This window comes from Setaria italica, chromosome V (assembly GCF_000263155.2).
Source record: "Setaria italica strain Yugu1 chromosome V, Setaria_italica_v2.0, whole genome shotgun sequence".
NCBI lineage: Eukaryota > Viridiplantae > Streptophyta > Magnoliopsida > Poales > Poaceae > Setaria > Setaria italica.
This window is the reverse complement of record NC_028454.1, coordinates 42,602,283-42,671,693: the sequence shown is the minus strand read 5'-3', so window position 1 is coordinate 42,671,693 and position 69,411 is coordinate 42,602,283. Positions and strand designations below refer to the sequence as shown.

Genomic DNA, 69,411 nt, shown 5'->3' with positions numbered 1-69,411 from the left:
TGGTTTCCTAGGTTTGCAAGCATAGTCAAAATGTCATTTTACATTTTTTCCCGCCTGTTATGACTAATAATTGAGCAGAAATCGCACAAACTTGCTGTGCTGTTAATGGGCTGGGGGGAGGAAGTTGTGGGCTTGTTGTCTTCATCCTTTTTTTCTTTTTTTCTTTTTTTGTCTCTGTTCTTTTTCATTGCCTGTACGCTTGTTACCCATTTCACATTTTATTCTTTCTTAACATAATGACGAGGCTACTCTCTTGCTGGTTCAAGGAAAAAAAGGGCAGCCTTGCATGCACAGGAATACAGGATATGCAAAAGATATGTACTTGCCTTGGTGGAAGTACATGGTTGCTTAACTTGTCATAACAAACATATGTGCCTTGCATTTGTTTTCACTTGAACTGTTTTTAATGGTGCTAATTTGGTTGGAAAACTGGGAAATTGTTTTACTGGGAGGTTCTGAGAACCTGTGAAAACTTGTTTCTTTACATTTGAGTAGTTTAAGTTTGCTAATGCATTGCTCATTTTTCTGCTTTTGTATATGGTAATTTCAGATCTGCACTTGATGGAGAATGTGGGTTCCTCGCTGCAAACCTTTATGCCAAGAGTGTGTTTGGTGAGGACGCTCTGGTGAACATCAGCATTGAGAAGCAGGCTGATGGCAAGTTGAGCGGCTACATTAGAATAAGGAGCAAGACCCAAGGAATCGCGCTCAGCTTAGGAGACAAGATTACCCTAAAACAAAAGGGTGGCAGCTAGCCGAGCCGTGCCACATGTATATCATCCGTTATACCATAAAGCCCTGATTTGAACTAAATTTTGCTTCCTCCACACCAATTTTTCATGGGTCGCCAAGCCGTAAATGATAGATGGTAGTAGAGGTATCCCATCCCATATTCCTGTATGAACAGGATTGTGTAGCTTTGTGTTGTTCTAGCTTACAAAACGAAGAATTTTGTTATACTTACTGACTTTATGAATCCAGATGTCTTTCTGATTCGAGTATCATGTATCAAATAATAAAATGATTATAGATTCTTTTCTTTGGTGCAAGCACACACTCCTGCGTTCTTTGTTTACATCAGCTGACCACTGACAGTATACGAAGAGGATTACTGTGAGCCTGTTGCTGCTCAGGTGCACAAATGACGCAGCAAAAGATGTTGCTGCGGAAGTGGAATTTGGGTCAGCAAAAGATGTTGCTGCGGAACCAAATTTGAACCTTTCTAGCCCGAAGTCTCCGACATGAGCAACCATATCATCATCATCTTCATCACCACAGGTTTCATATGGCTTGCTGGTGTAAATACGCCAAAGAATCGGATAAAGCCGGACATGGACAGGTCCGGAAAAGCAACAACACTTTGACTCCTGCACAAGAACGAACAATGCTCCGCGGCCCAACTATATGGCGGTGCCTGCTTGCTGGGCTGGCCCAACATCACGTACCATTCGGGCTGTCCCCCATACTGATTGAGAGCCCGCATCTCCTCCAACTCTTCCTTTTTTTTGGCACTTTTTGCGTGCAGCATCCATGTGGCGCTTCTTTTGTTTGAGACCTGAGCAAGCCATCCCTCCTCCCTCATCGATCGTCGAGTGGCCCCGTGCGGGATGACTGGCATTGCATGGACCCGTCAAGCACGCACCCGCGGACACTCACTCACGGGCCGGGCGCACGGCCCCGGGAGTCAATGTGATGCCATTTGAACAAAACGAACGCCCGGCTGAACTCCTGCACTATGCAGTAGCGGGCAGCCTGCAGCCAGACAGAGGGCGCGTTCGTCAGGCGAGGCGCTAGGCTCCAAGTCTCACGTCAAAGGGGGTGTTTGTTTCTTTAGTCGCTCCTAAAATTTCTGTCACATCGAATGTTTAGATACTAATTAGGAGTATTAAATATAGATTAATTACAAAACCAATTGCACAGATGGAGACTAATTTGCGAGACGAATCTATTAAGCCTAATTAGTTCATGATTTGACAATGTGATGCTACAGTAACCATGTGCTAATGATGGATTAATTAGGCTTAATAGATTCATCTCGTGAATTAGCCTCCATCTGTGTAATTAGTTTTATAATTAGCTCATATTTAATCCTCCTAATTAGCCTCCGAATATTCGATGTGACATAAATTTTAGGAGGTCCTAAAGATCCAAACACCCCCAAAGTTTCAGACCATCTTCCGGGGACAGGGCAGGGAGGTCGCTCGGCCAGGAAGTCAAGAAAGGAGCTGGTGTGCAGACATGGAGAAAACGGCCGTAATCAATCGGCCACAAGAGTCAAGGGTAGCGCCCCTGCCTGCCTGCCTGTGTCCTCTAACCAAACCTGCACGGCTAAACAAAGCCCGAGCTCGAGGGGGCAAGCTCACGCGGTTTACGGAAACCTGACCGCGACAACGGCGAAATCGGGTGGCGATCGGCGGTGACTTTTGCGACGGGTCGGTTAGCATTAGCAGCCGCTGCAGCTTGCTGCTGCCCCGGACAAACCGCGACGACGAGGACGAGCGCGAGGCCCGTCGCCGTGTCCTGAATCCGTGGGACGGCAAAGACCCGTCGCGCCTATCCTGAATCAGACAGGCATAGATGATGAGAAGTGCAGCATGGGCGTGGAAGAACAGCGCATTTCTTGTAGCTCTTGGAGGGGAGCTTTCGTTCCACGAGTTGACGAAGTGAACGGAAGGCCGAGGCGCTTGTTTCCTGTCTGCAACTGGGGCAGCGGAGGCCAAGGACTGTAATTCTTCCAAAAAGGCACTGCAACTGGGGCAGCGGAGGTCGCCGACCATCAGACAGTCTCCCGGCCGGTCTCCCCACATCTGACGTCCCCAGCCTTCAAAACTCAAAAGTAGCTAGCCTTTGACCAATTTATCGGTGTCTTTGCAGCCATGTGACATCTTCTTGCGTTGATTGCCTGTTTTTCACCGAACCGACCGCGACGTGACAAGACGCTTTGCTTCTCCAGAGGTTTGCAGGACGGAAGCAAGGCAAGCAGGCAGGCAGCTTCCAAGGAGGATTTGGTACGTTCCGTCCTCCAGACACAGAGGAAGGGGGTGTTTGGGAGGAGCGGGCTAAATTTTAGCCCCCGTCACATCGAATGTTTGGACACTAATTATGAATATTAAACCTAGACTAATTACAAAACTAATTACACAACCCCTAGGCTAAATCGCGAGACGAATCTATTAAGCTAATTTAGTCCATAATTTGACAATGTGGTGCTACAGTAACCATTCGCTAATGAGGGATTAATTAGGCTCAATAAATTCGTCTCGTGATTTAGCCTAGGGGTTCTGCTATTAGTTTTGTAATTAGCTCATATTTAGTCCTCCTAATTAGCATCCGAACATCCGATGTGATAGGACTAAAGTTTAGCCCCTGTCTCCCAAACACCCCCGAAGTATCTTCGTCAACACACTGCTGTCCAGCTGCAGGTTGGAATTTACAGCTCTGATAAATGCGCCAGGCGGAAAGTGATATGCGAGCCGATCACTTTGCTGACTGGAGCTCTACTTCATTGATTGCCTTGACAACAGGGCCGTCGAGTTGGCTGGAGTATCGAAATGTGGGAGAGAGTGAGGGAGGTGTGGCGGATCCACTTCGGATTTGCTTGATTAGTCATCATTAAGCCGCCTGATATGCGACTCTCATGCCTTAATCAAATAAACACGAAGTGCCGTCGGATTTCATCCGATTTAACCACTTGAACAGGACCGAATAGCAAACTCACACGAAGGTGAGCAGTTCTAGAGAAAACAACAAGTCCACCGAGTTAACAAATTAACCATTTAGTTTGGCCATAAAACAACATCAGAGTTTACAAGGTTCAGAAGAAAAATAACAGAAGGTAAAACAACGCGCGGAAGCTACTTCGTCGGGGTCGGATATCCCTGGTGAGGTCAACCGGGACATCAGTGATCCCTCTCCTTGCCGTCCGAGGAGGGATCCCACTCAACCGTCCAACCCGGAGGGAGTTGGGGCGGCCAAGTGCTAGCAGAGGGAGGCTCAGAGGCAGCAACTTCACCTGAAAAAGAAGAGCCACAACAAGGCTGAGCTACTAAGCCCAACAAGACTTAACCGACAGGGAGTACGCTACTCCACCACTTCTAGACATGCAAGGCTTTTTGCTGAGGGGTTCGTTTGCCAAAAGCGCTAGGCGTATCCCTACTTTCAAGTTTTAGCTCAGGTTCTAAGTTCATTATCCGATCTAAGTGTGCATCCTACTCTAAACAAACATAGAACCAACCAAAGGTATATACATCATCATCAAGACCATGTCATCATCAGATTCCTTTATTACTCAGGGTGACATAGCGATCAAACAGTCTCAAACTGTGAGAGGCAGACGAATCGATTCGAGTTTCTTAACAATGCATGGCGAACCTAATCTCACGACATCCGCGCACCACAAGGGTCGCTTCCTGTGTCGGCCGTCCCCATCAATTCCCAGGCGCGTGTCAGGTCCAAACTTCCCTTGGCATGCAATGCTCCACAGTCCCGGTCTCTACCGTACTGTGACCGCACTTGCACCCACATGATGCACCATGGGAACCTCGTTCCAGGGGCAGCAGGGGTATAAGCCACGCCCTAGTTCAATCAGGTACTAGGCTTTCCCATCCCATACTAGGTATGAGATTAGTACTTTCAAACACTTGATCACGAACACCACCACTGTCAGGCCTTAGCAAGTTTCATAGACAGACGGGGCGATCAACCGACCACCAAAGAGTTACCCAACATCTTGCCCCGTCCATCGTCCTTATAGTTGTAACAGAAGAGGTAACAATCAACTCCCAAAACTCGCGAGTGACAGAAAATCACTCGGCTTTTACCGTTTCCTATTTGAGCCAAGCATCTACTCCGTCCAACAGCTAGTGTTCAGATCAAGGGAGTTAAGTCATACATCTATGGTTTCACACAACTCCTATACGTAAATGCACAAGCATGTTAAAGAAGGCATGCGCAAGTTTGGTAAAACAGAGGGAATTCATGCATCCGGGGCTTGCCTGCGAACAGGGAGGAGGGAAACTGCTCTTCTGCCTGGGCGGCTTCGGCTTCTGGAGGCAGGAGCTCGGCTACACCTTCGTCTTCTGGCGCCGGGTGAAGCTCGTAGAAGCCGTCGGCGAGATGCAACTCTACACGAATGCAATGCATTGGTTAGCATTTAGACGGTTATTTCAACAGCAACACTTGCAAGTTTGAGCCCAGAAACTTGCGGCAAGTTACAGGAGGGTGGGAAGTTCGCTTGAGTTGGTGGAGATCATGGTATAAGGGTCAGATGGGAAGGAACTTATGATCTGACCCTTAATCTAGAGGAATAGATGTGCTAGGAGTCCTCAGACTTAACACTGAAAAGTCCCCAAGTTTTACACATACACCCTCGGTTCAAGGAAAAAGATACAGCCGAGCCCTCGGGCGAGGTGGAGGAAGGTCGGCGGAAACGACAAGGGTCGGGCGAGATGGAACCGGGGTCGGGCGGATAGGAGGGGTCGGACGAGGCGAAACAAAGGGTCGGTAGCTTACCTTCGTCTTACAGATGAGGCTTGGGGTTGGAAAAGAACAGGCTTGGGCGGAAAGACTAAGGCTTGGAACAGCGGCGAGGATGTCCGGTGGTACTCCGGCGGCGGCGGTGCTTCTTGTGGATCACAAGCAAGCTCTTGTGCAGTATGGGAAGCAGTGGCTGGTGGATTGGGGGAAGGTGGTGTTTGAGCGGAGAAGAGAGTTCCTCAGATTTAGGCGGTGGCGCTGTGAGCACGAACAGGGAGCAAGCGGGAGGGTAGCGATGGCAAAGGGGGACTCTGGCGGGGCTCCGGCGGGGCTCCGGCCTTCCCTTTTATAGCTGCGCGAAAGAGAGAAGGGGGAGCGGCGCGAAGGCCGGGGAAGAAGCGATGGAGTGCTCTGCCGGGGTGGCGATTGAGCGACGAGGGTGGTGGAGCAGGACTTCGGGGATGACACCGGCGGTCATTGGGCACCGGTGACAGGGCGGCGCAGGCGCGGGTTTGCCGGTGGTTGAGATTTGGCGGAGGTGGGCGTCGTCGTGCGGTGGATCTGATGGAAGTGACCGGGGAAACGGCGCTAGAAACGAGGGCGCACAGGTGAGAAGACAGGCGGCTGCGGTCGCGCGAGCAAGCGCGGAGCAACAGATTGTCGGGGCGGAGCTTCTGACAAGGCGGAAAAGGAGTTGTCGCTGCCGTGGTCTGGGTTGGCGGTGGAGGAATCGTCGCGTAGCGAGGACCGGGGCGGCTCGACTGTGGAGGGGTGACGGAAAAGACGGGCGGCATCGGGCTCTGCAGCCGGGATCTGGTGATGTGATGATGGGCGCGGGTGGCGAGGTGCTGCAGAAAGGGTAGCAGAGGAGCTTCTGCGGCGATTGGGGAAGGGGGCGCGAGAATCCATCCGGTCGTGGCTGGCGACGAGGTGGAGCGGCAGGCGTCGGAGGAGTTGAGCCACGCGGCTAGGGAACTCTGAAGCGGGCATGCAACTCGAGTGCGCCTGTCGCGGGAGATCTGGGAGAAAGATCTCGTGGGTCCACCGGTCAGTCTCGGTGGTCCACGGCTCAGATTGAAGGGAGGCGTTGTGGGAGGACTTAGAAAGATCCGGCGGTGGGTTGGGGGCCGGCGGGGTCGGAACTGGGAAAAAACGGCGAGGGGTCGGATCGCAGGGGGTCGGGACCGAGCTGGAGGTTGAGCACTTAGACTTGGTAAACAGAGACAGGGGATCAAGGACTCGGATCAAGATTAACGCGAAGGGTTTTTATTCGAGGCCGTTACAGAAGGAGGGAGGGAGTATTAAGGTAGTGTTTGGGAGATATGAGCTAAACTTTAACCCATATCATATCCGATATTTGACACTAATTAGAAGTATTAAATATAAGCTAATTATAAAACTAATTGCACAACCTCTAGGTTAAATCGCGAGATGAATCTATTAAGCCTAATTAGTCCATGATTTGACAATGTGGTGCTATAGTAGCCATTCGCTAATGATGGATTAATTAGGCTTAATAGATTTGTCTCGCGATTTAGTCTAGGGGTTCTGCTATTAGTTTTGTAATTAGTCCTCCTAATTAGCATCCGAACATCCGATGTGACAGGGCTAAAGTTTAGCCTCTGGTATCCAAACGCCCCTTAAGAAAATTATATTATTCCGATCAGTTTAGCATGAGATTGAAGATTGATGGCAGACCGGGGGAGGATTGTTACATTGCAATCCCTCCATTCTAAAATAAGTGTTCGTTTAGTCTTGAAATTTTGTTCCACAGATAGTGTTCATTTAGTTTGTAGTAAGATTCATCTAATTAAATCAACACTCACATCAACAAAAAAAAAGTGTATTGAGAAGTGCATATAAGACCAGTCTCAGTGGAGGTTTCATCAAGAGTTTCATGGCCATTAAATAAAATGTTGCTGATGTGGCAAGGTCATTATGAGGAGAGAGAAGATGGAGTTTCATCATATGTGAGGAGTTTCCATAACCATGAAACCCAGCAGGCACAATTACCAAATTCTCAACCTTGGTAACTGTACCATGAAACTGTGCACTGAGACTGGCCTAACCAATGAAATGATCGATTGTTGCTTTTTCTCTAATTTCAATGCGCATGTAGTTATTCAGGATCCAGAAAATCAAGCAGACTGCCTAGCTAACATGAGTAATTAGAGGTATTATGATCACTTCTCACAACTACTAGTATGTCCAAAATTTTCTAAACGAACACTTGTTTTGGGACGGAGAGAGTATGTATTGTAAAAACTGAGAATATGTATAACGCAAAGAGTGTAGTGTAACATCAATATTTAATTTTCCATGAAAAATTGTTTTGTTCATTGAAATGGGGTGGGGCGATGTCTACCCCTCTAAAAATATTTAATTTCTCTATTACTTTTGTCTTTGTTCCGAATGGAAGTGATTACGAGGAAACCAAAATTGGTAGCATAATTTACAAATGCCGGTTTGGGAGATGAGAATAAATAGGTTAGAGATTATAAGTTCTATAATCTACACTATAATCTGATTAAAGATGCAACCGATCCTCCAACCACCATATAATCTAGGGATCCAAACAGCCCTAACTATTTATAATATACAATCCATATTCTAATAATCTATAACTACTATCCGGATTTTTATAATTTGTATCTCATCCTAACAACCCTAAAGGCAGGACCTACCCTATTCATCCAAATGGTAGCAGCACCAAATTCCTCAACTGTTGGCCAATATTCTGTCTGCTGCTGTATGCAACCACCACAGAGAGAGGAGGCATTGCCAAGTCAGATGCCCACTGGCCACTGGTAGACGCAGAGGAATACCTAGCTATAGGGACAGGCTGCTGCTATATCATGGCCCGCCACAGCTCGTACTCTGTTTGGACAAAATGGTAGGTATGACCCCAGGCTTATGGCCTGCTGCTGAATTATGGCCGAGCCAATCAGCATACTGGAGCTATTAAACGATAACGTGTTAGCTCTAATTTTATTCGATCCAAACCACCTGCCTCAACTTGAAAACTTAGTCAGAGATTCACAATTCAATTCAAGTAGTAGCATCATCCGCTACGGTATTACGGTATTAGTTAGGGGCTGTTTGATACGAGGTGCTAAACTTTAGGAGGGTCACATTGGATGTTCGAACGCTAATTAGGAGGACTAAATATGAGTTAATTATAAAACTAACTGCAGAACCCCTATACTAATTCGCGAGATGAATCTATTAAGCCTAATTAATCCGTCATTAGCAATGGTTACTGTAGCACCACATTGTCAAATCATGAACTAATTAGGCTTAATAGATTCGTTTCGCGAATTAGACTCCATCTGTGCAATTAGTTTTGTAATTAAACTATATTTAATACTTCTAATTAGTATCAAACATTCGATGTGATAGGTACTAAAGTTTAGGCGAACACCCCCTAAGTTCCTGATCCCTTGCGTTTCCCCTTTCCACTGAATGATTGATCACGACAGAGATAGTAGTCCCTGAATCAGAAACATTGGACGTGAGCGTGTACAGATTTTTTTAACCGCTGATACGATTGTTAACTCCGTCAGCATGGAACGAAGCGACTGTTTCGAAAACGCGCCATCTGTGTCCATCAACAGGTGCCTTCTAGCTAGTATGGCTAGATGCTTGCCTGCGCTGCAAACACTGCTGGGCACGGTTGAGATCGTTCCATCAGGGACGCAACGCTGCAGAGATCGGACAGCTGCCTTTAGGAGGCCACGATGGCTACCTCGCCGTTGCGGCACCGGTCCGGCAGCAACATCATTCGGGCCAGCTTTCATGGCCGAACCAGCAACCGTACGCCTAAACCGGAACAGGTTGGCTAAGCCAATCATCTGGATCTCGTGTTAGTTTCCCTGATGTTGTCAGTTAGTATCGCCACAGTTGCAACGATGACATCAACGCCTAATCCACGCCAAAGAGCTGTGCAAAATTAGGATTAGTTTTTTTTCTCTCTCAAAGGATTAGCTTGAATGTCCGGTTTCGTTTGCCATCTTTAACTTAGGTTCCTTCATCCAAGAATCATGTCTCGTGTCTGACTTGTGGTCGTTCTCCAGTTACAGCGCCGCGGCGTCGGGGTGGAATCTAGGACGATCGGACGACGCAAGCACGACCCGGAAATCCCGCCGGCGGGCGCCCCAAAAGTTCCCCGGCCGGCGAAAGGAGCTGGCTCCGGTGACGGTGCGGGCGGTCGTCGGTGATGTCATCCGCCCACCAACCAGCAACTACCACGGCATCGCACGTTGTTCTCCGCGCGGCACTTGCTCGCTTCCGTCCTCTCCCCGCAGATGCTCTCCACTCACTTGAGACCCGCCGCTTGGCCGCTTGTCCTCATCCAAACCTCCCGGACGGGCTCCGGCCTCCTTTGGTCCCCACCCTGATTGAACGATTTTTTTGTGGGGGTTCGCCGGGCCACGCAGCCCAAAAGCTCACCTCGGACCCGCCCGTGTGGGGGCCGCGCCTACTTGATATGATATCGATACCCTCCCTATGCAATGGTGTCGCTTTTTTTACTCGGTTTTGCATACTTGCAGGATAGGGATTCCGCGATGGTGCACCCCTTCACGCCTTCACGGGAGAAAAGTGCTCGAAAAGGATGCAACAGGCCGCGGTGCGTGTGCGACACTGCTGCAGCCGTAATGCTCAAGTAGTACAGGCCCAGCAGGCTGCAGCATGTTGATGAACCCCTCACGCCGGCACGGTCTGTGCAAGTTCAGATTCATTCGGAGATCTGCGTGGTGGGAACATGGCGGCAGTCCCTGGTAGGTAGACGGACCAATCCACCGGGCGTCGTCACGAGTCACGACCCACCAGCGCGGCATAGAGATAGAGCGCGCGCGATCATGGTCTCGGGGGCTGGAGCGCGACGCCGCCCGCTTGCTCCCGTCACGATTTTGGCCGGCACTGCCGTGTCCACACGGGCGCCCGTCTCGCGACACGCGGTGACGGCATGGCGGTGGGCAAGCGGGCGGGGAAAGCCTCCGCCAACTTGCTGCCGTGCCGAGAGCTTGTGGTGGCCGCGAGGGGAGGCCGCCGCGCAGCGCAAGCAACCGAGGTGTCCGGACACGGGTGGGCGGGAACTCGGGAAGCGTGGGCTTCGTGCGTCGTGGCGGTGATGACTGATGAGCAGGCCGTCGGGCGAGGGAAACAAAAGCGGTTTGGTAGGGGTACTTGTCCGGGAAGTAACAGGTAACGGAATCTGTCGCTGCCACAAGTATCTCGCGCACGGGGATCGGCGTGGAAAATGCACGGGAACGGAGAACCTGTAGCCCTGTAGCCGGAGGAAGGAAAGGAACGGTTTGTTCCGTTGCGTCCCCAATTAACCGGTCACTGACCAGCAACCTATGCTATGGTGGGCAAGGTACGGGAGCTCAGAGAGGGAATTCCACGCCACCAAAATGAAGTTTCAGAGATCCTTGCGTACTATAACTTTTGAGTTGAATCATGAATGTAAACGCTCGGCGACTAGATTACATGAAACGCAGGTTAGAAAAGAAAGGTCGTGGTACATTCCACCCGGAGAGTTCACATTGCAGCTTTCAGGAACACGTTACATTAGTTTGGCAAATCATTTGGGTGAGCTCCGTCATCACCATGCAACGAGCTGGTACTTGGGCCATGTTTAGTTACTCCCAACTTCCAACTTTGACACTATGCAAAAAGAAGATTCCCCATCACATCAAACTTGCGGTACATGCATGGAGTACTAAATGTAGATGAAATTAAAAACTAATTGCACAGTTTTGTTGTACTTTGCGAGACGAATCTTTTAAGCCTAATTAGTCAATATTTGGACAATAATTCACAAATACAAACGAAACGCTACAGTGTGCTACAGTGCTGTAACAGTAATTTGGCACCTCCCAAATTCCCCAACTAAACACGGCCTTGGTAGGAAGGAAGTCTAGCTAGCGAAGCAATTAGTAGCATTAACGACACGACATGGCAGAGCTGGCTGGTCAAATCACGAGATCAACGGCGTACGTGCGGTAGGCGAAAGAGTCATAATTTATCTCCTGACCTCATGTGATCCCGGGGGGCAAATGGGCAATGAAACTGGTGTCCGAATTCAAATATTCCTGTTCCAAACATGATGGCAGATGAAGCAATTGTTGACCTCGCACATGCCCATGGAATTTTTTCGGATGGGGACCCATTAACCAACCTTCCTTCCCAGCTGCCTCAGATGAAGAGAAAAGAGATAGAAGCAGAACTCCGTCTGGAAATTCATCAGGTACAGTACGTAGTACACGAAAACCAGCACAACACGCAGTACGTGATACGAACCAACAATGTCAAGGGGTTTGAAAATCACATCGCCGCAAGGCGTAGAGTAAACGGAGATTATTGGGTCAGCAAAATTTATCCACGTCCACGTCGGACTTACCCGCAAGAAACTCCCGTTTGTGTTTTGACACAAGGATAAGAACTCAGTTTACAGGCTGACTGACAGGTGGTGGTGGAGAAACCTCAAAAGTAAAAGAAGATCCCGATGGTTCATCTCCTTTTTCACTGGAAAATGAACTGTGTTTCATGCCATTCATGATCCATCCCAGGAACTGGAGTATAGCCAACAGCTCCGAACAATTTACAGTTGCGTTTTACATTCTTTAGTTCATCTCGCTGTCCGTGTGAATGCAGCTTCAATAAGAACAAAACCTCAGTGACGTATGACACAAAACCATCAACTTCCACCCCACCAAGTTCACTGCCCCTGAGTCCCTGACAATGTGAAACAGAAAAGTCAAAGAGAAGGAATCTATTCGCAGAAGTTAATTCCGCAGGAAATTCGGAGGATTACTTCGAATCCAGCAGGCAGTCGGCTCGTTTATCCTGTGTGTTTTACTACTTATACTTTTCCCCTTGTCCTTTTACCTGTCGACCTACCTAGGTTGGTTGGCTAACTACCACTACAACGCCACATTCACAATTTCACGGTTAAACAACAAAGAAAGCTTTCCGGCAAAACTAAGGCCATGTCAGTTTCTCCAAAAATTCTTCGGTGCCTAACTTGCCACACCATGTTATCTTTGTAGTATTCTTCTTATTTCCTTGGAGCACCCACATAAATTTTTGTGTACCTACCAACAGCACACCACATGATGATGATGTATTCTCGAACTGGTATATCCCCGCATGGCACAAATGGCAAAGCATACGCCGAATCGGATGCGCAAATCACAAGATGCTCCAAACCATTGCCCCTACACAAAACCAAGAAATGGAAAGGGGGAAATCATCCGGTTCTGAAGAAAAGGGAAACATGCGAAATGATATTCTCATCATCCACATCAGTCATCTCCATTAGAAACTCTCTTTTTTCATGCTGTTTTTACAGGTTTTTCTTGGGTGTGCCTCTGCCTGACTACTGTTGTGATTTTACGACGCCTCCTATATGTACTGGCCCTCCTCTAGCGGCCTGAGAAACCGGAACCCCGCCGGCGACGCGGTCTTGCAGCTGCAGGCCTCCCCGCCGCGGACGCCGAGGTGGTAGCACAGGCAGATGGTCGCCCGTTGCTGCTGCTGCTGCTGCTGCTGCGAGGTGGGCGTCGTCGCGGCGGCGGCCGGCGTCTTGGGCGGCGAGCACGGCGGGCCGACGGACAGGTCGAGGTCGAGGTTCAGGTCGGGGCAGCGCGGCGCGTCCGAGCTCCCGCCGCTGCTGCTGTGGCCGTCCTCCGACGGCGCGGGCCTCGCGAACATCGCATTGGGCGGGATGGTGATGGCCGGGCGCGCCGGCCTGGGCGCCGGCGGCGGGGACGGGAAGCCGGCGGTGCTGGACGTGGTGAGCCCGCTGGCCGCGGCAGCGGCGCTCCCGCCGCTGAGCGGGCGGTGCGTCTGCGGGTCGATGCCGCGGCTGAGGAGCTTGCGCTTGATGTGCGTGTTCCAGTAGTTCTTGATCTCGTTGTCCGTCCGGCCGGGCAGCTGCCCCGCGATCAGCGACCACCTGCTCGATCGAGCCCGATCAGTCACCCGCCCGTCGGAAAGAAAGAGAGCGAGAGCGAGAGCGAAGCGGCGGAGTGGAGAGGAAGAGGTCGCTTACTTGTTGCCGAGCAGGGCGTGGAGCTTGATGATGAGCTCGTCGTCTTCGTCGGTGAAGTTGCCGCGCTTGAGGTCCGGGCGGAGGTAGTTCATCCAGCGCAGCCTGCAGCTCTTGCCGCAGCGGAGGAGGCCGGCGGCCTTGGGCAGCGAGCGCCAGCACCCCTCGCCGTGCGCCTTGATGTAGGCGATCAGGCGCTGGTCCTCCTCCTTTGTCCACGCGCCCTTGTTCGTGTGCGCCTTCTCGCAGCACGGAGACCTCCCCATGCCTTCCTCTGCTCTTCTCTTCTCCTTCCTGGCCTTCTTGGGTTCTTGCCCGCGCCGCCGCAGGTGTTTCTTGCCGGACGCCTCTGCTCTGAGCTCGAGTCGAGTTTGCCCCTCGAGTCTCTGAGCGTTAGCTTGGTTATGAAAGGGAAGATCGAGGAGGCAACGGAGCGCGCCGTATATATGGGAGCCAGGCGGTGCGTGCGAGTAAGAGAGGGGGCGTGGATTTTATTCTTTTTTATTTCCCGATTTCTCCCTCCATTGACTGGACCCTACAAGATGCGCGGCATTTGACCGCGCCCGCGCGGGTGCTAGTCTCATACGCATGATCGGCCGACTGGCGGTTAATATTTGAAGCGAAAAATTTACTCCAAAATCAGGGGGCGCTCCAGATTTCACCCAAGTTCAGATGTGCTAGGCATTCTCGGTGGAGTAGTTTGCTAGTTACGCAAACTGTCGTAGCTAGCGCCAATAGAAGTAGAAGTCGAGACAATTTTTTTTTCCTCCTGGGGGTTAGCTAACCCAGCACAGCAGCACCGGAAAGCCATAATTCCGTTGGGCCAGTCCATGATTAGAAAAAGGCCGAGGAGATGAGGAGGGGGAATCCGTTTGGTACTTGTTTCCAAATTCTGGTGGAGCAACCGCCACCGATTGGCTAGCTACCCCATGAGCTGTGCCCGCTGTGCTCCTCTCCTAGCGCTCCGTCATGTGTGGCTAGCCCCCGGCGTTCTCTAATCCACTCCATCCATCCCGAGCCAATAATCTAGCCCTGATTAGGTAGTTCGCCGCGCCAGTTAGCCCGTGTAGGTTGCGGAGTTTGGTAACGTTGGTGGGTGCGGATCGCGTAAACTATCGTATGCCGGGCCCCAACGTGCCCCCGGGTCAAAACGAACATGCCCCGGTTCCCCCTTTCCGTTGGGAACTGCTCGTGCTCGGCTCGGGTGGACACGATTGGCTGCCCGGCTGGGCCCGCGGGATCCGCCGTTCGTTCGATCTCAGGCACGTACGCTATGGATGGGATAAGCCGACGCTACGCTAGGCGGAGAGGTTATCCGTGCACGGACTTTGAGGGCATTCCTAACGGGAGAAATCACAAGTAGTTTTCATATTCTAGATATTGTATCAAGAAATTATCCTTTACAATCCAATTTTTTTTTATCTAAAGTTTAAATGAAAATCCAACCAATCATTCTCCCTTCTAGTATCAGATCCTCTATGCACGTAAAGGAGGCCCGGTGCCTGATGGACTTCCTGTTCCAGGCGCACTGGATCCAGATGAGGCCGTTGGAAATCGATGGTTTCTCCCCAATGTCATTTCTCTAGTTTCTTGGTGCGTTGATTCCCGTGAAGACTTAATTTCGTGAGAAGGAAACCATTTCTTAGTTGTGTGTTCTCTCTCTACATTAACTTCATTGTCACATGAGCAAAAAGCTAAGTTGTCAAGGTAATTAATAGACATAGAAACTATCATCAATATTCCATTGGAACTGCCCTGTGTGAGATCCCCCGAGTCGTTTTCACCTGTCGGCGTTACGAGAGCACGCGGGAAAGAAGGCTTACAAGGAGCAGCTGAAGGTCTGCCATGCGTCCCAACCCCGACCCCCGTCCTCCACCGCCGCCGCTGCCACTAAGCCACCAGCAAACCCCACCACCGCGCACCCTCCGCTGCTGCCTCCCTTCGAACTAGCGCCACTCCCCTACACTGAATCAGCCACACATAGCCCAAAATCGTTCTGGGAGCAGTTCTTCCGCGAGCCCCCCCCCCCCCCCGGCCGCCACGCCATGGGCAACCCCGCCTCGATGAGGATGATTCCGTGTCAGAAACGCCGGATCCGCAGGCACCGGCGATGGATTTGAAGGTATGTGCGCAGGATCCAGCACCAACGAGGCAGGATCCGCCCCCTTTTCACGGCGAATCGATGGAGGTCCTATGCGGAGGCAGTAAAGCTAGGGGGAGTCAATACTCTCAACGGCCGAAGAGGCAGCACACCTCTCGCCCTCAAGGACGCCGCATTCAAGCCGGTGAGTTGACAAGGCCACGACGCACTAACTTCAGGGAGAAGGAGTCATGGCCGCGCCAGTGCTCCCCATCAGGCCCTCCAGCCAAGCTACCACGCCTCCGTCCAGGAATGGATGACAACTACAAGGCGCAGGATGCATTCAAAGCACATCACGCCGCCCCAACCCACCCAGCCTGAAGCGACCGGCAGCGCGATGAGGAGTCAAAGCACGCAACAACCATTGCGCTTGACGCCTTCAATTGCATCACTGTCGGATGGTGTTTCACCTGTCTCACCAAAGAGCACTGCGCGGCCAGCTACAGAGACCCTGTACACTACTTCCTCTGCCGTCGCTTGAGGCACCGGGCACTCTTCTGCAGAAACCAGCGTCCTTACCATCCTGCTCAACCTCGTCACCGGCCACCCAAACCTCATCCCCGCCCACCACCTGCCACAGCTCATCCCCAAGCACCGCCAAAGCACTCTCCACTACCACCGCCGCCGCCGCACCACCCAAGCCATCCATCCCTAACCTCCTCCCATCCTCGTCCACCAACTACACCAGCCACTACACGTCCCTGTCCGCCACCACCGCCACCTTCGCCACCTCTGAAGCTGCCCCTACCACCATCGCGGATGGCGATTGGCGACCCAAACACCCGCCCTGACAAGGAGACCATCATCATCCCTAACTCCTTTGACCTTGAGCGAGATGCCAAGGAATGGGAGGAGACGACTTTGGTCCCATGGGCTCTCACGCGGCGCTGGTGCCAAAGACATTAAAGATCTCCTTCTGGACATGCTGCGCCTCCAGAGGGGTGAAGTCATTGTCACCATGCATCAGACGGAGCCGTTCCTCATCTGCTTCATTGACAGTGCCCACTGTGCTGCAGCACGCAACAGTGGACGCTTCCAAGGCCGCGGCATCGACATATGCTTGCATCCATGGCGCAGCCTAAGCCACGCGCTCGGCTTGCGCATCTTCTTCTGGGTGCGTCTCCACATTGACGGCATTCCGATACACGCGTGCACACTGGACATCGTCGAGCGCATCATCGGCACGTGCTGCGCCCTCCAAATTATCAACTCTGAACTTGTCCAGCCCACCGACACCAGCCACACCGATCTATGGGCTTGGACAGTGAACCCAAGTGAAATTCCCAAGTGAGTGTCACTCATTTTCACTCACCAACCTTCCGACAAGTCTTCATCGATCGCCGTCTCCACATCGCAGCTGGACTGCTGGCAACAGGGGGTGCGCTATGAGGTCGTCCTGCACTTGGGCGTGCTGGAGGACCACACCGCGGCGGCTTGCGACCTTGACGATGCCGTGAACAACCCCTCCAATTTCAACTCTGCGTGCTGGGGCTACGCCGGGCGCTATGGGGTGCCGAGCGACGCTCCCTCGGACGCACACGCAAAGTTCCCCACAAGGCTTCCCTCGCCACCGCGGGAATAGGAGCCACGGGAGGGCGGCCACGACGAACATGACAGGAGCGGCAAGCGCGAGGACGACGACCGACGACATCGCGATGCCAGCCGGGGGGGTGGCAAGGGCTCATGTGATGACATGCCCTCCCGCTGGCCGCACCACAACGATGACGGCTACGAACACCCGGGAAGAGGGCGCGAAAGAAATGTCAAGCTCCATGGCCATCGAGGCCAGGATGCAGTGTGTCACGAGCGCAAGTGGCAGTGGGCCACCACTTCCTAGGCCACAACGGTCCAACAGGGCAAATGCGCACCGTGACAACTAGGCCTGTCAGCTGGCGCAGTTCTCCTGCGGAGCGCACTCCTGCTCCAGGCAACGTCGATGTTGCCGCGCCAGAGGAGGCACTCGCGTCGCCTCCAGACAGCGTGCCGACTCCGCCACAAGGCGACTCTACACCAGCACCTTCCGTCCACGACCTCTTCAGCAACACAAAACCACCAGCGCTGCAACTACAACCAGCTTGACGTGCGAAGCAGCGCCATACTTTTGACATGAACGAGGTTCGTCGAAGCGCTCGCCTGGCGAGGAAACCGGCGATGATGGCCATCGAACGAGCGCAGAGAAACTTATGGAGGAAGCTTGGCACCAGCGATGATGAGTTTGCTCCCATCGAGCGCGTCCTGCAAGACTTCATCAGCATGTTCCAGGGAGCCCTTTTGGAGTTCATTATATGCGCCATGACTGCTTTCTTCAAACTTGATGATGCTGTGGCGGAACAGATGAATGACGTAGTACTATGCACGGTGGGCGATGTCGTGGACGACCTGCAGCAGGAGCAGAACACTGTGATACCCACTACGCAAGCTACCTCTGCGCATCACCTGCACGTGTTGTATCTCCTGTTTAGCGACAAAACTGCACTGTTTCGCCACTTCCTCACCCTGCTGGCTGCGACCTTCGGGGAGGATGACTCACTAACCCTGCTGGCATCGACCTTCGGGCAAAACATGTGAACTGTAAACCGTGCCTTGCTGGGCATGACCTTCGGGCGAACCGTGCGTCAAACCGTCTAGAACCCTTATGGCAAGAACTGCATGCGACACACGCCTACGACTACAGTAGCCTACCTTTATAGACCACCTGCATGTGGTAACACCGTCAGCGACTAAAATGAATCCAGATGATAGGTAACTTCGAAATTATGTGCTAGAATGTGTGAGATCTAAACGCCCATGCTAGATGCTTGACAGTGCGCGAAACACTAGCGACAACAACGTGTCACATAGCTTGCCTACAGGAAACGAAGCTAAAAAATATAGATGCAACTCTAGCTACCTTCCTAGCGGGACACCGCCTGAATAATTTTGTCTGCAAACCGGTGATAGGCATAAAGGGAGGGATCCTCATTCTCTGGGATGACATTGTAATCGACATAGAGGATGTCCACATTGGTATCTTCTCCATCTCGGCCCCAACGGTGGTCAAGCACAGCGCATCATCCTTCCGCTTAACGACAGTATATGGCCCATCACGGCAAAATACTAAACCCGCCTTCCTACGACACCGACATGCTATAAAGCCGGCTGACGATACACGATGGCTTGTCTTGGGGGATTTCAATCTCATCTACACGGCACACCGTTTGATGAGGAGTTTTCGATCAGCACTACACTATTGCGGTCTAAAAGAAATGCACTTGCAGAATAGAAAATTCACCTGGAGTAACGCTAGACGCTAGCCGACATTAATACATCTGGACATGGTGTTCTGCACCGAAAGTTGGGATTTATACTTCAACGACCATGTACTGCACGCGCTCTCCTCTTCACACTCAGACCACTGTCCGCTACTATTAGCGCAGCAATCTGGACCTCGACGCCCAACGCCTTTCAAATTCAAAAACTTCTGGACACGCCTTCTAGGTTTCCACGATGTAGTCACACGGGAGTGGTCAAAGTGGACGAGCCACATGGAACTGAAGCATCCCCACCTCAGCGAAGACTAAATGTGATGCAAATATCAGTCCCAGGAGGCTGCTAACACATTTATTCAACAGATAGTTCAAATACCGTATAACTCCTGAGGGAGTGGGTGCGAAAGCCACGCTGTGATAAGAAGCAAATAAATAACAGCGGCTAGCCAAGCGACTGCCAAAAGACAGCACTAGGGACTACACGGCAGCAAAAGCATCTTGTGAAGGCCAATACCACAGGTAGCATTGGGTGCGGACACAACCTCCTACTCGAAGTCCTTAGCGACGAAGTCCGGGTCTTCCTCTGTAGCAACGAGGCAAGGGTGAGTACAAAAGTACTCAACAAGTCCAACCCCATCCACGGAGGGGGATACAGTCACGATTATGCACAGGATATTAGCAAGGATAAGGCTAAGGTTCATTTGCAATAAAGCTAGATTTTTCAACACATGCAAGGGTTTATTTTAAAAGAGTTTTAGCTTTTCCTTTAGTAACCGAACAATAAGTGGGGTTGATCCTACACAAAGGATCCAAATTTTATCGCTATCGGACTCCCCGTCCACCATAGCCCACGGCACAACTACCAGACACTTCCAAAATCCAACACACGCCATAAAAACCATTCATCTCCAAGTGCTAGTTATGTGACCAAGCCATAACTCGTCCAATGCCGTGGACACGGATACCCGGATAGGTTTTAACTCTGCAAAGGTTGTACACTTTTCCCACAAGTAGGGTACCGCAACACGATCACCTTAGTGCCGGTGCGGATCCTAACAAAGCCATTACCCACCTTAGCTAAGACTGACTAGTCCACACGAAAGCAACCAAGGGGTTAACGACCTACCATCGAGGTCTTAACCAGGACTTAAGTCACAAAGATCTTATCCCTTTTCCATGGGCTCCCGTTGCTCACCAGCTCACCCGAAGACTAACAGTTTAGCTAGTGGGATTTATGCTAAGCCGTTGGCCATACAACGGTCAAGTGGTTGCACGATGGTTGAATTAGGCAAGATGACACATCAACTTGGTCCTTTACCATGACAAGATTGATGTCTCCTAACCTTGCTCAACCACTAAGGTACGAGCCCACAATTTGGTATTTCACACCAGAAACACCCATCCACCTCATCTAAGCATTTCTTACCTTTATACCCGAAAACCTATTTTTTCTCAGTTGAAAACACTCACACATTTATTTTCTAAATAAACCATTGTAGTCATGATTGAATTTGAATAACAAGGTCCTAAGCTTTCTAGCAGTAATTATCATCTAAATAGAGCAAGTCATATTTAGAGATAATTATAGATCAATCAAGGAATGTTCATAACAATCAAGGGTGGCTATCCAACCATGTCTTGCAATAAAACAATATGCACTTTTTATAAAATAGGCCAATAGGTTGTGTTTGAAAAACTAGGAATAAATATGCATCAAAGGGTGAGATTGGACTTGCCGTCCTCAAAGCCTTCCGGGAGTTCCGGCTCGCGTTGCTGGTCCTCGGGCTCGTGCTCGCGGTCAAACTCCTCCTCATGCTCCTCCTTGGGTACTCCGCGATCTACGGCACACACAAACGAGCACACAATAAATAAAAAGAAAATAAGATTTTACCGATTGAGCTCCGAACAGAGAACGCGAACGAAAAATAGGTAGAATGAGTATTTATGGGAAATTTGGATATGGATCGGCGGAAATATACTGGGGGATGACATGGTTGAATTTGGGATTAATTGGAGGAAGTTTGGCGCATGAAATGACGAGTTAAACATGTATTAGGGGCTTAAAAGGAGATTTAGGACTGATCTGCGATAAACCAAGGACTTATTTGTAAATATTTCTGGAGGTGGAGGGGCTAATCTGTGAGAAGTCCTTGAGAGTGGTGGAAGGGTTATTTCACAAAATAGAGAAAAGTGGGGGTTAGATCGGAATTTGGGGGCTTCTTCTTCCTTTCTCCCTGTACCGAGACAGAGGAGTTGGGGGAAGGGGCGGCCGGCCTAGGGCGGCGGCCTAGGCTCGTCGGCGGCGAGGGGAGGTGGCAGGAAAGGGTAGAGGAGACCGTGGGGGCTCCGTTTTACTACTTACCTTGGAGTTTTGAGGATGGGGAGGCGGGCGGCCGGCAATGGGTAAGTAGGCGGCGGCGCACGGGTGGGGGCGTCACTGGCGGCGGTGGGACAGGAGGCGACGAGCCGCTGTTCGTGGGGGCCGGCGAGCTCCGGGCGGCGGCCGGTAGGGGCCGGCGCGGCAAGTGGCGCCGGCGTTGGCGCCGGGCGCGCGCAGGAAGGGGGCCGGGGGCGCGCCAGAGGGAGGGGCGGCCGCGGGCGGCACGGCGGACGCGCTGCGGGCTGGTGCCGGGGAGAGCGGGCGCAGGCGCGGCAAAGGGGGAAGGGGCAGGCGGGGCCAAGGGCCGGTGCCAGGAGGAGGCCGGGTACCTGGGGGTCGGGCGCCAGAGGAGTAATGGTGCTAGGCGCCAGGAAGAAGAAAGGAGGAGGGAAGAGAAAAAGGAAGAAGGAAGAAAACAAGGAAGAAAACGAGAAAGAGAGAGAAAGAAAGGGAAAAAGGGAAAAATAAATGGGGGAAAAGAGAAAAATAAAAGGGAGAGCCAGCGGGGATTGCGGCACGTGGTCGGAGCACGCGCGATGGTTTGTCGACCGGCACGCGGAATTTTTTTTGGAAGGGGTAAAATGATGGCTGTCGGCTTTGGGCGCCGGGACGGCGAAATCGCCGGGAAGGTTTTGGGATTTTTGGGAGCTCAACGGTCGCAAGGTTTTGAAAGCTATTTTTAACGGGTGATTTAAGTTTGTGATTTTTGCGGATGTTACAAGAACCTTTCCACAGACTAGGGCACAAACTGCATGCCACTGCTCACGCACATGGAGCAGGTCACTCATCTCAGACGCCAAACTTAAGCTGCATATGGCCCAAGAAGTTATCCTACGCCTTGACATGGCTGAAGAGACGAGACAACTATATGACGCAGAATACTCCGTGCGCCATAAGTTAAAGAGGAGACTATTAGGATGGGCGGCCATAGAAAAGGCAAGGAAAAAACAGTGCTCCAGAATCACTTACCTACGCGAGGGTGATGCAAACACAAAGTTCTTCCATCTAAAAGTAAATGCTAGAAGAAGGAAAAATTTTATCCAGAGGCTAAAGAAGGAATAGGGCTGGGCACTAACACACGAAGATAAAAAGATGGTGATCCAAGATCACTTCAACAACATGATGCAACCACCTAAGCAACGCCCCAAAGACCTAAATTGGGAGATCATAGACTTCCCAACGGTTGATTTACCAGCGCTAGACAACCCCTTCTCAGAAGAGGAAGTACTACACAGCATCGCTGAACTCCTGAAGAGCAAAGCGCCAGGACCAGACGGCTTCACCGGTCTCTTCTTCAAATCGTGTTGGCACATAATCAAAGGGGATGTCATAGCAGCAGTCAACTCCTTCCCCAACATCCGTTGCAGGGACTTGAACCTCGTCAACACGGCTAATGTAGTATTAATCCCCAAGAAGGAGGGCGCCGAAACAATCCAAGACTACAGGCCAATCAGTTTGGTACATGCCATCGCCAAGATTATAAGCAAAATCCTTGGGTTACGTCTAGCCCCATTTATGGACGCACTAATCTCATCGGGCCAAAGCGCCTTCATCAAAGGAAGAAGTATTCACGACAACTTCCTCTACATTAGGAATATGGCTCGATGATTCTATAGAAATAGAACACCAGCCTTATTAATGAAACTGGATATCTCAAAGGCTTTTGACTCAGTGCGCTGGGATTACCTACTATCACTGCTACAACACACAGGCTTTCCATCTAGGTGGCGTGACTGGCTTGCGGCGATGCTCACGACTTGCTTTTCAAAAATCCTACTCAATGGCACCCCATCAGATACGATTATGCACGGTCGTGGACTAAGACAAGGAGACCCACTCTCCCCCCTCCTCCTCATCCTAGCGATAGACCCACTTTACCATCTAATATGCAAAGCGACCGACATGGGCCTACTTAGCAATTTAGGGTGGCAAGCCACGCACGCACGAATCTCAAGGTACACTGACGACGGAGTGATCTTCATAAAACCAACAGCTACAGACATGGAAAACACAACGCATTGGTTTGAGGACAAATCTACAAAAAACAAGCGGCGCGCCTATCAACTGTGGCTGCATCAGCATGGATCAAATTCTATCAGGGCTACCAATAACTCGAATAGGATTCCTGATAAGATACCTGGGCCTGCTCCTTACGATAAGAAGACTAAAGAAGATCGATTTCCAATCCTTAATTGACAAAGCAACAGGAAAACTCTCGGGATGGAACGGACGCAACCTCAACCAAGTGGGACGCACCTGCCTTACCAAAGCGGTTTTGACAGCGCAACCGTTGTACCTGATGATGGTCCTTAAGGTCCCGCAAGAAGTAATCGAAGGCATAGACAAAGTAAGGAAAAGATTCCTGTGGGCAGGCGACACAGAATTGACCAAAGGAAAATGCAAGGTAAACTGGATCAGAACCTGCCTGCTAAAACAAAGCGGAGGATTAGGGGTACTAAATCTTCACAAGTTCGAAAGGGCGCTCAGACTACGGTGGCTATGGCATGAATGGGAATCGCCGCAGAAAGTGTGGGTTGGAATGGAAACGCTGTGCATTGACAACGACAGACTTTTATTCGCGGCCTGCACGACGATCACGATGGGGAACGGTCACAAGACTAGCTTCTGGCGATCAAGTTGGCTGCAAGGCTGTAGACTGAGGGATATTGCGCCAAACATCTTCGCCATATCCAGAAGGGAAAAAAAAGAAGCGTCGTGGAGGCCTTGCAGGGAAATACTTAGATCACGGATATTAACATACGAGATGGCATGACGGCATGGCATTTATAGGAATTCATGACACTATGGTGGCTAATATCAGCGGTGCGGCCGGAACCACAGTAGGAAGATATAATGCGATGGAAACTTACTACGAGCGGCAAGTACTCTCCGGCTTCGGCGTATAAAGCACAGTTCCTTAGCTCCACAAAGGCACCGCATAGCAAAGCACTCTGGCGATCTTGGGCGCCACCAAAATGCAAATTCTTTGCATGGTTAATACTACAAAACCAAGTGTGGACGGCTGACCGCCTAGCGCGCAGGAGATGCACATTTCCCTTCATGCACCCTATGCAGACGTGAAATGGAGATGGCATATCACCTCATTGGGGCATGCAGATTGACCAAAAGGATTCGGGGCCTGGTGGTGGATTGGACAGCATAACCAAACTCGCATCCCTTAGCCTAGCGCCCAAGCGACAACGTCCTAGGCTGATAGATAACCATGACTACTAAAATACAAGCTCCCAGGAATGGAACGTGCTTTATTGTCCTGCTTATCATGTGGGAAGTCTAGAAGGAAAGGAACAGACGGATCTTCAATTAAGAGGAAATGTTACCTCTTACACTTTTTGCAAAAATCAAGGTAGTAGTCGGAGCATGGGTAGTAGCGGGGGTAAAAGATTTAGCGTTTTTCATTTTTCGTGAGTAATTGCGTTTGTTACGGTACCCTCTTTCCGGCTAGCTGGATATACAAACCTTCTCTATCAATGAAATAGGCACGAGATCTCGTGCTTATTCGTTCGAAAAAGAGAGCGCGGGTGGGCAGCGGGCGGGACAGCGACGACACTCTGGCCGCACGCCGTTTGAAAAAAAAGAGGCTAGAACCATGGGTCGAAAAGGCTATTCCACGGCGTTTTCAGCGAGTTAAATGCCCGGCAAGGCGGCAACAGTTCCGTTGGCTTCGCCATTACAGCTCCGCGCGCTCGCTCAACGCCCCTGGGCGGCATGATGAAAACGCCGCCCGGTGTGAGATAGAGAGAGAGATACACCAACGCTGACGGCGACCTGAGATACAGTGCGGCTCGACGGTAGGAGAGGGAGCTACTCTACTAAGCTACCACCAGTGATTACCGTTTAGCGGCCAACTCCAACCGCCCTGCCCTAATGAGTTCTGGCACGGCGTCGCTGGTCTCGTTGGGACCGATCGCGACAAAAAGGTAGCTAATAAACCCTTCCGTGTTTCTGTTTTGATATACTTCCAGATTCCAGAAGGCGTCCGGGCTAAATTAACCCGGCCGGGATGAGTAAGAGTGTCATTGTGTCAACCACGGGCTAACAACCAACTCCATCTATCTACCGCTAGGAACTGGAAATCTTTGCGCGGATCCGCGCGTGCATTGAAGATTTTTTTTAACCCAGTGGACTTAACAGTGCAGGCAGCCGTGGTGGTAGCTAGCTGCAGCGGAAAACGACTGGAAGGAGAGCGAGCGTGCTGAGGTCGATCGTCCATTCGTCCGGGCCGGGAGAGCGGTGCGCGAGCTCAAAAAAAAGGAGCGAAAGCAATCGCGTCGAGAGGGCCACAAAGTCCGCGGCGAGGCCTGCTGACTGCTCAGCTCAGCTTAGGTCATGTTTAGTTACCTTCCAACTCCCAACTTTGATACTATGAAAAAGAAGATTTTCCATCACATTAAACTTGCGGTACATGCATGGAGTACTAAATGTAGACGAACGCTACAGTGTGCTACAGTGCTGGCACAGTAATTTTGTATCTCCTAATTTAGCCAACTAAACAAGGCGTTAGATCAGCTAGTGGCTCGGAACAGTGGCCAATCTGCCCCTACGCATTGAATGCTGGCACTTGGCAGTGAGGTCAGCGCGTGCCGCCTGCCTGCAGGCTTGCAGGTTGCCGGCGTGCTCTCTCGCACCAGTCACCAGAGGGCGGAGGGATTCGGACGGACAGAGTAGGCAGGGTGCAGTGAATGCTTGTCGCATCAGCTGGATCGGAGCGTGGCTTCGCGAGGAAAAAATCAAAGATACGGAACCGAGGGGGGGTCTTCTCTCTTGTCAGCTTGTGTGTGCAGCGATGGCAGCATATTGGCATGAGCGAAAATGTTAATAATGTTATAATGGCGCGGTTTCTTTCCTGCTAGTGTTAGGCCTTGATAAAACCATGATTACATGACGCAGTATAAGCTTGGCATCTTTGCTGTGTAATTCAGTGTCGGTTCTTCCTTCCCGTGGATGTGCGATCACCATCAGTCCTGCAGAAGCAGAGGCGGAACCGACACGGGTGGTGAGGAAAAACAACAGTGGATTTAGGCCGGCCGAGTGTACTGGATTCGCCCGGATCCGACCGGTCGGGGGCGCGTAGCTTTCAGCCAAGTGCATGCCAAAAGGCAGTAAGGATGTCCCAATTAAGCACGAACCACCGCCGCATCCGCCGAGCGCAAGTGCACCGCCCCCCCGCCAGTCCGCCACTGCATGCAATGCAAGCGCGACGCGACCGTCCCATCCGCCCCATTCCGCCACCCCACCCGCCCAGTCGGCCACCACGAGGATCGGTTGGTGCCCGGGCGCGCGCGGCGGCCGGGTTGGTACGGTGTCAAGGCCGCGCTAGCTAGCGCAGTTGCGGCCGCGCCGGCCCGTGACCCGGCCGGCGTCCCGGCGGCTCCCACCACGCGCGCGGCCGGTGGGCGCGAGCGTCCCAACAAGGGAGCAGACCCGCGCCGCGCGCTCTCCGCCCTCGCACTCGCCCGCCTGGATCACACTGTGCGCGGGGGCCGGACGGCGACGCGCGCACCAACCGCGCGCGCGGGGGCCATGGCCATTGCTTGGGCGAAGCCGGTGGTGTGCCCCGCCTGGCGCCGTCGGCCTAGCGCAGCTAGCTGCCGCGGTGCCGGCGGGTCTGGGCGTAGTTGGTGCGAGGTCTCCAGTTGGCGCACCCCGTATACTTGCTGCCGTACACTGATCAGGTCACGGACGAACAGTGGCATTTCACCTTTCTCCGGCCGGCCTTTCACCTTTCTCCGGCCGGCCTTTCACCATCCCCGGTTTTGGCGTCGTTGAGAAGGGTCAATGCAGAGCCATGGAGCAGACGGGGGTTCTACAGATGGGACTAAGGTGGTGTTCGGATACACCCTCCTAAACTTTACCTGTCACATCGAATATTTGATACTAATTAGGAGTATTAAATATAGTTTAATTACAAAACTAATTGCACAGATGAAGTCTAATTCGTGAGACGAACCTATTAAACCTAATTAGTTCATGATTTGACAATATGGTGCTACAGTAACCATTTGCTAATGATGGATTAATTAGGCTTAATAGATTCGTATCGTGAATTAGTATAGGGGTTCTGCAGTTAGTTTTATAATTAGCTTATGTTTAATCCTTCTAATTAACATCCGAACATCTAATGTTACCCTCGCTTTAGGAGCTCCTATCCAAACACCCCCTAACGTACGTGCCGTGTGACAAAAATTTCTCCCGACGTACGTGTCCTAGCACCAAACACAGCAACAGAGAATTGCTAGTAGAGAAGAGCGCGTGGTTCAAGTCATGGCTTTGTCCATTCCCTTTCCTTTGTAGTTTGTCCCCCACTAGCCCGGTCCATGCGAGCCTAGGAGAGGGACGCCAGCTCAGGGAGACTGCACCAAGTCAACCGCATATCGCATCGCATACTGAGGTCGCCCGAGCTTGGGCCGGCGGCAATGGCGGCCGCGGGATCTGACATCCCGGCGCCAGGAGCTACCGCAGTGGATAAGGAGTGGTCGAGGGGGAAGAGGAGGGGGTTAGGAAGCCGTAGGAGGTGGCGATTTGAAGATGGTGGAGCGGAGGCTGGGGATTTGGCCGACGGACGGGCTCTGCTCAGCTCGGGGAACACCGTGGAGGGGAATAGGGGTAGCGGGTTGGTGGGGGAGAGGTGCATCTTGGTCATTGTACCACTCATTCATTGCCTTTAGTCACTTTTAGGAGGTGGAACCAAACATACTTTTAGGAGGTGCCTAAAAACTGCCTAAAATATTTTAGGAGCTAAAACTTTAGGAGGGTAGAAACAAGCAGGCCCTTAGTTACTCCAAATTCCCAACTTTGGCACTATGAAAAAGAAGATTACCCATTACATTAAACTTGCGATACATGCATGGAGTACTAAATGTAGACGAAAAATCAAAAACTAATTGCACAGTTTTGTTGTACTTTGCGAGACGAATCTTTTAAGCCTAATTAATCAATGTTTGGACAATAATTCACAAATACAAACGAAATGCTACAGTTACGTATTTATGATAAAATCCTAACTTTAGCACTTCCAAATTAGGAACTAAACAGGTCCTGATTCCCTGGTGCCCACTGCCGACCGTTTTCATTTCGTGCAATCGGACCATGGGAGGATCTCTCTGCCGGTTCAGATATCAGTGCTCGTAGCTCTTACCAGGTTTTAATCCTGGTGAGCACGAGCGGCTACGGTGTTTTGCCGCTTCCGAAAATTGCCGACTCGCATGAGAGATGCTACTGTACTAGGTACTCGGATGGCATTGTTGCTCGGCAAGCTGGCTTCCTAAAAGGACTAAACCAAGCTGACTCGCTCTATGCTCTCTGTCAGTGGCCAAGTGCTCGAGCTGGGTCTGTGAAGCCTGAAGTCTGAACTCTACGTGCAGTGCGCCAATGATCGCTACCTACTTCTCCAAGACATCAGCATCTCTGATAGGAGTGTCGTTGTCTGATCTGCAAGAACCAACGAGTGAACTCGTTCAACTTACCGTGGAGAGCGGATTCTGGTCCCCGTTGAATACGTTTTCTCTTAGCCATGTTAAGCAAGCAATGTTGTCAGCTGACAATTTGGACCTGCTAGTGACCTGATTCCGGTCAGTAAAGTTGTTTACGCGTTCAACTCAAGTTGGTAGGAAACAAAGTTTCATGCTGTAATAGAAAACGGTAGTGAACGGGAGGCGGTAATAGTGACAGTGTAATACAATACACACTCCTAGTATTTGATCAGTTCATAGCTGGAACCTGGAAAGTAGCAGAATCTTGGACTTTTTCATCTTGACGTTGCCATTGTTTATTAGTTACTGAAGTTAGAAACAAACAACACACGAGCATGCATTTCCTTGTTACCAGATAAATTACTGACCGAATGGTTAGGTATATACCCATGTATTGAACCTTAAGCTTGAAGCATAGTTCACTGTGCTGCTATAGCGCACCTAAGACACACCTACGGACCTACCCGGCTACCTTACGCCTACTGGGCATGGCGCTACAGTTGTTGGGATGATACCAGAGAACAACACTTTCATACTGTACTATTGAACAGCATACATCACATTTATCAGCAACAGACGCATACGTATATGACATAAGAGAATGGCAAGTCGCAACCACACCATGTGTCTTTGTTGCTTGCCTGCGTGCACATGGAGACGCTACAGTTTGTGATCATGTGAGCACCGGAGGATGTTAAGGCCTACCGAACCGTGGTGGTTCTTGCCAATCTTTTCTTTGTTTATACATGCGCATTTTCGCCTCCCGCCTAAACCTACCTGATTGCGCCATCACAACTTGCGGCATTATATTTGATTCTTTGTGAATTAAATAAGCTCTATCTCTGTCGATGATTCGCGGTTGTTTAGGTTCAGGAGAAGTTGGGAAATATATTTTTACTGAATCGTACAGCACAGTTCGTATGGTTTGGCAAAGATAATGTTGTGTATTTCTGATGCTCTTCCTACTGAATATGAAAACAAATGTCTAGCATAGGTCAGGAATCTTTGCTGAACCAGAAATGCACTGCCGATATTAGTTTCCTCTGCTAGAAGGGCGTCTTCTGCCCATCTTACTGGCATGACGCTGATGGCGTTTGTTTGTATCGTTGGCTCGAACAGATAACTGGAATCCTGCAGGTAGAGAGCAGCCACTACGTATGCAGGGCGGGTGACAGTTCATCTCTACCTAACTAATTGTATACTACTCCTGTACGTCTATAGAAAAGAGATAAAGTAAGCTATTGATTTCATCGAGGCAAATGCATTGCAGACATTTATTCCACAGCTGAAGATATTCTCACATTTATTTCTCATCTACGAATGGAACTGTTCATACACATTCCTAAAAGAAAATCAATAATGTGCAGTACGGTTTGGTGAACTACTTCTGGTGTCAGGAATTTTTCTTAGTTGTAGCCCATAACCACTTCAGCTGTTGCCAACACTCTTCTCCGACTCCATTCTTTGCAATGATCTCACCAATAGGCGCCTCGGAAGACCAAAACCTTTTGCATGACATATACATTCACACGTGCCATTGGGCCAACCCCGTCTGATTCCCTTTGCCGCTGAAATCAGCATGAGGCCATGAGTAGTTTACTCTCATATATATAGAAACCAGCCAAGCCATATCTACAAATTTTCTAAGTTTCACCTGTTTCTGTTCCATCAATGAACTTGGGTATAAATAATGACCCCACTCAACTCTGCATTCAGAACAAGTCCTGGCTGACTCCTCTAAAATACTCGAATTAGGCAACAATTGACCTGCATAAAGAAATCAAACTGGACAAGAATCTCCCGTTTGCAGCCGTTTGACCTGCTCAACTGCTACACTGACGTTGCTTTCGTCGCATATACGCATCGTCGAATATGTTACGGTTCGGCCATGGCTTTCGCGCTGCCATCCGTCGAGTCACTGACGAGTTTGTTAAGACTCTCCCAAGAACAGATAACGTGCGCAGGTACGCTTGAAAATGTCTGTTATTTTTATCCGCCGAGCTAGCCGTGTGGGTTTCCGAATCCTTACGTGCGCGCGACTGGGAAGTGCGGACGGGTGACTTGCGCTAATGGTCAGCGCGCTCGCCTAACCGGACTGACCCTTTCAGCGAGGCCACCGCTTGAAACAGCTGGAGATTTCAGGAATTCAATCCTTTCAATCCTGCTGCACTTTTGTATATCGTGAAGCCATTCTTATCCCCGTTTCGCGGTCCTAGACTCCCAGTCCATGCTGTCAGAATCAGATTGGGAAAGGTGGAGAACGTAGCGGTTTCAGAGTTTACACTTCAGAATCCTACTCTCTGCATGCAACCTTGGCTACTGGGAACTGGGAAGCACCAGTCCCAACTTGATTAGACGTCAGGGTTCATATTCAGACTGACGTTGATGCGCAGGGCAACTACGATAGATTTACAGTTTACTAGGCTTACGCAGATACACTGCCGCCGTAGATTTATTGTCTCGCAGGTAAGCTGCTTCTATTCTTCATGTTCTTCCTTATATCTTGAACTCTTGAAGTCCTTCCATATCATGAGAAATTGAGAGGAAAAGAACCATTCTTCAAGTTTCTCCCGCCATTCCACGCTCGAGCGAAAAGGCCTCGCCCAAACGTAACGAGCGCGGCCCATAGAACCACCGGCCCACTCAGACACACATTTGTGCCAACTGTTCTCACATTTTACAGCCCACATGCTCCAGCGAAGAGGCCTCGCCCAAACGTACCGTGGCGGCCCATAGCACCACCGGCCCACCGCTACAACTGCCGCCCTCCTCCTCATCGATCCGGTCCACAATGAGCCGGGTGCAGGGCCGAAGCCAGCAGGGCGGCGAGACAGCGACCGCCTCGTGCCCTCCTCCCTCCGGGCTTCCCGACAAGTCAGCAACAATAATTCATGGCGGGATGGATGTGACATCCCCAAAACCCTAAACCCGCGCCACTCGAAGCCGCCCCGCCGCACCCGCGCGGGTCGGCGGCCTTAATCGCGGCCGAACCGCCATTGTTGAGACCCTTCCCTGCCGTCACCGCAGCCAGCGATGCACAAGCTCCTCCCCCGCGCCGCCTCCGTCCTCTACGCCGCCGCCGCGGCCCCACTGCTGCTCTCCTCCCCACGCATGCCTGCGCTGTGCCTGGCCGGCAGCCCGTTCGCAACCTCGCGTCCAGTCGCGAATCCTAGCCGCATCCGCTCCCCGCCGTGGCTGCGCTGTGGCGGCGGGAGGAGGGGACTCTGCTCGGCCGAGGCGGCGAGGCGCGGGGGCGATGCGGAGGAGGAGAAGGAGAAGGGTGGCGGGGGTCGCGCGGTGCCGGAGAGGAGGCAGCGAGGTCGGAGTGATGCGCTGGGGGAAAGTGGGGAGCTGCTTGCCATTCCCGGGGTCGGGCCGCGGAACCTGAGGAAGCTCGTCGACAAGGGATTCGATGGCGTCGCGCAGCTCAAGCAGCTCTACAGGGATAAGGTGTGTGTTTGAGATATCATGGGTTATCTTCTACGGAGTATGTTGTTGTTTGTAGGCTTGTAGCACATGCAGATTTCTCGTATTTGTTAATAGCAATTGATGGGTTCATTTAATAGCTGACGGCTGTATTATGAAAAATCAATGGCAGGCGCGTGAGTTGTTGCACTCGTTTGCAATAGTTCATATCACAGCTAGATTATATCTCAATTTGCATTTAGCTTCAAAACTAGACTTTAACACCAGCAGACATCACTAGGGATAAACTGATTTCAAGTGGCTCAGATTATCATTTGTGAGGCCACCATCCTCAGATTGACATAATGTAAATGTTGTTAGTTTGCTTCCAAGTTCCAACCTTTTTTTCCGAACCCGACCCAACCTGACAAATGATTAGGAGAGAAAAAAAAATCTGAATATTCAAATTTCATGATCTCCTTATGCGTGGCCTGTCAAAACATTACGGATTGTTATGGCGCAAGGTTAGAACTGTATTTTGTCATTTGTGCAGGATTAAAATCTGAATAGTCGTCTTAGTAAAGTTCCTACAAGAAAACAGCAAAAAAAAAACTTTTATGGTTGACTGTGACCTACTTTTTGCTCTTACTTTATTTTGGCAACCCTGCAGTGTGACTGTTCTGGTAAATTTTTCTATTGAATGATGTTCATTTAATCTAAGTCTGCCATGCAGCTATTCTAGTAATTTTTCTACTGAATGATGTTCATTTAATCTAAGTTAAATGTAATTTGTGCGAAGTGCTAACATTTTGTGAGTATTTCCAGTTCTTTGGCAAGTCTAACGAGAAGATGGTTGAGTTCTTGCAAAATTCAGTTGGCATCATCCACAAGAACCATGCTGAGAGTATAACCTTGTTCATTAAAGAGAGTGTTGATGAAGAGCTGAAAGGCACTGATACATCTAAGCTTCCTAAAAATAGGAGGCTGACCTTTTGTGTTGAAGGGAATATCAGTGTTGGAAAAACTACCTTTCTTCAAAGAATAGCCAATGAAACTATTGAACTACGTGACCTTGTAGAAATAGTACCTGAACCTATTGCAAAGTGGCAGGATGTTGGCCCTGAACACTTCAATATACTTGATGCTTTCTATGCTGAGCCAGAGAGGTATGCATACACCTTCCAGAATTACGTATTTGTGACGCGGGTCATGCAAGAGAAGGAATCTGCATGTGGAATGAAACCTCTCCGACTGATGGAAAGAAGTGTTTTCAGTGATCGAATGGTAGGTCTATCTTCGCTGAAAAAATTTATCTTGATGATGAGTCCAAAGCTTTGATGCAATTTGCATTTCACCTTGTTTTATTTTATCTATCTGGTCTTATTTAAGGAACGGGTTTTGTTGATGTTTCCAGGTTTTTGTTCGTGCTGTCCATGAAGCAAACTGGATGAATGAGATGGAGATCAGCATCTATGACTCCTGGTTTGACCCTGTTGTGTCATCACTCCCAGGTCTTATCCCTGATGGTTTTATTTATCTAAGAGCTAGTCCTGACACTTGCCACAAAAGAATGATGGTGCGGAAAAGATCAGAGGAAGGTGGTGTTACTCTTGATTACCTTCGAGGTTTGCATGAGAAACATGAGAGCTGGCTGCTTCCTTCCAAGGGAGGAGCTTCTGGTGTTTTGTCAGTCAGTCAGCTTCCAGTTCATTTGGAGGGTTCCCTGCCTGCGGATATACGGGATCGGGTATTCTACTTGGAAGGAGATCACATGCATTCTAGTATCCAGAAGGTAACTTTCTCCTATCTTTTACATGTTCTGTAAGGCCCTAATAAGGAGTTATTTGGTTACATGGATGATGCTATTTCTCAATTAGGTTCCTGCTCTGGTCTTGGATTGTGAGCATGACATTGATTTTAACAAGGATATTGAAGCCAAAAGACAGTAAGTTTCATACTTCATAATTATCCATGTTTTATTAATTTTCCGGCAGTGTTCACCAATCCTTGTAGATAAAAGTTCGTTTAAGGCACGCGAATTTGAAACTTACGTAATTTGTTCTTTTTCTAGAACCACTAACTTGTTTTTTTTTGTAACTAGTGGTTTCTAATCAATTTGGAAATTACGAACCATGTGTAACATAGTCTTGGTTGAAATTGGTGTATTCTGAATAGATTGAAATTGGTGTATTCTGAATTGAACGAGCTTATACAAGTAACGCAAATGAGCAGTGATGTGCTAGTATAATGTTTTAATGGAAGGCTCAGTGTGCAAACTATAAGCCCATTGTTTTGGATATCTTTGGGTTGAGGTTTGACCTTCATGTTTCCATAAGAGACTTTCTGTAATTTCTATGACATTATTATAAAACATAGTTTATTTTGTGGCTCTGATTCCTTGACCATCTTGTGTGGCCCTAACTTGGTAGTTCTTGACATCCAGCCCACTAAAGTTTACTAACAACTAATTGATTGAAGAGTAGGTGTGGTTCCTTTAGACAATGAATGAATAAACGTATATTGACTCTCTTCATACATAATCTGAAATTCTTTGAAATGCTGCCGTACAAGTGTACATACAGTTTGCTCCATAAATTAATTCTGTACCCATTTTTAGACCAATCCTGTCATAGAATAAGCTCATGTTGGAGTCAGCTTTCTTGTAAGTTTAGGTCCAATTTGTTTCAGCTGGAGATTGTGGATTCTAACTTTTATGACCCGAGCTGAAACAAACCAGTTTTACCCCAGAATTCCACGATCCAGCTTAGCAATCCACTCCACCAGCTTTAGCTAGTGTTTTTTTTGAAAGGGCTTTTGCTATATTATGGCACACATATTTACCCACTATGCCATTGTGCCTACATGTGAGTGAGAAAAGAGAGAACGAGGCCGTACACTAGAATCTTGTTGCTAAACAGCCATCAGCTTTTGGCCCTCAGCTTTCCAAAATCTAGGATCTGTAGGCTGCTTTTCAAAATTCCTAGCTAAAACAAATGGGGAGGGGCCTTGTAGGCTGCTTTTCAAAATTCCTAGCTAAAACAAATGGGGCCTTGCGTTTGCCAAAGCTCCCAGAGCTGATTCTCTGCTGAATCCAGTAGGAGCTCTGCCAAACAGTTTTTCAAAGAGAAAAAATTCTCTGCTGATTCTGTGAAGTGATTCTCTGAAATGAACTAAGAGGCTGGGAGCTGAAAAAAAAAGTAGATTCTCCTGATTCTGTGAAGTGATTCTCCATCCTGATTTTAAGAGTTTATGCTAGAGAATCAAAGAGAATCACTTTCAGCTACAGAATCACTTCTCTCAAAGAATCAGCTCCCATAGAGAATCAGAATCAGAAGTAGAATCAAATGGAGCTCTACCAAACAGACCCTTATTACGGTGATGACACTTGGCTGCTCTGTCTTGATTTTTATTTTCCATATTAATATTATATGCATTTTTTTGTCTTAAAACTCCATGTGCTTTTAAAATCATTAATAATCCTTGACGTTTCAACATTTTCATTGAAGATACGCTCGGCAAGTTGCGGAGTTCTTTGAATTTGTGAAGAAAAAGAAGGAATCTTCAACAGCAGAGACGATTGATGGTGATAAGAGTATAAACAAGCAGATTATGCTTCCCCAGAGTGGTGGTTTGTGGGTACCTGGAAGCAGCCGTTTGCCAGAATCAGCTCTGAAGTCCTTTGATTTCAGGAGGACAATGTCTTCCTTCCTCTCAACTTAGGGTTTGTTAACACCTTACGTGCCATACTGCCCTCAGTTTCTGCCCACGACCTGAATTCACGTGGTCCATCAACACATCTCGATTGCAGAACATATAGGATCTTTTAACTGACGACCTTGTAAATGTGTAAAGATTACTTGCAAATTTAGGGTTTTAGCTAGTGCTAGCGTGCAATGTATAGTTGGTATTCAACTCTGCCTGTAAATGTGATCGAACTGCTTTCGTAACAGTACTTGGTAGTACTTTATTTGGGGTGGCTTCACAATTCACATCTGCCGAACTTTGTGCTTTATCTGTGGTGTTGCAGCACAATCTCATTTCTCTGGTTTACTTATGACGGCCCAGATTTTTATGCGCTGTGGTGTGGTGCTACCTTAGCCATTGCAAATCATGCTGCCGTGTGGCCTGAACCACTGAACATGTCTCGTACGTTGCGGGTTCAGTGCTTGAACCCAGAAATTGTGGCTGGTGATCAACCTACCTACTCAAGTGAATGCGTATAAGCGAGTACGCAGTTCGTAGCTCTACTTGGCAACCGTACTATGCGTTTTTATTATAATGTGCGTGCCATCATCTCACAACATTCCAAAGCCCTATTCTGCGGGATGAAGCATTTGGTCCTCTGACCGTCCCTTTCGATGAAAGGAACGCCATGTCGACGAGGCGCTCGCTATGGTCTCCACGAACCAAATTTTTAGTTTGCCGGTCGCTGGAATTCCAAGCCCCAACTTCCAAGTACGTCCATGCATGGAAAACGAATGGCGTGCCCCATCCGGCGCGGCGGTCCGGCCGGACAACGAATTTCCCCCGGCTGCGTTGAGTAGTTGGCGACTCGATAACCGGAGAAAGAATTGCTTGGCATGGAGCGGGGGACTCCAGCCGGAGAAGAAGCGTCGTCTCGCCTTCGGGTCCGTCCGGTCGAGATTCGACCATCGGCGATCGTGGCCGTCCGATCGAGATTCCATTGCACGGTCCGTGCCGCCATTGCCCCCTGTGTTTGTACTGTACCACTACCGTGCTACAGCGTATACGTAATACGTACGTGGGCGATCTCCCGCGTGGTCTGAAGTCGCTGCACGGCCTGCAGGTGCAGGCCGCGGCCAAGTCAACCTGTAGGCTGGCGGCGAGCGAGTGGTCCGGCTTGCACGGGGGAGGCCGGCCGGGCACCCCACGCCTCACGTGGAGTCGCCGCCGAGTAGGCCGCACCGCACGCCATCCCTCGCCACCGAGCCCGTCAAGATCGCGCGCGCGGCAGGAGGACGCCACGACCGCGAGCCCAACCAAACCAATCGGTCTCTCTCTGCTTGCCCTTTGGACTCGGTCTGCGGCGCGCCCACAGGACACAGCAATAATGCGATGCCATGGGCCGCGTGCCTGCCGTGCTGGCTTTTGACCTAGTATTTGTACGCCGTCGCCGTTGCAGCAGCCGCTGATGATGCCAAGCGCTGCGCCGATGCCGGACCGGTTCAAAGGGCTCAGCGCGAGGACCGGTTCAAAGGGGTTTGGCTGGCTGGCTGTTCTCGCGAGGAGATGTGTCGCGGCTTTAGCAGCCGGTTGCGATCAAAGGTCCAAGGAAGGAATATTGTCCTGGGAGTCTGCCGTTGATTTGATCTTTTCCTCTTTGTTCATTTCTGTTCGACGACAAGTTTTATAGGATGGTGATTAGATATGCAATACTGTATGGTGCAGAATATTAGCCTACAAAAAGATGACATATCCAGCAGATAAGTGTTACGAAAATGCGTATGTTGCGTTAGATTTGTGGTCATACGAGAATGGATCGAGTCCGGAACGAGGATATACATGATAAGTTAGGGGTAGTTCCAATTGAAGAAAAGCTTATTCAACACCGGCTGAGATGGTTTGGATATGTCCAACGAAGATCTCCGGAGGTACCGGTGCGTAGTGGAATACTAAGGCGTGATAATAATGTGAAGAGAGGTAGAGGAAGATCAAATTTGACATAGTAAGAGGCAATAAAAGAAGATTTGAAGGGATGTAATATACACAAAGATTTAATCCTGGATAAGAGTGCTTGGAAAATAACTGTGCCAAATCCTGATTTGTGAGTTTTGTTGGATTTCAACTCTAGTTTACCTTAATTTATTTGGGATTGGAAGGTTATGTTGTCCTCGTCGTCGTCGTTCTCGTCATTTCGATTCGACACGGACGGGAGGAGGAGGTAGCTCTATCCGGGGAACACCCTTGTGCCGATACATACTTCACCGGGAAAACTCTTGCATGCTATCTCTGTCACGACAAAGAAGGTGTTTTGTTTTTATCTCTACCACTGAGGTTACAAAAGCTTCATTACCCTGTGGTAGGTAAGGACGATCCGTCCATCCGAGTTCGAGTAGTAAATTCGTGTTGCAATTGCAACATAGGGTACGGTATGCACACAGGAAGAATAGCTTGTTTTTGTGCTGCAATCGCATCCATGTCATGTGGGACCTCGTTTGGAAATACAAGTTGTGTCGCGTCCAAGCAGCTGCAGTGAACTCTACTTTTCACCGAACTGAGAGTCTGTGAGGTCATTGGCACTTCGGCAGAAAGACAGCTACAATTTGGGACTTTGCTGCTCAGACTCGTCAAAATCCATCGCTCTCACAAGCAGGGACAAACGGAAGGCTTCAATCTAAAGCTTGGAATCACTGACCATGCGTGTGTTCAGATCACTTTAATTCTATCCGTTCAATTCAAAAGGTGAATCTTTTTGTCCTGTTTTTTCTTCTCTCCAGAAAGTAGTGCACTCTGAGATCTCAATATCTCGCGCTACAAAGAAAGTTTCAGTGTGTAACAGGTGATTCGGCGAACAAGTAGTCTTGCATCCGCTCATACCCCATTTAAAACACAGGGAAAAGCATTCCTATTCCTACCAGAATTGAACTTGTTTTCTGTGAAATTCATGCACACACAAGTGGTAAATCAGGAAAGTAACATGTCGGCGTTACAAGGAAACTTCTACTGGCAGTGCCTGTATAAGTTTATAGGCTGTATGCCAACAACCAAACTGAGCTACAAGTTCAGCACTTGACAGAGAAGTAAATATATGTAATTTGCAGAAGTGCATTCCATCGCTGTTAATCAGTGTAACGGATAACCAGATAGAAACAATCGGGCTCCTTTCACCTACTTTTATTTTTCCCCCCTACAAGGACAAATTAAAGGATGCTGTGTGAAAGTTGACCTGGTACAAGAAAACGACAGCAGAAAAGTTGGTGTTCAAGTTGACTAGGAACCGTAGATCGATAGCTTGCATTAAAATCTTGCCTGGTTTCGGCTAAGCCGTAGATTAGCATCCTACTCTCTGTCTGGCCACATGATCCACAAATGACAAATATACCGAGTCTTTGTTCTCTTGTTCTGCTGCAAGTCCATCCTGGTTCAGGTTTTTGCTTGCCCCAACACTCCAACCTGCTACTCTCATGCAAGTGTTCATACACGCTTTTCTTGATAATTGAGAAATGCGTTGGTTCATTGCAGTGGGTTAACCTCCAACAACCCATGCAAGTAGCTGTTCAACTGTTCTGGATACTATAAGATACTCATTGTGATGTTGATGATTCGTAAAAATAGAGACGGATTTTGGAAGTCATACGATTACGTAGCACTGATACTTGATGCTCGCATATATCTTATGCCATGACAGCAGCTATATTTTAAGACACAGGTTTAGTGCTAGTCAAAGAAACCAATTGGACGATCCAAGTCACCGCTGCACATGCTCACGGGAGTATATCATAGCAAATCAGTGTTAAAATAACATAGTAGGCGTTAATCAATACGACGAGCTATAGCTTTGACTGTTTTAAGGTATATCCATCTTCAGTCAAAGTTTCACAGAGGGAGAAAATCATCTGCTTCAACTCCATGAAAAAGGAAATGTTTGCTGAATCCAATTGCATCCGAAGCAAATGCACTGAAAATATCAGGTGAAGCGCGGACAATAAATAAGATGGCATGAATACTACAGTTGCTAACCTCTTTCTTAATAACTGCGTCACACGGACGGCGACACGGCCGCTGCGACACCGCGTTATGAGCGGCCGTTGCTGTGCGTGCGCCTCCTCCTGCGGGTGGCAGTAGCAGCGGCCGTTGGCCACCGAGGAGCGGAGCCTGCCGTGCAGTGGACTGGACCCTCCCTTGCCGCAGCTCCGCTGGTGGAGTGGACGCTCCGCTCGGCTGCTCCCCGTTCTACTCCTCCAAAGGAGGGCAAGAAGCTGCAAAGCTCACCCACCCTGCCCATCGCGTCGTCTCTATCCTCCCCCAAATCCGCCAATTCCTCGCGAGAAAGCAGGGGCTCCGCGCCCGATTTCCTCCCGCGTCGCCGATCCACCCGCCGCAGGTGCGTCCTCTCGCGCCAATTTCCGGTAAAAATGCGTTTCTGTGGAGAAAAATCTCTGCTTTTGCGCGGAAATTTCGCGCGTTACTGCTGACTTGGCGCTGTTCCCGTGGCGTCTGCAGGTGCGCAGCTCGCCGGTTGGAGCCGGCAGGATCCTACCGCGGTCGGGACCTTCGTTCCGAGCTGGTTCGTGTTCATGCGGATCGGTTTGATGGGGATGGGAGAAGGCTGTGTGGGGATCAGGAGTGTGTGGGTGCCTGGGAGGTGAGAGCCGCCGGTTGGCACTGGAGGATTAGGGTTTGGTTGAGGAGGGGCGAAGGAAATGGGGGGCCTTTGCTCCAAGGGCTCGGCGGTGGACAAGTCGCCCAGCGATACCACTCTCGGCCCCGGCAGGGTGGTTGACCACCATGACCGTCTGGTGGTGAAGGAGGAGAAGAAGGCTGTGGTGGGGGAGGCCGCTGCCAAGAGGATGCAAGAAGAGCAACATCAGCAGCAGCAGCTGCCTGTATCGGTGTCGCAAACTGCAGTGCCTGGAGGTTCTGCTGATGCCTCCTTACCACCATGGGATGGGGTGCCACAGCTGGCGCGATTACCATCACAGAAGTCAGGGATAGGGGTTACGGCTAAGGCAAGTTTTCAGTACTTCTTACTCTGCGGTGAACTTTGGTGCAATATGCCAATATAGCTGAATCAATCATTTGAGAACTGAATTTTTCGCTCATGTCACTGGATTAGTGCACTATGAACATGGGGAATTTTACAATTCTTTTTCCTGTAGCATTAGCCTTTCAGGAATTAGGATATCTTGAATCAGTGGATGATCTCCTAGCATCCTTGCACAAAATTTAACAAGTTTTCTTGAAACGCTTGGTGACAAAAGCATTTGCTGTTATCTGTTGATCCTATTTTCCGTGGAAGTCTACTTTAGCAACCCAGTGGCCCTCAAAGTTTATCCCCTTTATATTTGCATAGGGTGGGAATTGCTGCATGCTTTTGAGTGGCTGATCGCACATCTTTCAAATCCAATGCAGTTATGATGTGTTGATCTCCATGCTTAGCATTTTGCTACTTATCGCCACACTGCCATAGTTTTATGGCTTACTATTTTCCAAGTGCATTGTAGGAAACATTTAAATCCTTTTGAACTTGTATCATTCCTAAATAGAAATCTTTGCCTTTCACTGTTTATTCATGACTTTTGTCCTTCAAATGTTCAAAAAATGTCGCTTGGTGAGAAAGACCGCCTGCTCCTGTATCATGTTTCATGTTTTCTTGCCATATTGAAACAGGTGTCAGAAGTAAGCTCAATTCTAGGTAGAGCTAGTACTGCTGGCCTTGGGAAAGCAGTGGATGTGCTAGACACACTTGGCAGTAGCATGACAAATTTGAATATAAGTGGTTTTGGATCGAGCACTACAACAAAGGGAAACAAAATATCTATTTTAGCATTTGAGGTTGCCAATACCATAGTCAAAGGTTGCAATTTGATGCGTGCCCTTTCAAAAGATAGCATAAAGCATTTAAAAGAAACTGTGCTTCACTCAGAAGGTGTTCAGAATCTTATATCCAAAGATATGGATGAATTACTCAAGATTGCTGCTGCTGACAAAAGGTTAGTGTTCAATCTTTGCTGCTTTTATAAACTACAACAGTTGTCCGCAAGATTTATTTATTTTAGGAATAAGTCCATTTTTTGGCCCGTCAATGCTTGTGTTGATCTAATTTTAAGTCCCAACTCTTGGGGCAAGATTGCGAGCGACGAGTGGACTGGCCTTCCATAATCCATCTTTGGTGCCGAAGAAAAAAAAAAGGTCGGGCCCAGACCAAGGTGGGGTTTGGCTTTTAAGTCAAGTCCACGTCAACAGCTGAAGTGGCATACTCCCTCTGCCCCCATGAAGAATGCAATTGTAATTTTTTTCCCAAGCAGATTAGTTCTGTTGTCAAATGACATTGGTACCCTTATAAATTAGCCGACTTCACCTATTTAGACGTGCTGCATTCCTTTTTTGCTGGCTTAAATCACGGCATGCAAGGTAATTAAGGCTGGCAAATCTGTTTTGGCCACTTGATTAGCACGCAAGGTAATTAAGTAGGCCCTACTTGTGGTCCAATTTCTAGAATTTCACTCTTTGTGGGATTTTTTTTAAATGCTAGAATTGCAGTTTTCATGGGACAGAGGGAGTATGTGACAAGATGGATATGGAAAACCCACCACCATGTCACAGTCATGCAAAACAGCTTCAGATGTGCGGAGGGGTCAAAGTTGAATGGGATTGATAGTTGAGGTGCTAAATTTAGACGGCACAATAGTTGAGGGTTAGAATTAGGAAAATGGAAGAGATGAGGGGTGAAAAATGGGCTTATTCCTTTATTTTATTTTAGTAACTTCAACCAGGTTATGTTGTAAACTTGTACTTCAACTTGTTTTTATACCTGCAGTTACTTAAGTTTTGTTTGGTCCAATAGGGAAGAGTTGAAAGTGTTCTCTACAGAAGTTGTTCGCTTTGGAAATCGTTGCAAGGATCCTCAGTGGCACAACTTGGACCGCTACTTTGACAAGTAAAGTTCATTTTGGCCCCAGCCTTTGGTAGAGGCAACAATCTTGGGGTATTGATAATTAACTCAGTGCCTTTATGCATCAAACTCTTTCAGGCTGGCATCAGAACGGACTCCTCAACATCACTTGAAAGAAGAGGCAGAATCAGTAATGCAGCAATTGGTGATTTGTGTTCAGTTTACAGCTGTAAGTAATATTTCTATGCCTTGGAAGCAATGCCCTGTGATGAGGATTGTTTAATGTAGTCTTTATTGTTTTCCCCCATCTTTTAGGAATTATATCACGAAATGCATGCCTTGGATAGATTTGAACAAGATTATCAGCGAAAACATCAAGAAGAAGATGGTTCGAGTGTTGTACAAAGAGGTCAGTGAGTCAGTCCATTCTGCATGATTATATAATGGAATCATCTGTAAGAATTGCATCTGTTGAGCTCCTCTGGTTTGGTTGAAAGAACAACTTTATGTATCTTTTGGTTGGTGCTGCTCATGGTTATTTGTTTTTATCATTGGAAAAAAAAAATTTAGCTTGAAAAAAAAACAAAATTGAGGTCATTTGGAAAAAAAGCTTTAGATTGAATTATGTCTTCTCGTGACCAATTTTGTACAAGACAAGATATTATAAAAGTTGTCAGTTTGACTTTGACAGTTCTATGCATACATAAATAGGGTCCAGGTCTCTTCTGTTGTCATATATCACTGTCAACTTTCTGTATAATTCCACTAAAAAAAACTTTCTGTATAATTGCTGCTAGGTGAGCAGCAGCTAGTGCATTTTGAGTTTTTGACCAATATATCCAAGGCAAGATGATTGATCTGACTATATCTACTGCACCTGATAAATCCGAAGCAGCCATTTTTCCCCCTTGCATCTTGCACTTGTTTTAACTGTTCTTTTGAGGAAGGAATATAGTCAAATTATGTTCTGCTTAAGTCGACCTGAATGAAATTCCAATATAGAAGGTTGTGCTTAAGGTTTAATGATATGATGTAGATTTAAAGTACACTTAGTCAGTGGCACAGCTGGATTTGTATTTGCTTCTTGTTAACATGGACATGAGTTATGAATTAGAACAGCCCCTAGGGGAGAATTTTTTTTCCTTTCCAATTTCCAGTACCTATTTCCATATTAATTTTACTGCCTGTACAATTAAGTTCTCTTATGCTAAACAGAAGTGTACAATTACTGCTGCTATCTGGGTCGCTTAATATTTAGCCATTTAAGCCTTTTCTATGCTACTGATGCAGTTTATTCTATTTTATTCATTTTTAATGGATCTTAGTTGTAACGTCAAGCCTCTTTTCTCCTTTTCTTTTGGTATTGCGTGTTAAAAACAGATTTTAATGGTTCAGCTTGTTAACTTTTTCATGAGTAGAAATTTTTTCTCTGTTTTATTGTTGTCATTCGGTATGATGCAGAATGTGGTTCTGTTAATTTGCAGGTGATAACTTGCATATATTAAAGCAGGAAGTGAAAAGCCAACGGAAGCATGTTAAAAGTTTGAGGAAAAAGTCTCTATGGTCTAAAAATTTGGAAGAGGTTGGTATGTAGCTTTATTTTAACTGGTCAATATGCTCGCATGATTATGTAGCTTTGTTTAACAATGTAGTCTTAAGATTTTAGTTGATATATAGTTGATGACATTAATAATAGATACTCTATACTAAAACTTAAATTGAACCCACCAAAAATTTTAGAAAAGGCCACCAAGAGTATCCACAGGAGCCACTTGTCTGTAGAAGTTTTTATTCTCTCCCTCTACTCAAGCCTTGTGAGTAGTTATAAGCAATCAGTGCTTTCTATAGTTTTATGCATTTCGTTCATGTGATAATATGAAACAAAGAAAACAACAATGGCATGGCCCTATACCTGCCCAAGGACTTGCTGCTGGCCCAGTGACCCAGTACTGTGTAGCGCATGTGAACTGCAGCAGTGTCCCTTACCTGGCTACTTGCCCGTGGAGTCTTGTAAAACCTTCCATATTGTAAAAATAGGATCCGATCTGTTAAGATCCAATATTAGGTCCATCCTTGAACTTATGAATCCAATCTGATCTCATATCTCTTTGCCGCCACTGTCTTCTCCATGCCTTTGCCGCCACCTCCTCTCTCTCACACTGCCGGCTTCCTCTTCCTTCCGGATTCCTGGATAAACCTAGGCCGTGACATATGAGAAAAAAATTACCTCATAGCATCCCTCTTCCATGTTGCACGTGTCCTCCTAGGCTCCTTACCATGGTGCTGCACCTCCTTTACACACCTTTAGATATTTGCTGATTATGCAACCCTGAATACTAGTATATGTAATATACTAAAGTGCCTGGCTTTAGAGCCCTCTCGTGAATCGTGACCCCATGTGGGCCCACGTACTGCTCATGTGGGACCCATGTGGGAGCTGTTCAGGTGGGACCCACGCACACTCAGGTGGGACCCACGCACACTCAGGTGGGACCCACGCACTATTCAGGTGGGACCCGTGCACTTGGTTGGTGGGACCCATGATCTAAAAAAATTATGTTTTTTCCATTATTTGAAAGAATAAAATATATTTAATTATTTCCGATATATAAAAACAATAACTAAACTTTGTACACTACGTTCACATGTGGTAGCCCTACAACTTTTTGCACTGCTTTTACTTCATAAACTCAAAATATGATTGAATTATTTATCCATTTCTAATTTTATCTTTTGCCCCTACCAAAACCAATAATCAGTGTAAGCCAATCCATGAGCTATATCTACTAACACCCAAAAGTGAGTGAATTCCTAAGCAAAAAAAGTTATCTGTGCCTCTATACTATAATGCCTGGGATTGGTGCGCTCTCAGATTCTGAGCTACTATGCCGATTTACTGTAGCTTTTGGATTTGGTTCAATACATCAATATGATGTTGTTTTGAGCATAGTAGTAGACAATATTTTTTCATTATTACTTTAGGTTAATCTTTTTGGTTTTTGGCGCGCTATGCGTGCCAATCTGGCTAGTTAAAAAAAGGGACCACGGAATTGAAGGCTGGATTTTTTCATTTGTGTCAAATTTTTAGTGTCTATCTGTTTTCATTTATTACACATCTATAGTCAATGTTTGCCATAATATCTGCAACTCTTAGCTCTAGGAAAGCATGCAATCCTGTTCTACTAATTCAAAACATATTATCTGTTCCTCCTAGGTCATGGGGAAACTTGTGGACATTGTGCACTTCTTACATTTGGAGATCCATAATGCCTTTGGGCGTTCAGGTAATAAGCTTTGTGATTATATCATATGAAACTTTTGCACATGTTGAGCTTTTGGCTAGTTTATTTTCTTGATTGCTTTATTGCTGAAAGCAAGTCTGAGCTACATAATTAACTCACCCAACTAATGTGTCATAAGTCATACTTCAGTTTGACCTTCTCCACTGTAGTGCCCCTACTCCCTAGAATAAAAGCACTAGGACTGTAGGTTTACTTCAAAATTGTTTTTTATAATCAATGTAACACCCCACCTGTTTACTACCACCTTGCCTGTCAAACATGAGTTGCACTAGATTATATGTCTTATCAGCCTAAAACATAGCACCTCCAGGTTACTTATTTTAGGGCGAAGTGAGGATGAAAGCTGAAGAAATTGTCACACATGTGTATCCGCCCTGTGGGTGGGCTGGGCTTTTAGTGGTCTTTGGGCTGCATGGTGCTACAGATATAAGAGCATCCACCCTCATTGCATGCCACATTTGCAAGTGGCTCTCCCATGATCTAGGTGCACGGTGCTGGGCATTAGAACGACACTGCTAGCTTATATCCTTTAGGCTAAAGTGAGGGCGAAAGCCCAAGTGAATCGCGATGCGTGCATATCCGCCAAGTGGGTGGCCTGATCTTTTAGCAATCGTTGGGCCACTGGTGGTCACAAGCAAATCAGTTTCAGGTTCTTACAAATCCAGCTAACCCACTGGCATTTAGCATGGTCACACTCGCTCCCTCTTGAGCGACCGTGCCCATTGATTTTCTTGGTTACCAAGTATATGAAATATTCATCTTGTTAAACACTTATTCCTTAAATAATATACAGGGATGTGTTTTGTGCTTTGGTAAAGTCCTTTGTTGCGCCATACTTTCTACTAACACGGAACAGCCGACAAGGCAACTTTTTTAATACAGCCCCGTTTAGTTCGCTCCCTTGGGGAGTTGAACCTGGGCCTGCTCTAACCACTAGGCTAGAGGCCCTTCCACAAAATAAAACCATGTTCATGATTTAAACTTTAAACATATTATGATTCTGCACTGAATGCTCTGATGGTTTTCTCCACCACTATTGTACTTAGTACTGACTGAAGCTTGCCACCCTTACATTATGCAGACAATGAAGAATCACAGGAACCTACCAAACGTCGTAATAGATTGGGTCCAGCAGGCCTTGCACTGCATTATGCCAATATCATCAGTCAGATCGATACTCTTGTAAGTTCATATACTCCATTTGTTTTATTATTTTTTCTGTGGCTTGGAGAGACAATTTAATAGGTCATTTGATCTGTTTATCCGAAAACTTTTTTCATGCATTACTGATGCAATTTTGTCAATGTCACATACCTATCAGCTATCACTGCCCAATATTTCATTGAGAAAATGCAGCTTTTCTATGGGGATAGAGGATTTGGCAGTGTTACAGTTCAGGGAGTACTAGGTGTTTTATGCCCACACAGATTGAATGTTGCTGTCCTTAGAAACTCAACTTTCTTTGAATTTGTTGTTGTGCTAAGAAACTCAATTTTTTTTGTTTCTTTCCTGGTAGTCTAACAAGGGTTGATCATTTGGCAGGTTTCTCGATCAAGTTCTATTCCTCCAAACACAAGGGATGCGTTATACCAGAGTTTGCCACCTACCATAAAATCATCTCTCCGTTCTAAGCTGCATTCGTTTGGAGTCAAGGAAGAGGTACGCTGTATGTGGGATGGCACCCGTGACTTAGAAAATGAAAGTGGGCTTTAGCAGTCAGCATGATACTAGGTTTATTACATGTAACTGTAAAGTTAATGTAAGCTCTTACTGGATTTGTGTAGCTTACCGTTTCTCAAATCAAGGCTGAAATGGAGAAGACCTTGCGGTGGCTTGTCCCTATTGCAACTAACACCACCAAGTAATCTAAACTACCTTTGTAGCATGCAAAATCAGCTACAGGCTTCTGCTCATCCCTTTCTGTTACTGAATTTATGATGATCTGTCCATACCAGGGCTCACCATGGTTTTGGTTGGGTTGGAGAATGGGCAAATGCAGGGTTGGTATCTGACTTTGTTCAATTTTAACAGAAAAAGCAAATGGCTAGAACACTGAAATAATGATCTTTTGCACCATGCAGGTCAGATGTGAACTGCAAGCCCACGGGGCAGATGGACCTGACCCGGATTGAGACATTGTACCATGCTGACAAGGACAAGACTGAAGCATATATCCTTGAGCTTGTTCTGTGGCTTCATCATCTTATCAGTCAGTCCAAAACTGCTAATGGTGAGAGGTCTCCAATCAAGTCTCCTGTCCGGTCTCCTACGCAAAGGGGGGCCTCAATCACATTGTCACCAAACAAAACTAGCAGCAATTCGTCACCTCTCCTGACGCAAGAAGATCAAGATATGCTAAGGGATGTCAAGTACAGAAAATTCATCCCTGGTATAAGCAAAAGCCAGGAGTTTGACACTAAGGCGAGGCTTAACAAGCAAAGCAGGTTAAGCAAAAGTAACAGTCATTCACCAAGCAGCGGCAACAGGAAAGAGTTGCTATCAATCAGGAGGCTGCTTCCTGTGATCGACTTTGAGATCGACCGGACAAAAGCCCTTGATGTGATCGATAGAGTTGACAATTTAAGGGTACAATGATGAATCTAGATTAATCAATGCCAAAATCAGAAAAACGTTCTGCAACACGTGATCTTGAAAATCCAGATTGCTTAAGGATACAAGAAATCTGCTGAACTGAATTGGCATGACGCTGCACGTCTGCAGCAAGGTGTATGCTTGAAACGAACCGGCGTCGTGGTGCGTTTGAAGGCACCAAGAGAGGTAGAGATGCTGGCCGTGGGCTCGCATGGCCAGGTCAACTTTGTATTATATACGGTGGGGTGAAAAGGGAAATTTTATTGTAAAAAGGGATTTGTTGTGTTTATTAGCTCGTGTACAAGGAATGCAAGTTTTGAAGGGGGAAAAGAGTATCAAGATCTCATCGTGTATTCGTGTTTCATTCAACTCATCATAGGCTTTGACCTAGTGATCCCTCTTGAGGGTGAAGTGTTTGTTTTCATTTTCTTAGAAACACGGTGAAGACGTGATGCTCACACACATGAGCACCATCATACGTAATTACCTATGAACTTGAGATGATGAATTCACATTTTATAGGCATTTCACATATCACTAAATAAATAATTATATATTTTCTTAAAATAAAGCCATATAACTGATAGTCATCCCGTATAAATTCAAACGAGGTTGGGCCTATTTGGATCCATATAACTGATAGTTAGCTCGTATAAATTCAAACGAATCCAGCTAATATATCAGCTACTCCCTCCGTTCTAAATTGCAGAATCAAAACGAACTACAATTTAAAACGGAGGGAGTAGCTAATTTTTATCCCATTAGTTGTCCTCTCACTTAACCATACCCTCCTAAATAGTGAAAGAAAGATAGAACGTTATAGAGTGGCGATTATGGACCCTAGTGGAACTCATTTCCGTTCTTCCTCTCTCTACCCTTCTTCCCCACTTCTTCTTATGTTTCTCCTAGAAAATGGAAGGGGAGCTCCATTTATTTGTGGGGTGGTAGGGGTCTTGAGCCCCTTGGACCCACAGCTAGATTCGCCTCTAGTTATAAACATATTCAGCTAATAGTTACCTAATATTTAGTCACATCTATTAGCTACTTCCTCCGTCCCAAATTATAGGTCGTTTTAATTTTTCTAGATGCATAGATATTATCATGCATCTAGATATAGGGTATATCTAAGTGCATAACAAAGTCTATGATCTAATAAAACTAAAATAACCTATAATTTGAGATGGTAGGAGTAGCTAACTATTGACGATAATGGATCCAAATCAAACCTTATATTAGAACATCCAATCTCCTTACATTGCAACACTTTTATGAGTTATCAGTTTGATCGTTATAACTCATCCAATTGAGAACGATCAAATGTGTTTCCTGCTAAACTTTGTTTGATTGAGTGTTTATTTGCTTGGTAGCAACATTTTAGTGATTTTTAAATTTAATTGTTAAGAAATCATATATTTCCTGGATGGCATCCTTAGCCTCTTTTTTTTTTGGCAGGGACATCCTTAGCTTTGAATCGTCTAAATAGGTTAACAAGGTGATTTCGCTATATTTTATATTGGCCATAAGAAAAAAAAATATTTTTCCACATAATCAGTTTTCCAAACATATCTTTGGGCGGACATTTTATATTTCTCAGAAAAATGTTTAAGTTTGGTGTGAGGAATATCTTTGGAAGGACTTGCAAACATATAAATATTTTTTCAGAAAATAAGGAACATTTATTATACACGGCCTAATCCTACTGGTGGAGTACCAGTGCCTCTGAGACCCCTCTGAGAGCGTTCTCGAACCCATCAAACCGCCAAGCAAACCACCCTGAGCAAACAGCTCGAGAGCTGCGGCGATCGAAGTGCTAGAGCGCCCATAAACCGCCGGGGGCGACGCGGAAGACGGCGGTCAGGGATGGACGCGCCGGGAGAACTGCAGTGCGTGGGCCGGCTCGAGGTCGCCGCGCCGCCGCCGGCGCGCTACCTCCGCGTGGGCTCCCTTCCCGTGCCTACCGACTCCTCCGCCTCCCTCCCAGCCCTCCTGCCGTCCCCGTCCCCGTAAGCCCCTCTCTCCCCACTCTCGCCTCCGCGCGCATGCTTATAGCATGCGCGCGGTTAAGGCATTTAGATGTGGTCCCGATCGACTCCAGTGGCCTGTTTTGAATGACGAGCGGCTGATGCTTAGGGTTTAAAGCGTCTCGATGTAATTTTAGGGTTTTTGTTTAGGGTTGAGGCTGGGAATTTGAGATAGGACGCGTGGGATTGAGCGCGCTCTATTCTGTGCAATTAGAAATATTTGTGTTTCTGATTTTGGTAGAGAGAACCCTTGAGATAGGCTTCCATTGACTGCTGAGGATAAGTTGCCAATTGCATATTATGTTCGTAAGTTGTTATGATAGGAAATGGTGATTGAATGCTTATGGTGAAATGAATAGCCATCACCTGTTTAGCCACGATTGGTCTGATGGATGGATGCAACCTACTTTGCTAGTTAAAAAAAATTGGCATTTTATAGCCTAGACACAATTGCCGGTTTGAGCAATGCAAAAGTCGAGTAGATGACTAGCTTAGTTAGGCTGATTGGGTGATTAGTTAATTTGACTGTTCTTGCAGCAGAATATACAAGGTAGCCAAGTTATAGAATGTGGTAACAACAGATACAGCTGTGCTTGGTAATGTTGCCATATATAAGTAATAGAAGTTTTTTTTTGAGAGATTACCATGATGTTCGGTCAAGAAGTGAACACTTTAATTTTATGTTTGGCTATAGACTGAATTAATCAATTAATTAATCTTGTTGATTTACTTTGGTGGTTATTGAAAAGAAAATACAAGGCCTGACATCTGCATGCACTTGTACTTCACCAGCCAATTGGACCTCACTGACACGACTCATGTGTGTCTGTTTGGGTTTGATCAACAGCACCATGCAAATACATAACATAGCACCTAGTTCTTATGATTCTGTTCGTGTCCAATGGAACTTCATGATGCCTTCAAATGCCTCTCATTCAGAGAATTACTATTTAATTCTGGTTGTAACAAAACATGCAGGACTGGAGCTCCAAGGTATCAAATGCTGCCACTGGAGACTGATCTCAATACTCTCCCTATGATTCCAAACATCCCAGAGAAGGTTTTTCCCAATGACGCAAAGAATACTGAAGGTGATCACTCTTGACCCTTAATAATTATAGTCTGATCAACAAAAGGGAGAAAAAACCCCAAATACTGGCCTGTGGTCAACATCATATTCGAGCTGTCCAGTACTGATACATTATATAGATTTGTGTGTAACAGTTCATTTCTTATAACAACCTTTATAACCCCGTCAATACTCTTCAGGATTACGGTATGACGGTGGACTTGTCAACCAGAACTTATCGAGGAAGTGCGAAGCACTAGCTGTGTCAGGTTTAGCAGAATATGATGGTCAAATAGATGTGATTGCCCCAGCTGATATTCTGAAGCAGATTTTCAAAATACCATACTCCAAGGCACAAGTATCCATTGCTGTGAACCGTATAGGAAAAACACTAATCCTGAACACAGGGTAAGTAGTTGGTTGCACTAGAATCATGCTAAATATAGTTAATACAAATGCAATGCTTAATCGTGTTGTAGGCCTGATGTTGATGAAGGTGAAAAGATATTCAGAAGACAAAATAACCAGCCTAAAGGATCTGATCCATCAATTTTTCTGAATTTCGCGATGCACTCTGTGCGAGCAGAAGCTTGTGACTGCCCTCCAAGTCATCAGCCTTCACAGGAGAAGCAAACTGCATCCGCAGTCTTACGTGGACCCTTTGACTGCAGGGAGGGTTCTTTTGATTCTCCACCATCATCTAGTTTTAGCACATCACCGTATCTGGATCAGAATAATAGTAAAAGTAGAAAAGCTCAGCAATGTACGCATGAAAGTCTGTACTTAGGAGCAAGGAAAAATAAGCAAAAAGCCAAAGGATCTGATCCTATCAAAAAAACCACTCGTGTTGGTGAAAAAAACAGCTGTGAGGTGCAAGAGTCTGAGAAGAGCAAGAAAGTGGGAAACAATGGATTTCGGAAGGTTTGCTTTTGGGAATTCGACAATTTCCATATGCTTTTGGGTAGTGACTTGCTTATATTTAGCAATGAGAAATATGTTGCAGTCAGCTTGCACCTATGGGATGTTTCTAGACAGGTATGTTTTCATTACTGTTGAATATGGCTACACACTTTACCTTTTTACCCCTATTGACAATTTTTTTATAGGTTACTCCACTGAACTGGCTTGAAGCTTGGCTTGACAATGTAATGGCAAGTGTTCCAGAATTGGCCATATGTTATCATGAGAATGGTGTTGTTCAAGGTTATGAGCTTTTAAAGAATGATGATATATTTCTACTGAAGGGTGTCTCAGATGATGGCACGCCTGCATTTCATCCACAGGTTGTCCAGCAAAATGGCCTCGCTGTCCTGAGGTTCCTTCGGGATAACTGTAAGCAAGACCCTGGTGCATATTGGGTATGTCATTTTTTCCCCCATTATTCCTAGCTCTGTGAAAATGTTATATTGAAGTCCCTTGATTGTATTGCCTGAATATCTCATCTTTTAGCAATGGTGTTCTTGCCTGTTGTCATTCATTATACTGAACCTTTGGTTTTTCAGCTGTACAAAGGTGCTGAAGAAGATGTCATACAGTTATATGATCTGTCTATCTTACCTGAAAAACATACAGCTGGTGATCATAGATCTCCATGCGGTCCTATGTCATCCTTTATAAAAAAGGGGAGAAAGGATTCATTGTTCTCTCTGGGTAAACTCCTTTACCGTGTTGCTCACAGGATGTCCTTGTCAAAGGTACTGTACTTTGCTTGCTTACTTGTTGTTGGCTATTAATAAAGCAAAATGTTTGGACGATTCTTTATATATGCTTTTCAGGTGCCTAGTAACAAAGCAAAATGTGCACAATTCTTCAGAAAATGTTTGGATTTTCTCACTGAGCAGGATCACCTGGTATTCTATTCTTTATGACATTCTGTAACTTTTTACTGTATTAGTGTAATAGTAGATTTATGCCAATATTTGTTTTAAATTTTTATCTTCTAGGTTGTCCGGGCATGTGCTCATGAACAATTTGCAAGGCTCATCCTGAAATGCTATGAGGAGTTGGAATTGACATCTGAATCATTTATGATTGAATCTGAAGTTACCCTTACTGATCTGGATGATGATTCTCCAGAGTTGAGACTCGAGAATTTACCATCAAAACAAAATGTTCTGCCAGAGAATGGCAAGAATGAGCCAGCAGCGTTAGACAATATGTTGGGATGCTCACCGTTGGCGTCTTCTGGTACAACAGATAGTTCAGTGGAACCAAGCCATGTTGATGATGGTTCTTCATCTTCAGTTACAAAAGATCTTTCTGTGGATAGCTTGGTAATGTGTCAGACCGGTATATCAAATACAATTGCTGATGCAATCTCCTCTAAGTTCGCTGCCATACACCATATATCTCAAGCTATCAAATCCCTTAGATGGAATCGACAACTGCAGAACACTCAGGATGGTTGCAACGACAGCGCAGATACCATTTGGGAGAGGCCAGTTGACTTCTCTTCTTGCCGATGCGGTGATGTTGATTGTATTGAAGTCTGTGACATCAGGGAGTGGCTGCCAAAATCGAAAATGGATCATAAGTTGTGGAAACTTGTCCTCTTGCTTGGGGAATCTTATTTGGCACTTGGAGAGGCATACAAGAATGATGGTCAGCTTCAGCGCACCCTTAAAGTTGTTGAATTAGCTTGTTTGGTTTATGGGTCTATGCCTGGACATCTTGATGGTGATGAGTTCATCTCATCCATGTCCAACAGTTCATTGGGTCGGGAAGATGCTTGTCTAAAAACCAAACTTGTACTGGATGAGGCAGGCTATTGCAAAAGCACCAAATGCTTCAGCTATGAAGTTTCTTCCCAACGGTTGCCACCAAATTATTTATTTTGGGCAAAGGCATGGATGCTTGTTGGTGATGTCTATGCAGAATATCACAGATTGAATGGTCATCAAGCAAAGGTGGTACACAAGCAAAAGTCTCATGATGAAGTTAGAATGTCGAATGAAGTAGCATTGGAGGTCAAACGTCTTAAGAGAAAACTAGGAAAGGATAAGCAGAATTGTGGCACATGCTCTTTGATAAACTGTAGCTGCCAAAGTGACAGGGCAAGTAGTGGCAGCAGTGCAAGCAGCAGTAGTCCTGAAGCCTCCACCATCTATGGTCGAAAGAAAAATAAAAAAACACTTGGTAGGAACCACCAATCACAATATAAAGAAAACGGGGAGAAACCCACTACACAGGAAGCAATGCAAGGTTCTGAAAAGAAGCAGCATTGTGTGAAAGATACTTGTATTGAAAACAACTCAGTATCAAATGATGATGTGGATCGTTACAATCATGCCAGGGAAAATCAGTCTGGAAATGTTGATGGTGTTCCTGAAAAATCTCACACAAGTGTTCCCACTGTGAGGGATGGTGGTATCTTCAAGTTCCTAGGTGGTCCCAAACCAGGAGATATTGAGTACAACTTGTCTTCTGCTATTCACTGTTATGGTGCAGCCAAGGGAGCATTGTTCGCATATCCTGTGCATTCAGCAGAAACTTCCATTGTTCTTAAGAAAAGAGGCTGGGCATTTAATGAACTGGGCCGTTGTAGACTTGAAAGTAGAAATCTGGGTAGTGCTGAGATTGCTTTTGCAGATGCTATTACAGCATTTCAAGATGTCCATGATCACACAAATGTTATATTGATCAACTGTAACTTAGGTCATGGTAGGAGAGCTTTAGCAGAGGAATGTGTGTCCAGGATTGATGAATTTCAGAAGTATGATCTTCCTGAAGGCACATATATGCAATCCTTTAAGTCAGCCAAGTCAGAATATTTTCAAGCAATAAACTACTATTCAGCAGCTAAGAGGCAACTGAAGTATGTCAATACTGAAGTCGATAAAGTGCTGTTCCATGAGGTTTATACACAGTATGCACATACCTACCTGAGACTTGGAATGCTTTTGGCAAGGGAGAGCTTCTTAACCGACAGTTATGAAGGTGGACTCATTGATGACTCATCTAACATAGCAGTTCTAGAGATTTCAGCGGGTGATGCTTTTCGGGAGGCTTTGTCTACTTATGAATCCCTTGGTGAACATCGCAAACAGGAAGCTGCTTTTGGTCATTTTCAGCTCGCTTGTTATCAGAGGGATCTGTGCTTAAGATCTCTGGATTTAGTTGACAAGGAGGTTAAACAAAAAAATGAGGATAAATATCGTCAGAAAAGTAAGTGGTATGGTTCCCGAGCGGAGAAGAACTGGCTGAAGGCTTTAGAATTTTATGGTCCGAAGACACATCCTACTATGTTTCTTAACATCCTTATGGCGCAGTCTGCTCTTACTATTAACATATCAAATTCTTTCCACTCAACTTCGGTATGTTTTCCACCAGGTCTTGCTACCAGTTCCATCTCCAGCTTTTCAGTGTGCTAGAATTAGGTTTGGTAGCGTTCTAGAATTAATTTCAGTCACTGTTCTGTGGCATTTTGAAAAGGGCTTTACCTATTCAAAGGCCTTGTTCAGTGTGCTAGTTCATGGTATGTTTATTGTGCAGAGCAGTGCTGTATGCATAGAAGGATTATACCTGTTATGCTTTATGTTTGATATGATGCCATTATGGTTGTGTGGTAGGAAATTTTGTTAGTAACAACATTTTATTTCTTCCAAGGAGTAACCATTTCATGGAGGGCAAACTCTGAAAAAGCCCTTTTTTACGGCATACAAATCTGGCTAGAATCTATTACACAGGTTCATCACAGTTCATTGTAATTACCTGTAGGTACTAGGTAGAAATCAGCTGAGGTCTCTTGCAATGAGTTCACGTTTTATTTGCACCTTTGTTCTGTACATCTTATAGTGTAACCCAGAAGCAAATGCTCGTTTTGAGTTTTTCCCCATAATTTGGGCCTCTTCCTTACAGATGCTTGAAACCGCGCTGGGTCACTTGTTGGAAGGCCGGCACGTGGTCGAAGCAAATGAAGACTACTCCAACGATGTGGATCTGGACATAAAGCCGAAGTTCTGGAGCCAGCTGCAGAGCCTGCTGAAGAGGATGCTGGCGGCATCGCTGCCTTGTGTTGCCCAGTCCAGCACTAGCAACAGAGAAGCTGCTAAGCTGAAAGAGATGTACCGTCTGTCGCTCAAATCTTCCTCTCTGGGCCAACTGCATGCGTTGCACAAGCTTTGGGTCTCTTAAAGACTTACTTCACAAATAGTTGCTGCCTATGTTTTCTCGTCGTCATCTATCTTATTTTGTAGTTGTGACTTGTGAGTCGGCATCAATCTTATTGTATAGCTGTGAATCGTGATCACGCTGTTTTTATTGAGAAAATTCCCTGTGTGACGCTGGGAAATAGGAAATAGATCAATTCCGAAATTTTTAATCTTCCTTATTTGACACCGGTTCCAAGTTCCGTGTCTTTTATGATACTGCTGTGAAGTGACACCGTTAAATTTGACAAGAAAAGATCAAAGCACCCTTGGACCTTATCCATCCGCTGATCAATCCCCTCGGCATTTTCTCTCTTTCTCCCGACCCTCCTCTTTCCCACTCGACCTGCACCTCAACATCCACGGTCGGACATGGGCACGGGCAGTCGGGCCTGCTTCCGGCTCCAAAGCACATCTTATTTCCCCTGGATGAGTTAGTGACACCCGCCACCGCCGACCGCCGTCAATCCCGTCCCCGGCTCGTCGAGATCCCCACCAAATCAAGCTAGGATGTCATGTCACGGTCACCATGAGCCGGCTCCGCCTGCCTGCAGCTTCCTGTCTGCTTGGATTGGGAATCGGCGCAAGGGGAAATTGGACCCGGGGCTGCTTGGATTGGGGAGGGATGAGAGCATATGCCGCTATCTCTTGCGCTGCGTTTGAATGTAGATATTGAGATTTGGAATTTGAAATTGATATTGATATCTCCGACTGATTGGGTGATATGGAATTCGGAATTGGAGTTGAACCTCAATAGATTTGGAATTCGAAATTGATATTGATATCTCCGACTGTTTGGGTGATATGGAATTCGGAATTGGAGTTGAACCTCAGTACCAGGCATTCCTTCCACTGCCACCCCCTCATCCTCGATACCGAGGATAGCACCCTCTGTATTGGCTGGAATCTCCCCCGGTCCCCACGTCGCGTCTCTCTCTCCCTCCCTCGCAGCCCCTTCCACTTCGGCGAGCCGCGCCCTGCCTCCCTCCGCCGGCGAGCCCCGCCGCCTCCCGGGCTTCCTCCGCCGGCGAGCCACGCCGCCGTCCCCTGCCTCCCTCCGGCGGCGAGCCACGCCACCCTCCCCTGCCTCCCTCCGCTGGACTCCCACGCCGCCCCTCCCTTGCCTCCCTCCACCGGTGAGACGCACGCGCCCCTCCCTGCCTACCTCCGCTCGCCTCCCACGCCGCCCCGCCCTGCCTTCCTCCGCCGGGGGAGCCGCGCCGCCCCTCCCTGCCTGCCTCCGCTGGCCTCCCGCGCTGCCCTCCCCTGCCTCCCTCCCTGGGGAGTCGCGCCGCCTGGGCCCCTCCGTCTCCCACCTCTCGTCCTCCCCATGGGCGGTGGCAGGAGCTCCTTGACTCACCGGCAAAGGACAGGCGGCGCGGCTAGCTTGGTTGGGCAGGAGATTTGGGCGGCGGCAGGAGCTCCTTGACTCACCGATAAATTTCGATTTCACGCTTTTGCACATCCAAACAGGAATCGAATTGAAATGCTTCCAAGGATTCCAAAAGGTAATGCATAGTCATCCAACAATACAATTCGAATTGTGAACCAATGCAATACCATGACTGATTTGGTATTGAAACCAATTCAATGCCAAGCACAGCCTTGGAGATTTGTGTGTGGCATGATTGCATGAATCGCGGAGACTGGGAGCTGGGAGGTGGTGCCGATGTTGCTGCTTGCTTCCTTTTGCGGTAGAGAAAAGAACAGAGAAGGAATTGCAGGAGGCGCTGTATTGGTGGAGCTAGCTGGTCCGCATGAAGGAGATCGAGAGAGATATGCAGGTGGTGCTGTGGTTTGGAGCTGGTTGCTGGATGTTGTTCGGTGGAGAGGACAGGAAGCAGGTGCAGCTCAGTTGCTTGTTCGCTAGTGAGAGGCGGAGAGGGGAAATACTTCAGGTCTTCAGGGAGAAGGATACGGCTTTGTGCGCATGGCTCCCGGCGCAAAAGAAGCCGAAAGCCACCTGCGTACGCATCATCAGCAGCGGCGACCGGCCGGCGCTCGCGTACGAGTTGAAGCGTCCCATCTGCGGGCGCGGCCGGCGAGAGCGGGCAGCCGTTGAGCTCCAACCGGGCACCCGCGCCGCTGATGGCTGCCGTGTGGTAATGCACGTAGGGGTATTTTGGTCTTTTCCTATCAAACGTAACTGTGTCAGTTGGCGAATCTCACGGTAGTGTCATAAAAGACCTGAAATTTGAAGCGAGTCTCGGAAGATTAAAATTTCGAATGTCAAATTGGTAATTGGTCTATCTTCGAGTGTTACATAGGAAATTTTCTCGATTTTATTAGGTGTTCACTGCACTCTTGTTGTAAAGCTAAATATCTAACAGCAGTTAACGTTTCTGTAATTGTGTTCCGAACTTTAAAACACAAAATAAGGACATATTTTGTGAAGTGCCAGTGCATCATATATTTTTGTATTATAAAGTTAAAGTGCCAATGCCAGAATTTGTCCCCTACTTCGCCAAGAACGACCAGGAACTTGGGAAATCAGATCCTGCTGGCATTGAGCTGCTGCGGCTGTCAGTCGGTCTAGGAATTTGTCTTGACAGACAGCATAGCATGTAGATTGTAGTTGTGTTATACACTTGCGTATAGCGGTGAGATGTTCTTTACCCGGAAGGTAGTGTACAGGCACAAATCAGTAGAGGCCGACAAGACCAAAAAGTTTGACAGCAATGACGTGCATAAGAGGAACATGCATGATACATCGAACACAGAATCACAGATGAGCGTGCACTCGAAACCTCTTGAATATTCAGGATTGTGCTGGACCTATGGTCAAGGGCTCAAAGCACTCAAGCATACGTTATAGACTTTATACAAACATACACAAAATCAAAGCAAGCAGCTCTGCTTGGTTTCAAAACCTCACTGAGCTGGGGGGTTTACAATCACAAAGCACTGCACAAATACAAACCTCAAATACATCAACTTACATTCAGGAGCCGAAAAGGATTCTACTTTAAAAGAACGAGGATAGCAAAAGGAAGCCAACACCTTACATAATTTACACTCAGATGGGGGCAGTAAAACACTTGCTACATATCTTCAAACTAAGGCTAGGTTGTTTAGAAAGCAAATGTTTTGGCCACTAGCTTGGACGCAATGCGCTGGATGCAATCCAACACAATTTCTACAAAATTTCACAATTGCTCCAAGCTGGTGTTTTGACTAGAATGGGTCTTGTAACGGATTCTGTCTACATACTACAGTGGAGGGACTCAGGAAAAAAAAACATATGAAAAACCAGGCAGGCATACTGGATGATCCCTACACAAAGTAGTCTTGCCGCACAACAGTGATGAATTCACATGTAAGGGAGTCATCCTCTCTTTGTTTCCCAATATCGCCATTCCCTTGGATGTGCCAATATATTTTTGGCGGGAGTGGTGCATACAGGTCTGCAGTAGATAAACAGAAAAGCTGAGAATAATTTGGAGAAAGAAATCAATATCAGTTCTACTAAACTGAACAAAGATCTACCTGCTGATGAAGTTTGATCAGGTTCTCTAGTCGAATGAAGCACAACAGTCCCAGCAAGAACTGTAAGAAATCCACAAATCTCTGAGGCTATGTTGCTTGCTCTCTGCCCAGACCAATCCTGTGTAGTCACCAAAAAAAAAAGGTTTACTAACAAAATAGCATAGCACCACCAATGTTATGTGTTTACTGAAGTCACCCAAAAATGCCCCACCTTGAACATTATAGCACTTGCTAAAATGGTGAGGGTTGTGAACATGGCATAGTAGATGGGAGAGACAACTGCTGTATTGAAAGTATCCAGTGCCTGAAATTTAACACAACAGGCAGTAGCAGCGTAACACACGGTAAGTATATTAATTACAATTAAGAAGTAACATTGCAATTAAATACTGCAATGCACGAACTGATATTAGGTACTTCAAACACCCAAGTGACACTGCAATAAATTGGTCAATGTGGATGTGAATTTGGGACCTCTTAGACAACTTTTTTTAGGAAATTTATGACAACAGTTTAGATATGTTATGGGTGCACCATTTTGTGAAAAATTGAAGAGTAACAAGCTCACTTTTGATGTAACTGATCAGGCAACGGCATACCTTATTCAGATAAACTAATTGAATAACTATACATGTTGCTGAAACCACTGCAAACACCCATGTCTGAAAATAGCCAGCCTGGTTTATGCCTTCAATTGTAAGCTTAATGGCAATGCCCACAGCCTTTATGCTCATTACCTAATAATACCACAACAGCAAACAAAGTTCATATTATAAACACAACCAAATTTCACATTACAAACAAAACAACACAGATACCACAAGAAAAAAGAATCATGTACAGCACTTACCGTCAAGGATCCAATCACCGAGCAAATTCCAACATAAACAATTATGTTTGTTTGTCCATACCGCGGAGCACAGTACAGCATGAGGAACAGAGAAACTCCCACTGCTATGGCAGCATAGCAAAGGAAGGCTGCAATAACAAAATCACAGGACAGTATCAAAATATAAGTCCAGTGCGGTGGCAACTAGCTAAGCTATGGCAAAAAGGCATGGAAACTTACAAGGCTGTGTGGCCAGGTGCCAAATCTGCTCCACGGAACTAGGGGTCCTCTCCTGGGGAGCATGTAGGATGATCATAGTCGACCCAACAATGCAGAGACCACAGCCCAGCACACCCACCCGATGCAACTTCTCATTCAGTGTGAAATGGGCTAGAACAGCACTGCACACAACAAAGAAAAGTCATCAGAAACATACAGAGACACACTCAGAACAAACCAGCTGAAGCATTCACCACTATACCTGACAATAATACTGAGTGCGCCCAATGGCGTGACGAGGACTGCAGGTGCAAACATGTAAGCGATGAAATTGGCGATCTCCCCAACAAGCACTGCAAATTTCCAGTTTTGATGAAACACTTGAACACAAGTTTGTCATGATTAAGAACAAATGAGGCCAAGGGAACCGTTTGTGATGCTTACTGGTTACCATCCCGACCCACCAGAGTGGCTCCAAGAGGTAGCCATACCCTCCGACACCTGAAATTTTGGATAATTCAAGGAAGGTCACGTCGTCTGTTATATGAAATCGACCTCTATCGGGCACAAAGGAGCGGCCTTTGTCACATTTCTCGGCATATAGGGTTTGAATTAGCATCCAGGAACGAGAACGACCTAGAGCACGACGAGCGGAGTATTCGAGAGAAAGAAAAACTGCGAGCAGAGCAAGACAGCGTCTTCGGGGAGTGAGGACGGGGGAGGGGCAGGTACCTGCTCGGATGCCGGCGGCGCCGGCGCGTCGGAGGCCCTTCTTCTTGACGATGAAGCTGACGCCGATGAACGCCGAGGAGGCGACGGCGAGGAGCGAGCCCGTGAGGTTGGCGGCGAAGAGGTCACCGCCCGCGGCGCCGGACGCGATGGGGCTCATCGGTGGCGTGCGGCGGCGCGCTGCCGGCGCATTTGAAGCGAGCCCCCGGGCTCAGGTTCGGAATTTTGGGGGGTTTTTGACCGGCGATGCGCGAGATGGGGTCGAATTGAACGGAGGAAAGAGGGGACGGGACAAGTGTGGCCCGAGATGGTGGAATTTACTGGACAGAGGATGATGATGATGGGTTGAATTGAACGATCGAGATGGGGTTAAATTCCCACTTCCTTTCGTTTTCTTTTGTTTGGGAGTTTGCCTTGCCCTTGCGTTGCTTGGAATAGATGGATGTTGTGCACTGCCAGTCTCTGCCACCAAGTGCCGTGTTCGGCTTGAAGTTTGGGACTTCGGCCCTGGTTTAGGCCATGTTTAGTTACTCCCAACTCCCAACTTTGACACTATGCAAAAAGAAGATTCCCCATCACATCAAACTTGCGGTACATGCATGGAGTACTAAATGTAGATGAAATTAAAAACTAATTGCACAGTTTTGTTGTATTTTGCGAGACGAATCTTTTGAGCCTAATTAGTCAATATTTGGACAATAATTCACAAATACAAACGAAACGCTACAGTGTGCTACAGTGCTGTAACAGTAATTTGGCACCTCCCAAATTCCCCAACTAAACAAGGCCTTACTTCCCTCCAAACTCCCAATTTTGACACTATGCAAAAAGAAGATTCCCCATCACATCAAACTTGCGGTACATGCATGAAGTACTAAATGTAGACGAAATCAAAAACTAATTGCACAGTTTTGTTGTACTTTGCGAGACGAATCTTTTGAGCCTAATTAGTCAATATTTGGACAATAATTCACAAATACAAACGAAACGCTACAGTATCGCATTTATGGCAAAATGCCAATTTTGCAACTCCCAACTTGGGAAGTAAACAAGGCCTCGGTGTCATTGCGAAAATGAATAAGGGGGTGTTTGTTTCTTTACGTTCGTAAATGAATAAGGGGTGTTTGTTTCTTTAGTATCTCCTAAAATTAATATTTAGATACTAATTAGGAGTATTAAATATAGATTAATTACAAAACTAATTGCATAGATGGAGACTAATTTACGAGACGAATCTATTAAACATAATTAGTATATGATTTGACAATGTGATGCAACAGTAAACCTGTGCTAATGATGGATTAATTAGGCTTAATAGATTCGTCTTGTGAATTAGCCTCCATCTATGTAATTAGTTTTACAATTAGCTCATGTTTAGTTCTCCTAATTAGCCTCCGAATATTCGATGTGACATGAATTTGACTAAAATTCAAACACCCCTAAGACCTCGTTCGGCAGCGAAGGCAGTAAAGAATTGGATCCTGTCACTTCAGTTCAAAACTTCAGGGTAACCAAGGGATTAGATTTCTGATTTTCGAAGTGTCCCTGCAGGAAGGCCAGGGCCTGTGCTTTACAGGTTCAGAGAATCACAGCACGCGGCAGCCACTACACACAGTCGTATAGGCAGCATGGATATCTTTAGTGCCAGAAATCTCATTGACTGCATAAACCTCAGTCACAAAGCAACATATGATTATCCTCACATTACATAAAACCCTGCCTTAGAACATGACCAGAGTCTTGATGAGCTAAAAATTAAATTAGAACCTAAGAAGGTAAACATCTCCTGCATCTACATTGAAGCACATCAGGGTGATCATCCTGAGAAGCCTACGCCGCAATGCAGCAGACAAGTCTTCTTCGACTGCACATCAGAACAAAACAAGATGGATCAGCATCCTTCATACATGTCTAGTAATTGACAATCAAAAGCACAGATTGCTACAGGTAGCAATTGCACACTACTAACAAGCATAACCACACAGCCAATCCCAAAGATCACTAGCAAAAGCACAGCTCTGCAGCAATTTTATTTTCGGTTCATCCGGGCAAGAACAAACTGAACCACCAACAGCCGTTTATTACATCATGGACAAGCACTAATACATCCAGCATGGCACCTGGGCGTCCAGTCTTCACTGGAGTTCCTTGAGGAAGTCGGCGTGGTCATGAAACTTTTGAACATTAGACATTCCTTAAAACAATTGTTTATTGCTGCTTTCTATAGACAGATTTTGAACGTCGTTTTCCTAACTAGTGGCGTTTCATTTGGTCAAAACTGCTCTTTCTCAGTCACTCAGATTAAAATTATCTCTTACCTCTCAAGGTTTCAAGGTTTTTACTCATGGTTGTTACTCATAATGCTACCAGTGCATAGGCAAACAAAACGGTGGTGCATATGAAATGAACCTCATGATTCTGGAGTGCACTCATAATAGATGAATGATATATAAGCACTTCTCGGATGACTTGCAGTAACAAATGCAGTTTACAACTAGATCAAGGGCAGCAGTTTTTTTTGCTCCTTCGGATGCCTCCTTCAGAAAGCTGCTCTGATTTCTGAAGGAAACAGCTGCAGAAGCAAAGCCAGAGCATCAGCCCCAGGCAATGTGTGCTGTATGCCTGTATAGTGTATAATACTTTGATTGTCCCAGGAAAATCTTAAGCAGATGCCACCAACCAAACCTGAGAAATAAAACTCTTATACAACAACAACAATGCCTTTTATTCCCATCCACATACTATAGATCAAGGGCAACTTTACTGATCTATTTGCACATCAAATTTAGAACTACAGAACTACTTTATGCATGGTCTCTATCCATATACTATATTGGTCTGAACAAAAAAACACAAGCAAGCTGAATGAGCCAATCAATCAGTCTCTGCATTTCTTGATCCGGCAAGTGTTGGAACCGGGCGAATCACTGCACTGCAGCCTAATTAATGCAAATAATTGATTACCAGGAAGGCACACATAAGATGTAACAGTTCTAAAACATGCATCAGTACTTCAGGACAGCATGCATGGTTACACACGCGCATACATCTGTAGCTGAGCCAATCAACGCAGATCCAAGAAACTCAAGAACCCTAGGCGATGGGGAATGGAGATCCAATACACCCCAAGAACAATCGAATCCACTACACCCTAGGCTATGCAACCTCAAGAACAAGAGAACCGGAGGCTCTTCTTCCGGACGGAGAACCAGTTCGTATTGAACAAGAAGAGCAAGAAGGGACGGCGGGCGGCGGGAGAAACCGAACGAGAACTTACTGGGGAGAAGGCGACGGAGAGGGTGGAGGCTGGACGGGAGCCGGTCGCCGTCGAGGATGTGCCGCGCCGCCGCGTCGTCGCCTCGCCAGGATGAGGTCGGAATGTCTTCCGGGCCATGGAGGCGAGGAAATGGCCGTTCCTGGCCTGTTTCGTTCCCGGGCCAGTCCAAACCGAACGGGCTTTTCATCGCGGGCTGGTTTCCAATCTGGCTGGAAATAATACAGGTGGAACGGGCCGTTCCGGGCCTCATTCCGGGATAACCGAACGGGCCCTAAGGTGTCATACAGACTACTTGTTATACTGTAGTGCTACGTACAGTAGCATCCTGTGCATTTAAACTTCTGCTTGTGTTTTTTACCCCTGGATGTAGTAGTATTTTCAAATTTAAGGTCAGCACCGAAGTTGATCAGAGCAGTGATGGTACCACGTGACAGGTAAGATAACAAGTTTATGACTAGGACCAGTGGACCACTAGGCTGTAAAACCCATCAGTATGGTCTGTTCACTGGACTTATAAGCTGGTTGAAAAGCTGAAACGGCTAATTTGTTGTGAGAGAAAAACATTGTTCGGTGGCTGATAAGCCGGCTGATAAGCTGAAGCGAATAGAGCCCCGAGCCGCCGGCCCACGTCCGCGCCAGCATACTCGTCGGCGTCGTTGTTGTCAGTCAGGGAGCCGCTCGTGTTCGTGTTAACCCCTCACCTCAGGGGGCTGTTGCCGCCGGCCAAGCGGGTGGGCGGGAGCGGACGCGCGCGTTTGGGCTTTGGCGAGCACTTGTGCTGGCTCCGCTCATCACCGTGGTCGTTGGTCTCTCGTCTCACATCACGGCATTTGGCCACTTCGTGCTGGGCATCGAGGGCCCCGCAGCCTCGAGACATGGGGGCCGTCCGGACGGCCAGAGACAACTTCAGTTGGGGTTGCGGGAAGGGACGGTGGAGCCGTGGAGTGGACTGAACTGGGAAGGCGCGCGCAGCTCCGTGTCCCCCGTCGGCGCTTTCGTTTTGCGACGCCGGCCATTGCCAATTGCTTTTGACGGCCGTCTTGGCATGGCACATGGTAGTATGCTACTCGAGCCGTCGAGTGCTTGCCCGTACCACAAGAGGCACGTTAGGGTTCGTTTCTCAGGACTATGGTTGTAGCTGAAACTGTTTCGGTGGTGGCTTCTTTAGTGGAGCGATTTTTTTGCTCTGGCTGATCCAGTTGAAAAAACGTTTGGTAAAACAACTTCTTCTAATTGTTTAAAATGGATTAAAAACGTGAAATGACCATAATACCCTTATCCTTTTCTTTTCTTTTTTTTCTTCCCATTTTTTCTCTCTTTTTATTTCTCACTCTCCCTCTTCCCTTATCCATTCTCTCCAGCTCTCCTCTCTTCTCCATTCCCCTTCCCCCACCTCGCCCCCGCTCACGCCGTCATCTTCCTCCGCCCGTCGGCCACCTACCCTCTGCCCGCCGGACACCTCCCCTCCATCGCTGGTGCTCCCGACTCCCCCACCTCCCCGCGCCTCCATCGTCGGCGACCCCGACTCCCACAGCGTCGGAAACCTCCGCGCCTCGCCCACACCTCACCCCCAGACGGCCCCCTTGCCGCACCGCTGACCTCCGACCCCGCGCCTCGCCCCCGGCTAGCCACCGTCGTCGCCCTCCACCACCGTGCCTCACCGCCGCCATCGTCGACCTCAACTTCCTCCTCGCTCGCGTCCTCTCAGGGGCAACCTTGGAACCGGACCTGCGGATGAGGAGCCACGGGAAGCTAGTTTTTTCGACTCACGTTGCATCCCTAGCTCCTCTCAACGGAATTTTCGAGGCTCCGGGGGTAAACCTCTTTTACACGTTACCGTTTGGAAGGGATTCACTGAAACCGCTCAGGGAGCCCTCCCAAAGGGACCCTTAATGTAGGCCAAGGTAAATGATTTTGCCATGGATCGATCCAACTACTAAGGAGGTGTTTGGCACGGCTCCACTCCGTAACTCCAGCGACTCCAGCAAAAAAACCAGCCAAACATGTCAACTCCAAAACTCCATGGAGCTGCCAACTCTATGGAGCTGTAGTGCAATTGGGGCTGGAGTTTTGGAGCACCCCTTTTGCTGCTCCAAAACGTCCTCTTTTGAACCTCCTCGTGGAGTTGGTGGGTAATTTCCCACCACTGCCACTGATTACACAAAGATAACGTTTTATTCTTTCTTGCCTCGCGCCTCTGTTCCTTCTTCACTCTCGCATGAGTACTCGGCCGGCCTTCTTCACGCTAGGGTTGCGCCGACCTGCGCCACCACCGTAGCCCATGCCGGCGGCCGGAGCCTCGCCGTCCGCCCCCGCCGCAGGCCGGCCGAGCCCCGCCGCCAGCCGCCCTAGCCCCGCCCGGCCGCCTACCTCCGCCTCCCGCCGCATCTGGATGCGCCCCGCCGCCGGGCGTCGCGCCCCGCCGCCGAAGGGCGCCGCCGACCGCAGTTCCCCGCCGCCGAGGCCCCGACGCCGCCGAATCGCCGCTGCCGCCGAAGCCCGAGCCGACCGTCTCGCCCGGCCGTCTCACCCCGCCGCCGAAGCCCGACGCCGGCCGGCTCGCCCCGGCACCGAAGCCCCTGGGCCGGCCGCGGCGCCCCTGCGTCGGCCGCAGCGCCCATGCGCCGGATTATTCCTGGATGCTATACCTCACCACGCGTGGATTATTCTAAAAAAAGCTCAGACAGGAAGGTATGCAACAAATCTCTTAAACTTTTTGTATCAGCGAGTGGAGATCTGATATGTCATGCGTTTGTTTCATAATGCTATATTGCATAGATGTGAAATAGATGAATTTAGGTGATGTGATGTATTCCTTTTTATGATATAGTTCTCGTTGAAGTACACAAAATGAACAGTTCTAGCTTAGCTCAAAGGCAAATAATACAAAGCAATCCTAATACGTGTCCCTGCAATGCATGAGTCTATGGGGGCGTTTTCTTCCCGTGTCTTATTTTTAGCACGTGTCACATCGAATGTTTAGATACTAATTAGGAGTAGTAAACGTAGACTATTTACAAAACCCATTACATAAGTGGAATTTAAACGGCGAGACGAATCTATTAAGCCTAATCCAATCATCCCTAGCCAGAATTTGCGTTGCAACAGATCGTCAAATCATGGACTAATTAGGCTTAATAGATTCGTCTCGCCGTTTAGATTCGTCTTATGTAATGGGTTTTGTAAATAGTCTACGTTTAATACTCCTAATTAGTATCTAAACATTCGATGTGACGGGTGCTAAAGTTTAGCAAGTGGAAGAAAACGGGCTCTATGCCTTGTTCTGCACAGTTGAGATAGTATTCCCATCCATTCAAGCAAATCCTTTAATTATAATTTATAAACCATGATTGAGATAAAGGCAGGGAATAATTTCTAAAATTTAATGACATACAAATTGTAATTAGCTGCACCATGAGTTCGCTTTCCTCACAGAAGCAGCCCATTGTAATATGTAGAACTATTATTGTGCTTTTAGGGTAGTACTGTTAGATATTAGTACCATGAGTTCAAAAATTCCACAAGCAAATAGTACTGTTAGATATACTACTGTTATTGTGCTTTTGCACAATTCTCAAACTTGATTGATAGAGGTGTTTAGCCAGAGGTAAAAAAACTGTTAGTTTCGTACAGTTTTCCATTTAAAACTAATATACTACTGTCAATAGGACAAACATTGCAGTGACAAGTACAAATAGGATCACTTCTTGGATATATGCAAACTGTCGGCTATTATAAGGCATGCAAAGCATGGATATATGCTTCTCATAGCTGTGGATTGAGATGTACCAAATTTGGATGGTTAAATAACAACCATTTGAAGAGTAATTGTAACCAAATAATAAGTTCATGGATATAGACAATACCCTGGACATGGTTATGACTAATAAGAACTTGGAGGAAATTTGCAACAAAATTTATGATATGTTTCTAATCATTGTCAATTATTACAGAGAGCACATATCAAAAACAC

At 47.4% G+C, this 69,411-nt stretch overlaps 6 protein-coding genes and 1 long non-coding RNA gene across 9 annotated transcripts in view; 4 read left to right on the top strand and 3 right to left on the bottom strand.

The window, feature by feature from the left end:
- The window catches only part of LOC101772579 (coatomer subunit beta-1), a 5,557-nt gene extending 4,505 nt beyond the window's left edge, over positions 1-1,052 (top strand). The window contains exon 4 of the mRNA XM_004970684.4: positions 551-1,052. Coding sequence (XP_004970741.1) covers positions 551-755 — 205 coding nt within the window. The 3' untranslated portion in view covers positions 756-1,052. The remainder of the gene's footprint in view (positions 1-550) is intronic.
- Positions 1,053-12,735: 11,683 nt separating this feature from the next.
- LOC101772177 (myb-related protein 308) lies at positions 12,736-13,965 on the bottom strand. Its single transcript, XM_004970683.4, has 2 exons — positions 13,532-13,965; positions 12,736-13,435 (listed from the first exon to the last, which is right to left on the bottom strand). Exons 1-2 carry the CDS (start codon positions 13,792-13,794, stop codon positions 12,883-12,885), a joined length of 816 nt encoding a protein of 271 aa, XP_004970740.1. The 5' UTR covers positions 13,795-13,965; the 3' UTR covers positions 12,736-12,882.
- A 17,687-nt stretch (positions 13,966-31,652) lies between these two features.
- On the top strand, positions 31,653-36,203 carry LOC101771769. The gene is made up of 5 exons (XM_004970682.4): positions 31,653-32,236; positions 33,017-33,475; positions 33,606-33,983; positions 34,069-34,136; positions 35,698-36,203. Exons 1-5 carry the CDS (start codon positions 31,820-31,822, stop codon positions 35,909-35,911), a joined length of 1,536 nt encoding a protein of 511 aa, XP_004970739.1. The 5' UTR covers positions 31,653-31,819; the 3' UTR covers positions 35,912-36,203.
- Positions 36,204-39,915: 3,712 nt separating this feature from the next.
- LOC101771376 lies at positions 39,916-49,034 on the top strand. 3 transcript variants are annotated; one of them, XM_012846430.2, is made up of 13 exons: positions 39,916-40,256; positions 40,376-40,881; positions 41,543-41,865; positions 42,693-42,812; positions 42,906-42,996; positions 43,083-43,176; positions 44,252-44,349; positions 45,982-46,051; positions 47,151-47,251; positions 47,612-47,728; positions 47,854-47,930; positions 48,025-48,069; positions 48,151-49,034. In XM_012846430.2, exons 2-13 carry the CDS (start codon positions 40,576-40,578, stop codon positions 48,662-48,664), a joined length of 1,956 nt encoding a protein of 651 aa, XP_012701884.1. In that variant the 5' UTR covers positions 39,916-40,256; positions 40,376-40,575; the 3' UTR covers positions 48,665-49,034. The 3 variants fall into 3 exon arrangements, with proteins under 3 accessions (XP_012701884.1, XP_012701885.1, XP_004970738.1); XM_012846431.2 differs by having other exon boundaries at positions 39,916-40,281; XM_004970681.4 differs by having other exon boundaries at positions 39,917-40,256; positions 42,720-42,812; positions 48,151-48,664.
- A 1,352-nt stretch (positions 49,035-50,386) lies between these two features.
- Positions 50,387-57,076, top strand: LOC101770980. Its single transcript, XM_004970680.4, has 9 exons — positions 50,387-50,664; positions 51,661-51,773; positions 51,952-52,159; positions 52,231-52,786; positions 52,858-53,109; positions 53,254-53,445; positions 53,527-53,601; positions 53,695-56,064; positions 56,609-57,076. The coding sequence occupies exons 1-9, from the start codon at positions 50,522-50,524 to the stop codon at positions 56,882-56,884; spliced, it is 4,185 nt and encodes a 1,394-aa protein (XP_004970737.1). The 5' UTR covers positions 50,387-50,521; the 3' UTR covers positions 56,885-57,076.
- Positions 57,077-59,633: 2,557 nt separating this feature from the next.
- Positions 59,634-62,584, bottom strand: LOC101770568 (probable magnesium transporter NIPA7). The gene is made up of 9 exons (XM_004970679.4): positions 62,165-62,584; positions 61,877-61,933; positions 61,695-61,785; positions 61,454-61,614; positions 61,235-61,362; positions 60,984-61,121; positions 60,596-60,688; positions 60,385-60,502; positions 59,634-60,302 (listed from the first exon to the last, which is right to left on the bottom strand). The coding sequence occupies exons 1-9, from the start codon at positions 62,319-62,321 to the stop codon at positions 60,172-60,174; spliced, it is 1,074 nt and encodes a 357-aa protein (XP_004970736.1). The 5' UTR covers positions 62,322-62,584; the 3' UTR covers positions 59,634-60,171.
- A 1,078-nt stretch (positions 62,585-63,662) lies between these two features.
- On the bottom strand, positions 63,663-65,598 carry LOC111257259. The gene is made up of 2 exons (XR_002677679.1): positions 65,439-65,598; positions 63,663-64,025 (listed from the first exon to the last, which is right to left on the bottom strand). It is a non-coding gene; the product is annotated as an uncharacterized LOC111257259 (long non-coding RNA).
- Between the last annotated feature and the right edge of the window lie 3,813 nt (positions 65,599-69,411).

Excerpts from the sequence above, each read along its gene's own strand:
- LOC101771769 (XM_004970682.4), top strand. The coding sequence starts at position 31,820 with ATGCACAAGCTCCTCCCCCGCGCCGCCTCCGTCCTCTACGCCGCCGCC. Across the intron at positions 33,476-33,605 it reads GTGTTTTCAGTGATCGAATG|GTTTTTGTTCGTGCTGTCCA; the intron begins GTAGGTCTATCT and ends TGATGTTTCCAG. Across the intron at positions 33,984-34,068 it reads TGCATTCTAGTATCCAGAAG|GTTCCTGCTCTGGTCTTGGA; the intron begins GTAACTTTCTCC and ends TTTCTCAATTAG.
- LOC101772177 (XM_004970683.4), bottom strand. The coding sequence starts at position 13,794 with ATGGGGAGGTCTCCGTGCTGCGAGAAGGCGCACACGAACAAGGGCGCG. Across the intron at positions 13,436-13,531 it reads CACGCCCTGCTCGGCAACAA|GTGGTCGCTGATCGCGGGGC; the intron begins GTAAGCGACCTC and ends TCGATCGAGCAG.
- LOC101770980 (XM_004970680.4), top strand. The coding sequence starts at position 50,522 with ATGGACGCGCCGGGAGAACTGCAGTGCGTGGGCCGGCTCGAGGTCGCC. Across the intron at positions 52,160-52,230 it reads ACACTAATCCTGAACACAGG|GCCTGATGTTGATGAAGGTG; the intron begins GTAAGTAGTTGG and ends ATCGTGTTGTAG. Across the intron at positions 53,110-53,253 it reads AAGACCCTGGTGCATATTGG|CTGTACAAAGGTGCTGAAGA; the intron begins GTATGTCATTTT and ends TTGGTTTTTCAG.
- LOC101771376 (XM_012846430.2), top strand. The coding sequence starts at position 40,576 with ATGGGGGGCCTTTGCTCCAAGGGCTCGGCGGTGGACAAGTCGCCCAGC. Across the intron at positions 43,177-44,251 it reads TTCGAGTGTTGTACAAAGAG|GTGATAACTTGCATATATTA; the intron begins GTCAGTGAGTCA and ends GTTAATTTGCAG. Across the intron at positions 46,052-47,150 it reads TAATGCCTTTGGGCGTTCAG|ACAATGAAGAATCACAGGAA; the intron begins GTAATAAGCTTT and ends TACATTATGCAG.
- LOC101770568 (XM_004970679.4), bottom strand. The coding sequence starts at position 62,321 with ATGAGCCCCATCGCGTCCGGCGCCGCGGGCGGTGACCTCTTCGCCGCC. Across the intron at positions 61,786-61,876 it reads GTGGGTCGGGATGGTAACCA|TGCTTGTTGGGGAGATCGCC; the intron begins GTAAGCATCACA and ends GGAAATTTGCAG. Across the intron at positions 60,303-60,384 it reads TGATCAAACTTCATCAGCAG|ACCTGTATGCACCACTCCCG; the intron begins GTAGATCTTTGT and ends TATCTACTGCAG.